We start from the raw sequence: 64,803 nt of genomic DNA on the forward strand, positions 1-64,803 counted from the left end.
TCACGCAGACCGGGATATGTCCCGGTCAGCCTCAGATAACAACATCGATCTATACGCTGACTCGGTGAGTGAGCTTATAAAGAAGTGCATTGGAGATGTTGTACCTACCCTAACCAGAAACCATGGATGGATGGAGAAATTCTCGCAAAACTGAAAGTGAAAACCACTGCATTTAACCATGGAAAGAGGTCTGGGAATATGGCTGAATATAAACAGTGTAGTTATTCCCTCCACAAGGCAATCGATCAAGCGAAAAGCCAGTACAGGCCAAAGACACGAGATGTATGTGGCAGGGTCTACAGGAAATGACGGACTACAAAAAGAAAACAAGCCACGTCACGGACACCGACGTCACGCTTCCAGACAAACTTAACACCTTCTTTGCCTGCTTTGAGGATAGTACAGTGCCACCATCACGGCCCACTAACAAGGACTGCCCCCCCCCCCTCCTTCTCCGTGGCCGACATGAGTAAAACATTTAAACGTGTTAACCCTCGCAAGGCTGCTGGCCCAGACGGCATCACTAGCCGCATCCTCAGAGCATGCGCAGAACAGCTGGCTGGTGTGTTTACGGACATATTCAATCGCTCCCTATGCCAGTCTGCTGTTCCCACATGCTTCAAGATGGCCACCATTGTTCCTGTACCCAAGAAGGCAAAGATAACTGAACTAAATGACTATAGCCCCATAGCACTCACTTCTGTCATCATGAAGTGCTTTGAGAGACTAGTCAAGGATCATATCACCTCCAACTTAAAGGCCACCCTAGACCCACTTAAGTTTGCATACCGCCCCAACATGTTCACAGACGATGCAATCGCCATCACACTGCACACTGCCCTATCCCATCTGGACATGAGGAATACCTATGAAGAATGTTGTTCATTGACTACAGCTCAGCATTCAACACCATAGTACCCTCCAAGCTCATCATCAAGCTGGAGGCCCTGGGTCTCAACCCCGCCCTGTGCAATTGGGTCCTGGACTTTCTGACGGCCGCCCCCGGGTGGTGAAGGTAGGAAACAATATCTCCACTTCGCTGACCCTCAACACTGGGGCCCCACAAGGGTGCGTGCTCATTCCCCTCCTGTACTCCCTGTTCACCCAAGACTGCATGGTCATGCATGCCTCCAACTCAGTCATTAAGTTTGTAGATGACACAACAGTAATGGGATTGATTACCAACAACGACGAGACAGCCTACAGGGAGGAGGTGAGGGCACTTGGAGTGTGGTGTCAGGAAACAACCTCTCACAGAACGTCAACAAAACAAAGGAGATGATTGAGAACTTCAGGAAACAGCAGAGGGAGCACCCCCCTATCCACATCGATGGGACAGCAGCGGAGAAGGTGGAACGTTTTAAGTTCCTTGACAGACAAACTGATAGGGTCCACCCACACAGACAGTGTGGTGAAGAAGGCGGAATAGCGTCTCTTCAACCTCAGGAGGCTGAAGAAATGTGTCTTGTCACCCAAAACCATGACAAGTTTTTACAGATGCACATTTGAGAGCATCGTGTCGGGCTGTATCACAGCCGGGTACGGTAACTGCACCGCCATCAACCCCAAGGCTCTCCAGAGGGTGGTGCGTTCTGCACAAAGCATCACCGGAGTCAAAATACCTGCTCTCCATGACACCTACAACACCCAATGTCACAGGAAGGCCAAAAGGATAATCAAGGACAACAACCACTCAAGCCACTGCCTGTTCACACCGCTACCATCCAGAAGGCGAGGTCAATACAGGTGCATCAAAGCTGGGACCGAGAGACTGAAAAACAGCTTCTATCTCAAGGCCATCAGACTGCTAAACAGCCATCACTAACTCAGAGAGGCTGCGGCCTACATTGAGACCCAATCACTGGCCCCTTTAATAAATTGATCACTAGTCACTTTAAACAATGCCACTTTAAGTAATGCCGCTTTAATAATGTTGACATATCTTACATTACTCATGTCAAATGTATATTCTGTATTTTATACCATCTATTGCACCTTGCCTATGCCGCTCGGCCATCACTCATACATATATTTATATGTACATATTCTCATTCACCACTTTAGATTTGTGTGTATTAGGTAGTTGTTGAGAAATTGTTAGATTACTTGTTCGATATTACTACACTGTCAGAACTAGAAGCACAAGCATTTCGCTACACTCGCATTAACATCTGCTAACCATGTGTATGTGACCAATAAAATGCGATTTGATTTGAGCAATCAATCCAGATGTAGAAGCACGGCGGCTAAAAACTCCCAGGAACCTGCTGTAGGAAGAAACCTAGAGAGGAACCAGGCTCTGTGTGCTATGCTTTCTATACACAGATGAGTCTATTTTTCATTTGTGTTGTTGTTGTGTGTAGTCCTTTATGTTAAAGTCTGTATCAAGTGTGTACACTTACCGAATCCCCCCCTGTCTTTAGCCACACGTGCGTCACCAAAGTGCCGGTCTCTATGAGACGAGAAGCATGACTGAGACATGTGCTTTGTGTAACTCCGCTCAAAAGAATAAATCAGGTTGGTTAATCAGGTTTCATTGAACTGGCAGTCTTCTTTTCAATGTAATTCCAACCAAAGGAAAATAAACCCTTAAGAGCAGAGATGCTCTCCCACACAAGTCTTGTGTGTTCTGGCAAAGCGCAGGGACCTAAGGAATAGGAGGTTTCTTCTCTGTCTCCCAGCAGTATCTAGGCAACCTCCTCACAACCAATCAATTTGAGATCAAAGGACAGATCAAGCTGTCACTCCACTGTGCATCGACCTAGTTCCGTTATGTTCTCACAGCAACCACTGCTTCCTTCACAGTGGATCACCTGCTAATTAGTGTGTCTCTCTGCTGGCTTCCCTAGATGGAAGGCTGCTCTGACCCTGCATCTCCTTCTGAGGGATATTAGCCACAGCAACAGTCTCAGTCTACACTCTACATCCGGCTGAACCTACAGTTTAACACACAGTAGACTTCTCCCATTATTCGTTAGGTTAACACTAGCAAACAGGAAAAGATGAGTGTTGTGGAACTCATAATTGATTTGCTATTGTGCTGTTGAAATGTTACAATATGCATTATGTTACAATATCCATGTTTTATGGAAACAACTGTTCTCACAGCTCCAACAAACACACTCCAGTAATTTGCATGAAAAAATCTATGTCAGATGTTTACAGTTATAATGAGGCTACCAGTAACTGAAGAACAGCAGAGTTCAATAAAAGCCTGTTTCCTAATGATCCAAGGATCCCTCATAATAATCCTTTAGTTGGGTTTGAGGTGGCGGAGGGTGGGAGAATGTTTGTTGTGGCACAAGGCTCATAGAGGTATCGTTAGTACAGTAGTCTATAGTGCATCTCGTTAGTGTCTCTTTAAGGGCTGAGTGGAGGACCCAGGGCACACAGCAGATGGCGGCTGGCTGCAGGTTCAGAACTATGCCTCGGGTTAACCGGGTGGCATGTCAGCACTGTATGCCTGCCTGCAGTACGGTACAACACACAGAGCAGTGAGGTGGTGGTAGTGGGCCAATCATGTCTCTTTGTTATGTCTACAGTATAGAGACAACCATCTCTTATGATGGAGGGTGACAGTATGGGCCATGATGACTTCTGTGAATGATATGTGTGACAAAACAACGTTTGTAGTCATGGATGATATGGTTTATGTGAATACAGTGCATTCTGAAAATATTCAGACCCCTTCCCTTTTTCCACATTTTGCTACGTTACAGCCTTATTGTAAAATGGATTAAACAAAAAATGTTCCTCATCAATCTACACACAATATCCCATAATGACAAAGTGAAAACAGGTTTTTAGAAATGTTTGCTAATAATTTAAAAAATTTAGACGGAAATACCTTGTTTACGTAAATATTCAGACTCTTTGCTATGAGACTGTAAAATTGAGCTCAGGTGCATCCTGTTTCCAATGATCATCCTTGAGATGTTTCAAGTTGAGTCAAATTAAATTGAATGGACATGATTTGGAAAAGGGACACACCTGTCTATATAAGATCCCACAGTTGACAGTGTATGTCAGAGCAAAAACCAAGTCATGAGGTCGAAGGAATTCTCCGGAATTGTGTCGAGGCACAGATCTGGGGGAAGGGTACCAAAAAATGTCTGCAGCATTGAGAGTCCCCAAGAACACAATGGCCTCCATTATCCTTAAATGGAATATGTTTGTAACCACCAAGACTCTTCCTAGAGCTGCTCTGGTCACCCAGAGCAAACAGGGGAGAAGGGCCTTGGTCTGGGAGGTGACCAAGAACCCGATGACAGAGCTCCAGAGTTCCTTTGTGGAGATGGGAGAACCTTCCAGAAGGACAACCATCTCTGCAGCACTCCACCAATCAGGCCTTTATGATAAAGTGGCCAGATGGAAGCCACGCCTCAGTAAAAGGCACATGACAGCCAGATTGGAGTTTAGCAAAAGGCACCTAAAGGACTCAGACAATGAGAAATAAGATTCTCTGGTCTGATGAAACTCTTTGACCTGAATGCCAAGCGTGACGTCTGGAGGAAACCTGGCACTATCCGTACGGTGAAGCATGGTGGTGGCAGCATCATACTGTGAGATGTTTTTCAGCGGCAGGGACTGGGAGACTGGGAGAGTCAGGACTGGGAGAGTCAGGATAGAGGAAAAGATGAACGGAGCAAAGTACAGAGAGATCCTTGATGAAAACCTGCTCCAGAGCGCTAAGGACCTCAGACTGGGGCGAAGTTTCACCTTCCAACAGGACAACAACCCTAAGCACATAGCCAAGACAACGAAGGAGTGGCTTTGGGACAAGTCTCTGAATGTCCTTGAGTGGCCCAGCCAGATCCCGGACACTTCTGGAGAGACCTAAAAATAGCTGTGCAGCGACGCTCCTCATCCAACCTGACAGAACTTGAGAAGATCTGCAGAGATGAATGGGAGAAACTCCCCAAATACAGGTGTGCCAGGCTTGTAGCGTCATACCCAAGAAAACTCTAGGCTGTAATCGCTGCCAAAGGTGCTTCAACAAAGTACTGAGTAAATGGTCTGAATACTTATGTAAATGTGATATTTCAGTAATTTATTTTAAATAGATTTACAAACATTTCTAAAAACATGTTTTTGCTTTGTCATTATGTGGAATTCTGTGTAGATTGATGAGGGAACAAAAACGATTTAATCAATTTTAGAATAACGCTGTAATGCAACAAAATGTGGAAAAAGTCAAGGGGTCTGAATAATTTCCGAATGCACTGTATGTTTAACAAAGAATTACAGCAAATGAGTGACTGTCTCCCAAAAAAAATTTAAATAGTTAAATCTATTGAAAATGGAAGCTGGTTAGGTCATTGTAAATTCCCAGGCCATTTGCAGTTAAACATTTTATTTGTCACCAATGCTCAAAATATAAACAAGAGATTGATTTCAGGGAGATCTATATTTGAATTAATGTAGGAAGTGAAACTTGGAGTGTTGTTTAGCCAGGAGTGTCCTCACCCTCCCACACTGCAGGATGCTAGCCTGTTCCCCGTGGAGACAGAGGCAGCAGTGTCTATAGATAAACCCACTCCAGGCAGTAGAGAGGATGAGTGAGTGGTGGAGCACAACAAAAGCTAGAGGGGGCTGTGTAGGCAGGTGCTCCTGAGGGGGTTGGAAAGGATCAACACCCTTTTGGATCCCAAAATTTGAAAGTGGGTTTTATTTAAACTTTTGCTGTGTGCTGTAAGCTATTTTTCTATTAAGGAGCTGAAGAAAGGTTGGTTGGTTGGGATATGCCATAGATGGATATAGAGACATACTATATAAGGTTAGTTCTTGCAAAGATGTCTTAAAAGGATGAATGATGAGTCAAAGCTGAACTAATTTCTCGAAAAATGTGGTAGGGTTGAATGAATTATTCACTGAGAAAGAGGTTTCCAGCCTTAGCCTAGGTGTGCTATAACATGTGCTATAACATGTGCTATAACATGTGCTATAACATGTGCTATAACATGTGCTGTAACATTTTTAGCCTATAAAACTGAGTGTTGTAAACAAGTTCCTCTATCATACAGTGCCTTGCGAAAGTATTCGGCCCCCTTGAACTTTGCGACCTTTTGCCACATTTCAGGCTTCAAACATAAAGATATAAAACTGTATTTCTTTGTGAAGAATCAACAACAAGTGGGACACAATCATGAAGTGGAACGACATTTATTGGATATTTCAAACTTTTTTAACAAATCAAAAACTGAAAAATTGGGCGTGCAAAATTATTCAGCCCCTTTACTTTCAGTGCAGCAAACTCTCTCCAGAAGTTCAGTGAGGATCTCTGAATGATCCAATGTTGACCTAAATGACTAATGATGATAAATACAATCCACCTGTGTGTAATCAAGTCTCCGTATAAATGCACCTGCACTGTGATAGTCTCAGAGGTCCGTTAAAAGCGCAGAGAGCATCATGAAGAACAAGGAACACACCAGGCAGGTCCGAGATACTGTTGTGAAGAAGTTTAAAGCCGGATTTGGATACAAAAAGATTTCCCAAGCTTTAAACATCCCAAGGAGCACTGTGCAAGCGATAATATTGAAATGGAAGGAGTATCAGACCACTGCAAATCTACCAAGACCTGGCCGTCCCTCTAAACTTTCAGCTCATACAAGGAAAAGACTGATCAGAGATGCAGCCAAGAGGCCCATGATCACTCTGGATGAACTGCAGAGATCTACAGCTGAGGTGGGAGACTCTGTCCATAGGACAACAATCAGTCGTATATTGCACAAATCTGGCCTTTATGGAAGAGTGGCAAGAAGAAAGCCATTTCTTAAAGATATCCATAAAAGTGTCGTTTAAAGTTTGCCACAAGCCACCTGGGAGACACACCAAACATGTGGAAGAAGGTGCTCTGGTCAGATGAAACCAAAATTGAACTTTTTGGCAACAATGCAAAACATTATGTTTGGCGTAAAAGCAACACAGCTCATCACCCTGAACACACCATCCCCACTGTCAAACATATCCAGGTGTTAGAATGGCCAAGTCAAAGTCCAGACCTGAATCCAATCGAGAATCTGTGGAAAGAACTGAAAACTGCTGTTCACAAATGCTCTCCATCCAACCTCACTGAGCTCGAGCTGTTTTGCAAGGAGGAATGGGAAAAAATGTCAGTCTCTCGATGTGCAAAACTGATAGAGACATACCCCAAGCGACTTACAGCTGTAATCGCAGCAAAAGGTGGCGCTACAAAGTATTAACTTAAGGGGGCTGAATAATTTTGCACGCCCAATTTTTCAGTTTTTGATTTGTTAAAAAAGTTTTAAATATCCAATAAATGTCGTTCCACTTCATGATTGTGTCCCACTTGTTGTTGATTCTTCACAAAAAAATACAGTTTTATATCATTGTGTTTGAAGCCTGAAATGTGGCAAAAGGTCGCAAAGTTCAAGGGGGCCGAATACTTTCGCATGGCACTGTATATTATGGCGAGACGTTGTCTTGTTATCACTTTATGAAAAAAGTACAAGCTGACCTAGATATTATAGAAAAGGGAAGTGCATCTCAGTTGCTAACAGTGGTGAGAAAATAAACTGCCTTGTCCCTATGGAAACTGGAAGGACTCAACATAACCACACTCTGCTGGCACCTAATTGTCATCCAAACACATGTACTGACCAGGAGAAGCTTCAAATAAATAATCTCAATTAAGGTCAACCCAACCTCCGCTGCAGTAGTTTGAATGAGACATGACAGCCTGTTGATTGATGTTGATAAGGTGTAGACAGACAGGAAAGTGGCATATTTCCAGAAAGGGAACCAGCTCTTATCTGAACTGTTAATGAGGAAAATAAAAGGTTATCAGGAAGCTGAAAGGAACAGGGAAATGATTTCCTCATTTGCAGACCTATTTGTAGCAGCACCTTCCATGTTAAACCTGTCAGCGTGGCTGTGAATATATCATCTCCAGAGTAGATGTACCATCTAATGGAGACAGTATCAGACCAACGGTATGTTCTGAGCAGACGTAGCAGACATCTTTCATCTATTCAAACATTAAATTATTTTAGGATCTGGCTGATTGTGATCGGTGTAAATTAGAGAAAAAAAAGTCTCTGCCTTTGTCCACCTTAGTTAAGATATAAAAACCATACTACAATAGCTATATGCATGCTGAACACCAGAGAGGGAGATTGCCAACTTATTAAGAGGACAGAAATAAAAAACATCAGATGATGGGTTGCCATTGGCAACAAGTCTCCGGCCACATCTCCATATTTTCTGCATTGCATTCATGCTATAACGTGCTCACATCAGAAGGTTATGCTACATGTGAACAAGAAAGGGAAGGTAACCTCCCTAAATGACTACCGCCCCATAGCACTCACTTCAGTAACCATGAAGTGCTTTGATAGGCTGGTCATGGCTCACATCAACACCATCGTCCTGGAAACCCTAGACCCACTCCAATTCGCAATACCGCCCCAACAGATCCCCAAATGACACATTCTCAATCGCACTCCACGCTGCCCTTTCCCACCTGGACAAAAGGAACACCTATGTGAGAATGCTGATCATTGATTACAGCTCAGCGTTCAACACCATAGTGCCCACAAAGCTCATCACTAAGCTAAGGACCCTGGGACTGAACATCTCCCTCTGCAACTGGATCCTGGACCTCCTAACGGGCTGCCGCCATGTTGTAAGGGTAGGCACAACACATCTGCCACGCTGATCCTCAACATGGGGGCCCCTAAGGGGTGCGTGCTTAGTCCCCTCCTGTACTTCCTGTTCACCATCATGAAGTTTGTTGACGACACAACAGTGGTTAGCTTGGTCACCGACAACGATGAAACAGCCTATAGGGAGGAGGTCAAAGATCTGGCAGTCTGGTTTCAGGACAACAACCTCTCCCTCAACTTGAGCAAGACATAGGAGCTGATCGTGGACTACAGGAAAAGGATGGCCGAACAGGCCCCCATTCACATCGATGGGGCTGTAGTAGAGTGGGTTGAGAGTTAAGTTCCTTGATGTCCACATTCCCATCAAACTATCATGGTCAAAACACACCAAGACAGTCAAGAAGAGGGCACAACAACACCTTTTCCCCCTCAAGAGACTGAAAATATTTGTCACGGGTCCCCAGATCCTCTAAAAGTTCTACAGCTGCACAATCGAGAGTATCCTGACAGGTTGTATCACCGCCTGGTATGGCAACTGCTCGGCGCTACAGATGGTAGTGCGTACGGCCCAGTACATCACTGGGGCCAAGCTTCCTGACAGGACCTATATACTAGGCTGTGTCAGAGGAAGGCACTAAAAAATTGTCAAAGTCTCCAGTCACCCCAGTCATAGACTGTTCTCTCTGCTACCGCACAGCAAGCGGTACCGGAGTGCCAAGTCTAGAACCAAAAGGCTCTTTAACAGCTTCTACCCCCAAGCCATAAGACTGCTGAACAATTAATCAACTGGCCACCCGTAGTATTTACATTGACCCCCCCCACTCGCTGTTTATTATCTATGCATAGTCAATTTACCCCTGTACAAATTATCTCGACTAACCTGTATCCCTGCACATTAACTTGGTACCGGTACCCCCTGTATATAGCCTCGTCATTATTATTTTATTGTGTTACTTTTTATTCTGTTTCTTAAAACTGCATTGTTGGTTAAGGGCTTGTAAGTAAGAATTGTACGTATTGTATTTGGCGCATGTGACAAATAAAATTGTATTTGATATAACACAATGTTGAAGAGTGTATGAAAAATATGGCTTGGTTGTAGAGTCGAAGGACCATTAAAATAGAGGAAAAGTTAGGTGCTGGTATCAGGCCGGTAGTAACCACTACAGAATGTCTGTCCACAGCAATGAGGAGTCACAATGTCAAAGGAAGGGGGTTTAATTGACAGCAAGGATCCACACAAACACACATACAGACACAGACACACATACAGACACAGACACACATACAGACACAGACACACACAGACACACATACAGACACAGACACACATACAGACACAGACACACATACAGACACACGGCTGACGTCAATGAATAACTTTAGACAGTGGTTCTACAAGGGTAGAAGAGAAAGGACATATTATACAGTAGTACACAATAATATGTAAAAGAGGTAAGGCTATACACAGACACACCTTGACTTGTCTTAACTGAATGATAATGCAGCATATAAGAATATGATTGACAATAGCAGGATAAAGCTGCAGTATTTACTGCTACATAATACAGATCCAACATGCTCACATAGACTGTAAATATAATGTGGCCCGAGAGTACACGTGACCATCGCATGGTGAGAACAGTCTGTCCACTTGTCTTCACCGCAACTCACTGGCTGGAGGTGGGACTGTGAAAAACACAAGAGTGATTGACTGAGGAGCTGCGGGATTCTAATGGGACAAACCAGGGGTGCGTAGAGACATACCATAACTGACTGTGTGCCGTTTTGTTTTACAGTGTGAACGTTACAGAGAGGTGAAGACACTGGTTGTAAAGACATCCAGATGTGTGAAAGCTCCCACAGAGACCCTGTGACGCTGTGGTCTCTCTCTGAATGGCTGGGGAATGGATTCTTAAGGATGTCTCTGAATCGCTAACCGGTTATTGCATATCTTCCTGTTTTATTATGCACAAAGACTGGCCAACAAATCAATTGTATCACTTGCTGACCAACTACAAAGGGACATTCTTGTGTCGTTTTCCAATCGATAGTAATCAGTCAACATCAATAGTAGCTACCTACTGGGGTCTGTTTAGGGAGACATCATGTTTAAATGGGAAAAATACACTGGTCGTGACAACGGTAGTTGATCTGATCACAAGCGAAGCGAAGGCCCACAATGACTCATGTTCAACCATAAACAGCCAGACCACAGACAGATGCTGATGGAGCAGCCAGTGCAGTAACTGTTTCTGGTGGAGCCATGCCAAACGGCCTGTCACGATAAGCCCTAACCAGAGTTCATCTGGGGACCTTAAAGTTGTATAATACCTTTCCAATCCAGGATGCAAGCAGGGCCAATTGCCACTGCAATGTAAACACAAGCACACACACACACACACACAGACACACACACACACCCACACACACACACACAGCTGTACCTGGGGTTCATCTTCCTGTTTGAATATCCCAAAAGTACACACCCATGGTTTTATTGATGTTCAGCATCCAATGCAGCGATGAACTTGATGTGACACCTAACCTTTTCTTTGTACTACAACATGTGTGGTTGACTGTGAAACAGTTCCCTTTTCATATCCTCCTTTCCTGTGAACACACCAAGATGACCTGATCCCTGCTAAGCCGCTGTGACCATTCCGTTCCCCACCTCAGCGAAGAATAGGACATACAGTGGGGCAAAAAAGTATTTAGTCAGCCACCAATTGTGCAAGTTCTCCCACTTAAAAAGATGAGAGAGGCCTGTAATTTTCATCATAGGTACACTTCAACTATGACAGACAAAATGAGAAGAAAAAAAATCCAGAAAATCACATTGTAGGATCTTTTATGAATTTATTTGCAAATTATGGTGGAAAATAAGTATTTGGTCAATAAAAAATCTCAATACTTTGTTATATACCCTTTGTTGGCAATGACAGAGGTCAAATGTTTTCAGTAAGTCTTCACAAGGTTTTCACACACTGTTGCTGGTATTTTGGCCCATTCCTCCATGCAGATCTCCTCTAGAGCAGTGATGTTTTGGGGCTGTTGCTGGGCAACACAGACTTTCAACTCCCTCCAAAGATTTTCTATGGGGTTGAAATCTGGAGACTGGCTAGGCCACTCCAGGACCTTGAAATGCTTCTTATGAAGCCACTCCTTTGTTGCCCGGGCAGTGTGTTTGGGATCATTGTCATGCTGAAAGACCCAGCCAGGTTTCATCTTCAATGCCCTTGCTGATGGAAGGAGGTTTTCACTCAAAATCTCACGATACATGGCCACATTCATTCTTTCCTTTACACGGATCAGTCGTCCTGGACCCTTTGCATAAAAACAGCCCCAAAGCATGATGTTTCCACCCCATGCTTCACAGTAGGTATGGTGTTCTTTGGATGCAACTCAGCATTCTTTGTCCTCCAAACACAACGAGTTGAGTTTTTACCAAAAAGTTATATTTTGGTTTCATCTGACCATATGACATTCTCCCAATCTTCTTCTGGATCATCCAAATGCTCTCTAGCAAACTTCAGACGGGTCTGGACATGTACTGACTTAAGCAGGGGGACACATCTGGCACTGCAGGATTTGAGTCTCTGGCGGCGTAGTGTGTTACTGATGGTAGGCTTTGTTACTTTGGTCCCAGCTTTCTGCAGGTCATTCACTAGGTCCCCCCATGTGGTTCTAGGATTTTTGCTCACCGTTCTTGTGATCATTTTGACCCCACGGGGTGAGATCTTGCATGGAGCCCCAGATCAAGGGAGATTATCAGTGGTCTTGTATTTCTTCCATTTCCTAATAATTGCTCCCACAATTTCTTCAAACCAAGCTGCTTACCTATTGCAGATTCAGTCTTCCCAGCCTGGTGCAGGTAAACCATATTGTTTCTGGTGTCCTTTGACAGCTCTTTGGTCTTGGCCATAGTGGAGTTTGGAGTGTGACTGTTTGAGGTTGTGGACAGGTGTCTTTTATACTGATAACAAGTTCAAACAGGTGCCATTAATACAGGTAACGAGTGGAGGACAGAGGAGTCTCTAAAATAAGAAGTTACAGGTCTGTGAGAGCCAGAAATCTTGCTTTTTGTAGGTGACCAAATACTTATTTCCCATCATAATTTGCAAATAAATTCATCAAAAATCCTACAATGTGATTTTCTGGATTTTTTTTTCTCATTTTGTCTGTCATAGTTGAAGTGTACCTATGAAGAAAATTACAGGCCTCTCTCATCTTTTTAAGTGTGAGAACTTGCACAATTGGTGGCTGATTAAATACTTTTTTGCCCCACTGTAGCTCCCAAATATCTACCATAACTTCATTTCTTCTCATTTAGGATGTATCTCATTTTGATCTTCTGACACAAACATGTTTAAAAAATGCAGTAGCCCAAAGTGAATGTTACTTCCTTTCTGTTCTGTGTACATAGCCCAATCCCACAATAATAACATCTCTGTTGAGCTTCCTCAGCCTCTCTTCCTGTTTTCTATTTCCTTCACATCAACAGAGGACTGTATTATACATAATGGGAGGAGAGGAACATAGGGCAATTACACATTAGAACATAGTGGGGAGGGCCTGGCAGGCTGAAGGGCAGGAGGGCACATCAGGATACAGCCAAGTTGTTTGTAGCAGGGACACAGAGTGAGGCCGCTCAAACACCAAATGTCAAACACTATATTAGCTCCCCGATAAGCTGTCAGATGCCCTAACGAGCCACGATATTGCTGGTCTCCTTCTCGCAGCCCTGCACACACACCACAACCTGGCCACACCGCACCTCACCCAGATCACAGGCAGGAGCAAGGAGGCTTGCTGCGCAATCATTCCAGTTGCTGAATAATACAAAGCAAACAGTGACCTACTTTTTCAAGCAGGGAACATGAGAGAGAGAAAACACGAAGTGGAGTCTGGGGAAAGGAGCTGGATTGAGGAAGTGGAGAGAGGACCTAGAGTGCATTGACAAGGGAGAGGGCGGGTTTGCTGTGTTGGCGCTGACAGGCTGGTACAGTAGAGGGTGTGAAAGGCTTAGTATACACCCTCTGTCTAAATGGAGCTCACCAGGCGGGGTCTACACCAGGAGCTCCCATGAGAAGTGGGACTCCAGTCCAGTAGGCTGTTGTGTACCAGCCACAGCTTGTTGGCTTCTGTAATGTGATTAAACACACAGGCACAAGAATACCATAACTAGCCCCTATCCTGAAGGCCTCCGGGCACAAGGAATGCATTTCATAGAAAGAGGGCCTCACACATGTGTCATATCATCAATCTGGGCAATGTAGGCCAACGCCTTCTGATGCTACTCTTTCGCAGAATGTTCTATCCATTTTCTCTTTTGTTTTTGTTTCTTTTGACCCCTGTTTTGTGGTCTCAGTTGTCTCCTATTGTCTACTTGTTGCCAGGGTGTACCCTGTGAAGTGAAATGACAAGCAGATGCATGTCAAAATGTTCCAACAAAGATATATGGTAACTATAACCACACAGACACACACAGACACACACACCACACACACCACACACACACACACACACACACGCACACCAAAACCAAATATGGCATGGTTGTGGTTAAAATACAAACAGATTTGAGGAAGGACATAACAAGCAAATCAAGAGCTGGAGTTATTTACAAATCTTTAGTATTTATTGCCAAGTGGTTAGGTATGAAGTTTTACTTATACATCACTGTAAAGATGTATTTTACCGCAGTCGATCTTCGTTTTATGCACTCTCCCACTCAGTTTGACTTAAGAGGCTTGTGCAAACTAGACAGAACAGAAGGGAAAATGAAAAATGCACATCCGTACGCAGAACTAAATGTAGGGCAGGCCATGTCCCTGCTGTTGTGATCCCTGTTCTGAGGTCTCACTCTGTATAAAAATAGAGGGAATGTACAGACTGGATGTGGAGTGGGTGAACTGTGATAGGCCACTGTGTCATCGGTCTGTCACTGTCAAAGCCCCCTGCTACTGTCCTCATAGTAAAGGGAAACCCTAGCGGGCCTATCCCTAACCTCCTCAAATATAATACTATATCAGGGCCAGGAGTTTTTCCTGCTCAAGACTCATGTCACATTTGAGAGATACTGTACCTGCTAGAGATATTGTAACTGGTAGAGATACTGTACCTGCTAGTGATACTGTAGCTGGTAGAGATACTGTACCTGCTAGAGATACTGTACCTGCTAGAGATACTGTACCTGCTAGAGATATTGTAACTGGTAGAGATACTGTACCTGCTAGAGATACTGTACCTGGTAGAGATACTGTACCTGCTAGAGATACTGTACCTGCTAGAGATACTGTACCTGCTAGAGATATTGTAACTGGTAGAGATACTGTACCTGCTAGAGATACTGTAGCTGGTAGAGATACTGTACCTGCTAGAGATACTGTATCTGCTAGAGATACTGTACCTGCTAGAGATACTGTACCTGCTAGAGATACTGTACCTGCTAGAGATATTGTAACTGGTAGAGATACTGTACCTGCTAGAGATACTGTACCTGCTAGAGATACTGTACCTGCTAGAGATATTGTAACTGGTAGAGATACTGTACCTGCTAGAGATACTGTACCTGCTAGAGATATTGTAACTGGTAGAGATACTGTACCTGCTAGAGATACTGTACCTGCTAGAGATATTGTAACTGGTAGAGATACTGTACCTGCTAGAGATACTGTACCTGCTAGAGATACTGTACCTGCTAGATATACTGTAGCTGGTAGGGTAAGTAGGCTATCCTTCACAAATAATTCGATCACAAAATGGTACATCCTGTTCTGACCTGACAATCCTCAGACATCTTCCCAGGTGATATTATAAATGTTATAGTGTGCCAGCGTTGTTGTCTTCTTCAAATCCTTTTCTCTATTCACAAAGATGTAAGACACCTCAGACTATAGACTGGAGATGATCGTCTCAACTCACTAACCAAGGGACCAGCTGCTGAATAAGATGACCACCAGACTAGGTCTGAACCATGGAGGAATAGGGCCTAGTGTGCCACTGAGGGAAATACAAGTCAAGGACAAGTTTCATTAGTCACATGCACCGAATACAACAGGTGTAGCCCTTACCGTGAAATGCTTACTTACAAACCCTAAACCAACAGTGCAGTTCAAGAAATAGAGTAAAAAAAATATTTTCTATATAAACTAAAGTAAAAAAATCCAATCAATCAAAATGTAACACAAATAATGTACGTAGTGTACATACTGTAACAATAACGAGGCTATATACGGGGGGTACCGGTACCGAGTCAATGTTCGGGGATACAGGTTAGTCAAGGTCATTTGTGACTAAGCATAGATAGATAAACAGCGAGTAGAAGCAGTGGAAAAACAAAGGGGCAATGTAAATAGTCCGGGTGGCCGTTTAAAAACTGATTCAGAACACTGCCCTGTGTGTGGTGGGAGCTCAAGGGCTCTCTAGGGCAGACTGTGAATATCATTCAAATACACTGTTACCCAATGACGAAAGGGGGGCATGAGTGAAAAGGTTTGGGAACCACTGACCTAATGCACTGTAACATTAATGAACATAATTGCAAAGATGGAAGCAAAGTGCATGGTACAAAGCACAGGTTCTAAGAAGTCCACTCAACACTGTTCACACCAGCTGTTCAGTGCTGTTCATTCACATCCCAGGTTGCAAACATATTGATCCTGATACTTTGCCACATTTTATAATCTACCCACTGTGACTATTGCAAGGTTTTCTGATAAGGCAGAGGGTATAATTATTGAATGGCACCTAGTTGTTTACAGTCAGGCACAGCCAGGTGTGGTCTAAACTCTCCTGCTATAAAAGGTACAGTGATATGATATGGCTTTACTGAGATAAGGACGGGTAGCCCTGGAGACATGATGGCACAAACTCCATGCGGCCATGTAACCCTGTGGTGAACACGTCAACTGAGGAATAATAGGATGTTTTCTGTGTGGGAAAAGCCTCTACCTTCTCCATGCAGTGTTCTGAATCAGTTCATGGAGGGCATTGATTCTACACTGAAGAACAATATAAATTCAACATGCAAGTTTAGGAAATCAGTCAACTGAAATATATTCATTAGGCACTAATCTATGGATTTCACATGACTGGGAATACAGATATTCAAATACAGATATATTGGTCACAGATTCCTTTAAAAAAAAGGCAGGGGTGTGAATCTGAAAACCAGTCAGTTATCTGGTGTGACCACCATTTGCCTTATGCAGTCCGACACATCTCCTTCACATTAAGTGGATCAGGCTGTTGATTGTGGCCTGTGGAATGTTGTCCCACTCCTCGCCAATGGCTGTGTGAAGTTGCTGGGGGGATTGGAACACGCTGTCATACGAGTCAATCCAGGGCATCCCAAACATGCTCAATGGGTGACATGTCTGGTAAGTATGCAGGCTATGGAAGAACTGGGATATTTTCAGCTTCCAGTAATTGTGTACAGACCATTGCAACATGGGGCCATGCATTAGTGTGATGGCGGCGGATGAATGGCACGACAATGGGCCTCAAGATCTCATCACGGTATCTCTGTGCTTTTAAATGGCTATTGATAAAATGCAATTGTGTTCGTTGTCCGTAGCTTATGCCTGCACGTACCATAACCCCACTGCCACCATGGGGCACTCTGTTCACAACGTTGACATCAGCAAACCACTCGCCCACATGACACTATATACACTGTATGCCATCTGCCCGGTGAAGAGCACACTTATCCAGCGTGTCAGTGGACATCGAAGGTAAGCATTTGCCCACTGAAGTCGGTTATGACGCCAAACTGCAGTCAGGTCAAGACCCTGGTGAAGATGGCGAGCATGCAGATGAGCCTCCCTGAGACGGTTTCTGACAGTTTGTGCAGACATTATGTAAACCAATAGTTACATCAGCTGTTCGGGTGGCTGGTCTCAGAAGAAGTCGGATGGGGAGGTCCTGGGCTGGCGTGGTTACACGTGGTCTGCATTTGTGAGGCCAGTTGGACAAACTACCAAATTTTCTAAAATGACATTGGAGGCGGTTTATGGTAGAGAAATTAGCATTCAATTATCTGGCAACAGGTCTGGTGTACAATCCTACAGTCCGCATGCAAATTGCCCGCTCCCTCAAAACTTGAGATATCTGTGGCGTTGTGTTGTGTGGACAAAACTGCACATTTTTTTGTGACATTTTATTGTCCCCAGCACAAGTTGCACCTGTGTAATGATCATGCTGTTTAATCAGCTTCTTGATATGCCACACCTGTCAGGTGGATGGATTATCTTGGCAAAGGAGAAATGCTCACTAACGGGGATGTAAACAAATTTGTGCACAAAATTTGAGAGAAATAGGGTTTTTTGTGCGTATGGAACATTTCTGGGATCTTTTATTTCAACTCATGAAACATGGATCAGCACTTTACACGTTTTGTTTATATTTTTCTTCGGTATATTTACTATCTGGCAGATTGTTATCAAGATCATTCACCAACCAGCCAGAGTGTAGAACAATTGTTTTTCCAATTCCACCTCATCTACAGTGTGAAACATGGGAGACTAAGAGTGCTACCTTGGCGTTAACTCCAAGAGGCTGTTGCAGTGTAAAATAGGTCTTACTGTTTCCTTGGGAACAGTAGACAGGCTTTCCATCTGTAAGGCCTGTCAGAAGCAGAGTGGTGGGGGAATAAAACTGATGACCAATTAGAACACTGAAGGACGGGTGGCTTTGTGCCTCTCAGACGCCCTGCACAAATGACCCAGCATATAGCCTTTTCAATCACTTTACTGAAGAATGCAATTCAAACGCATGCAGAGAATTAGACACAAAATATTAACCATTGGAGCTTTTGACGGCTTTTACCGTGCACAAGCATATCCAAATATTTCAGTACCACTTTTTCTGAACCACCTGTGCATAATGAATGCTCTATTTTATTCTATCACCTCATGCACACTTGCCATAATAATTCACTGCAACTGGCTCCTTGAACCAGCCCATATGAAGGGGATGCAACAACTGCAGTACATTTACCCACAGGTTGAGTTGAACATGACAAAACTCGCTATGAGCGTACGTAACAGTTTATAATCGCATCACACACAGGTCGCTCATAAAATAGCTACCAATATTTCTCTAGTCTACAGAGGCACAATTTGTCCAGGTAAAACAATAATAAAAAGTACAATGATGACATATTTTGAAAATATTCTAATGAGAGTAGCTACTATACTTGAGAGGTAGCCTAACTAACAACACAAAGACAGTTGTGAAAGCATCCTCCAGTAATTAACCCAGCAGGAAACAGCTCTCACAACAGGAGAGGAGGCAAAATCAGCAATATCTCCCACTGCTCTTTTTAGGTTGTGTGACTTTATGTAATTCGAACCAGAAGCAATTACAGCTAATGAGATCTGTCATCCCCTACCACCAAACAGTCTTTCATTGAGTCATTACAAAAAGCATCCACAAATATCCAACTAAACAGGTATTTTGGTCAGGTTCTTGATTTGAAGTGAAATACATTAGATCGATCAGGATGCAGGGGCAAGATCTGCAACACTGCTGCCAATCCAAAAAATGACTAGCGGGAACCTCTTGTTAACTTTCTCATAATGTGTCTCTACCCGCATGGTGAGACATTGCTGTCCTCAGTACACCAACACAAGCTTTCACCCACAGCACCTTGCACCTGCAGCACCTGTCAGGAGTCATTTAGTCTCAGTCAAAACACCACTTTCTAACCTTGGTATGCACTGTACTGTTCTTATGGTACAGATTCCAGCCTGTACTTGTGCATGGGCAAATACACTGAGTGTACAAAACATGAAGGACACCTGCTCTTTCCATGACATAGATTGGCCAGGTGAATCCAGGTGAAAGCTATGATCTCTTGTTGATGTCACTTGTTAAATCTACTTCAATCAGTGTAGATGAAGTTTAAAGAAGGATTTGTAAGCCTTGAGACAATTGAGACATGCATTGTGTATATGTGCCATTCAGAGGGTGAATGGGCAAGACAAACATTTTAAGTGCCTTTGAACGGGGTATGGTAGTAGGTGCCAGGCGTACTGGTTTGTGTCAATAACTTCAACTCTGCAACTCAATATGAGGAAAGGGTTCATGTTTTGTACACTCAGTGTATTTGTGAATGGGCCAAGACATGGGGTGCTGCTGGTTAGTGGTCAGTGTTGATGTTATGAAAGGGATGTTTCTGGCCACAGGGGACTATGTGTCCCCTCCCTCCGACAGTCCTCTCTGGCTGTTGCCTGTTCTCCCCCTCCCTCCGACAGTCCTCTCTGGCTGTTGCCTGTTCTCCCCCTCTGACAGTCCTCTCTGGCTGTTGCTTGTTCTCCCCCTCCCTCCGACAGTCCTCTCTGGCTGTTGCCTGTAGTTCTCATGCCGTGGCTAGAGGAGTGGACACAGCCCCTATACTTCTGCCCGACCCAGAGATGAAAGCTCCAGGCCTTTCTGCTGCACACACTCACTGAGGGCTAGGTGTGCGTGTGTGTTGAACATGTGTAAGGAGCTAACATGATTGAGAGTAGTGAGAAAATAAATGGTGGGGAATAGCCATGATTTGGGCATTCTAAACCACTTCTTCACCCATGACACGGTCCTCTTTCTCTCTAAAAGATAACTAATATCTTACAAGGGTTTTGTGTGACATTGGAGTTATTTGAATTATTGCCCTAACAAACGGAGTAGTGATACTTTGAATTGACATGGTTATGGTTCCCAAAAGTAAATAAAAACAGGATGTTTTATTGTCACATGATGTTTTACAGGGTCAAGTATAGTAGTACGGCACCCCTGGAGCAAATTAGGGGACACTGGGAAACATTCCAAAAGGTCATTATACTGAACAAAAATATAAACGCAGTGTTGGTACCATATTTCATGAGCTGAAATAAAAGATCCCAGAAATGTTCCATATGCACAAAAAGCTTATTTCTCTCAAATGTTGTGCACAAATTAGTTTACATCCCTGTTAGTGAGTATTTCTCCTTTGCCAAGATAATCCATCCTGAGAGATGTGGGATTTCAAGAAGCTGATTAGACAGCACAATTCCTGGAAGGCATCACCTCATGTTTCAGCATGTAAATGCACAGCCCATGTCACAATGATCTTTACACAATTCCTGGAAGCTGAATATGTCCCAGTTCTTCCATGGCCTGAATACTCACCAGACATGTCACCCATTGAGCATGTTTGGGATGCTCTGGATCAACGTGTATGACAGTGTGTTCCAGTTCCCGCCCAAATCCAGATACTGACTGGTTTTCTGATCCACACCCCTCCCTTTTTTAAAAAGCTATCTGTGACCAACATGTGCAAATCTGTATTCCCAGTCATGTGAAATCTACAGGTTAGGGCCTAATGAATTTATTTCAATTGACTGATTTCCTTATATGACCTGTAACATCTTCCAAAAAGATTGCAAGAGGTTGTTCTGTGTTTTACACAGTGGTACCTTTACATTTTCAGAGTATTCGTGGTTTCTCACTGTTGTTACTCTGATAGTCACGGACCCAATGCATTCTGGAGCATTACAAAAGAGCTATGAAGCATCACAATCAAAACGTTATAAGAGCCTGACTAACATGAAGGCCCATGTGGAGCTCATGTGATGTTTTCAGACCGTGATGACCCAGAAGCACTGCTTGACCAACAGCCTTCCAGTAGAGCGCAGGATGCTGCAGAGCGCATGTCAGAACCCAGTCAACCATGCTCTCCATTACTGAGAGAGGACCAGAATGACTCAGCCAGTAAAGCACTACAATGTGGAGTCAGTCAAAACATGGTAACAAACCTCCTCATACTTCACATTTCTAGTGTAAAGGGGTCCACTATAACATGGTTGGTCTAATACAGAGTATACACTCAATATATTACTCAAGGCCCTTAGGCTCATTGAGGGATGGTCATTGAGTTCTCTTAGTGCCCATCTCTGGGTGTTGTGAGGTGCGTATTTAAGCTCAAAGATGTATGTAATCCTGCATCTAGGGCTTTAGGATTCTGTCCAGGTCAGTTGGAGAGCCGCCTTTTTACCCAGGGCCCGTAAGACAAGATCAGCGGCAGCCATCTACTCTAATCTCCAAACCGGTTTCTGGCAGGGTTCTTCAGAGGGCTTGATGACCGAGCACACCCACACAAACTCTCCATCTCTCCACTGCATCTCTACCCACTCACCGATCTCTCTCTCTTTCTCATGGGTGAAAGACATGTATCGAGGACCTAAATACAATTTTGAGATTAGGCTGAGATACATGTTATTGGCACTTTCACTGTGGGTGATGTGTTCTAAGCACGGTCTATATGCTGTCATTCGGGTGTATGTGAGTGTGTGTGCATGGGTTTGAGAAAGACAGAGTGCACACAGCATAATAGATATTGTGAATCTCTGCACATGGATGTAGGTCAGATAGGCGTTTGTGTACCTTGCTTTGCACTGCCACCATGTGGTACAGGGAGGAACTGCAGCCCGATAGACCCTGTGCTGTGAGGTTGCCCTCAAATCAGGGAGAAGTGGTTCCAAAGAAAGTTGACGTTCTCTAATGACAAGACCAAACAAAAAACTTAAATGCCAAAACCAGTTAGCATGAACTTATCCTCATAATAGCTTAAATCATATATGTAATGTAATCTCAACAACATCCATTTGAACAACCAACCAGTCTTGACCAGTTGGTTCTCTGATCTTGGAGCTCTCTGAATGCTGTCTCTCGCTGTGAATTCCAGAGAATTACATGGCGCTCACAAAAGGGATTATTGTTCTGCATTTGTTACTTCACAACAAGAACCCCAAGTGAATAATTGTATTGTATTTTAAAATAGCAGGATCACAATGAAAACTCCATGAAGCTGATAGATGTGTTTGGAATGGTAGAAGCACTAACAGTACATCGTTAGTCTGAACACGGGATGTGATTATTTGTTTAATTAATCCTATCACACTTTGTTCATAACCATTGGGCATAACATGGATTTGACTAGAAATCCACAGAGCTGTTTATTATGGAGCAGGATGAGAAGGTATCAGAGGATTGGAACCGGCAGACACAAGAGAACCATTGACACGTTTCTTTTCCTGGTCAAAGCCATGTGTAAGTCAGGCTTAAAATGGTTGTTGGTCCCAGGGATCTTTGCCATTTACTGGCTAACTTGTTCTGAAAGAAATGCTCACATGTATGTTGGCTTTTTCAGGAAATGCTTGCTCTCTTTTTGGGCAGACACACGAACATATGTTAATAAAATCCATATAAATAAATCTGACTTCCAGGATCTATTTTTCAGACGACTTCCCTCCATCAATCAAATCCCATATCCATCCCCCAACTAAAATGACAGTGGATCACATGTTCAATAAAGCAGTTGCTCCAAGCTCCTGGTTTCTATGGAAACGCCACCTACACAGCCAGCTGAAGCAACAGAGATGTGTTCATTAAACTGTAACTCTGTGGCTTTGAATGCCCTTGGTGCCCACCTGTCTCTGCACTAACTGTGTTTACCAACACCACCAACCTAGAATGCTAATTAAAAAAGGAGCACTATACAGTAGATGATTATCACCATGGCAATAATATACAGACTATTACACCTGATTGGATTTCAGTTGAATTACTGGGGCAGCTCTGTGTCAAAGACATTCATAACTGCACTCCCCCTTTTGCATATTTCTGAATTCTCTCTTTCCTTAGGAGGCAGAACCAGGGATGTGATCTCTGGTCTGGTGCTCATGCTCATTAAACAACCTAGCAAAACTAGGACAGGCCTATGGTATAACATTTGTTCTGACATAAAATGAAAAAGTAACTTTGTGTCAATCCTTGAGAGATACTACTCTTCTTAAAAAATATATTTTATGGAGTTATCAAAATGTTAATTTATTGGTTTATTCAGATCCCGATCATCTTTTGCCAAAGCAGCAGCTATTCTTCCTGGGGTCCACACCTAGTTACTTAGAGCTTAGGGGTATCAGGCCTATTCTGGCTTCTGGTAGGCCTTGTTTGCATTACCTGAAATGAAACCACTGACGTACAACTGGACAATCAAGAAATGCAACTCCCAACACAACAGCCATTACCCTCCTAAAATAATTGGGTCACATTTGATAAGACAACATTCCAGGTTCGTGAAATGCAGCTTATCCTCTTTTTCATTGAATTATCATTGATCTTTAAGGTTATGAGTCCCAAAAAGACCAAACTGACTTGTTTTGTTCTGAGCTCTCAGTAGACTATGTTTACAAAAGTGAAGTTTTGCATCACAAGGACATATCTAAGCTCATTGTTCTTCTTTTCATTATCATTTCATTAGTTCGTAAACAGCATCTGTTAACACTGCCTACTAAATTACAAGCGTTACAGGTGAGGAAACACTGCGGTCCCAGCAGCCTAAACGATCACATTCTTGTTACGGCAACGAGCAATCTTTTTACAGCAATGAGTGCTTTTACCAGTTGGTAGTAAGAACATGAAGCCCATATCTTCATGTTGTTTTTGACCACTGCTTTTCAAGACAAACCATGTTTTTTGAGACAGCTAATCATTTGAGATTAGTAGCGCTATTTGTGTGAAAACGTGAGTAGCTAATAGAGGTTCACTCACATCGTTGAACCAACTATTCCTTTCAGTGTGTTTCACCATAAATAAGTTCAGTAGTGTTAGCCTGAGTGCCCGTCGGTTTGTGCTCTTACCAACTACATTGCTGACATTGGCTTTACAAAGTTTGGCATGACAATTATTGACGAGTTGGCATGATAGCACAAAAAGACTGGCACTCAGGCTATAGTAGTGTAATGTAAACAGTAACAGTCTTCTAGAATCCCTGTGGTGTTCTATGTAGAATCATCCATAGATTAATCTCCATTTGTCTGTTTTATCATGCAAATCAGTCTTAGCATGAGGTCACTAATAAGAGTGTTGCAGAGATGGCTGTCCTTCTGGAAGGTTCTCCCATCTCCACAAACTCTGGAGCTCTGTCAGTGACCATCGAATGACCAAGGGCCTCCTCCCCCGATTGCTCAGTTTAACCAGGCGGCCAGCTCTAGGAAGAGTGTTGGTGGTTCAAAACTTCTTCCATTTAAGAATGATGGAGGCCAATGTGTTCTTGAACACCTTCAATGCTGCAGAAATGTTTTGGTTCCCTTCCCCAGCTCTGTACCTGGACACAATTCTGTCTCGAGCCTCTACGGACAATTCCTTTGACCTCTTGGCTTGGTTTTTGCTCTGACATGCACTGTCAACTGTGGGACCTTATATAGACAGGTGTGTGTCTTTCCAATTAATGGCCTTTCAATTGAATTTACTGCAGGTGGACTCAAGTCAAGTTGTAGAAACATCAAGGACTATCAAAAAAACAGTATCCACCTGAGCTCAATTTTGATTGTCATGACAAAGGGTCTGAATACTTAAGTAAAGAAGGGGTCGTTTTTGGCTTTGTCATTATGGGGTAGTGTGTGTAGATTGATGAGGGGGATTTTATTTTAATTTAAAAAAAATAGCTTTGCTATTAGGATGAAAGACAAGCATAGAGTTATTTAGCATGCGTGTCATGACTGCATTAATCGTTGCTTGTGAAGTCATACAAATCTGACAGGAGCATTCTAGGGGTATGCCCAATCAGAAAGAAAGTAAAGCTAAACTGAATCTCACACACACAATACCAAGCAGGAATTCTAACAAACCCCGTCTATGACAATGCAACAATGTCATGACAAATAGAGTATGACAGAATCATACTAATGAGTGAAACATTTTAGTCCAGCATGCAAATGTTGCTTGTTTTACATGTCACATGATATACAGTGTACATATCATTAGGAACATTTGCTCCTTCCACTACAGACTGACCAGGTGAATCCAGATGAAAGCTACAATTCCTTAATTGATGTCACTTGTCATCTACTTCAAATCAGTGTAGATGAAAGGGGGGGGGGGGTGACAGGTTAAAGAATATTTTTTAAGCCTGGGGTCAATTGTGACACAGATTGTGTGTGTGCCATTGAGGGTGAATGGGCAAGACAAAATAATTAGTACCTTTGAACAGGTTATGGTAATAAGTGCTAGGTGCACCGGTTTGTCAAGAACTGCAACGCTGCTGGGTTTTTCATGCTCAATATCCCATGTGTATCAAGAATAGTCCACCACCAAAAGGACATCCAGCCAACTTGGCAACTGTGGGAAGCATTGGAGTCAACATAGGCCAAATCGAATCAAATTGTATTGGTCACATACACATTTAGCAGATGTGATTGCGGGTGTAGCGAAATGCTTGTGGAATCCCTGTGCAACGCGTTCGACACCTTGTAGAGTCTATCCTGGACGAATTGAGCCTGTTCTGAGAGCAAAGTCCTGAGTGGGGAGGGTTCCGCCACTCAATATTAGGAAGGTGATCTTATGTTTTGTGCACAGTTTATGTGATGTGAAGGCAGGTTTGCCTTACCATGCCAATTACTGCCCCGCTGTGGTCAATTGGGGCACTGTCAAAATCCTAATTCACAGAAAGATTAAGGGCTAAAAGGAACGGGTGGCCGCGGTCTGTTAGCAATCACCTGCTAGGTGTTGTTGAACGGCAGCTATTCAACATGTATAATTGAAGGAGGATAATCTGGCCAGAGGCAATAGAATGGCACACACTGCTTCTAGGTAGTCTGCCATCAGCTGCTCTAGCATGTTGTCTCTGAAACATCTGGGAATTAAATGCGTACTGAGAGCAGAAGATCTGATCACTGTTGTGGTGAAACCATTGGACAAGTAAAATAGAGAGTGAAAGGTTTTAAATTAATTTATATAAAATAAAAAAACTCATTTATCCACTGAAGTGGAACAAATATCCATCACTTGTATCTTCTTTAGTTTGAAACATATACAATCTGAAGACAGACTCGTCAGGTTGTCGGAACAGAATAAAATAATCAAGCAAAGGGTCTTTCCACACCAAAGTCACCACAGCCAAGGATAACGAGAAAAAAATTAACATTTTACCAAGTGCAGATCTGGTCTGGTTTTAAACAGCACTTTTCTTCTGTTAAATGTACAGTTAAAGCTAGAATCCTTAGTTGCTACATCCATTTTCTGACTTAAATGAATGATATACCCATCTAATCTTGAATAATAACTTGTGATATCATGGATAGTCAGTCCTGGCATCCATAGATCCACCTGTCAATCAGAGTGGTTACATTTCTCCAGGCCCATCACTCAGCTTTTGACCAAAAACAGAGGTGGAGTGACCCCTTTGGTATAGTTTCAACTAAGGATTCATGCGTTAACGGCTCGGGTACTTTTCTGTAGTCTGTTACATGAAAGCTCGATGAGGCATCTGATCAACTACACATGGAATTAGTTTATATCTTACTGGTTATCTGTGCAAGTATGAAAATATGTAACAAAGCAAATTGATTTGGATATGACAGAACGTGGATTTGACAGGGGGGGGGGGGGGGGGGGAGACACACTCCATTGATAGAATTGTAAAAAAGAAACGACACTGAACAGAAAAAAAGTCCACATACAAAGTAACAGCGAGGATGTTGAAGTTCAGGTGGAGTGATTGAAATGTCAGACCCCACTGCTGTAATGTCAGACCCCACTGCTGTAATGTCAGACCCCACTGCTGTAATGTCAGACCCCACTGCTGTAATGTCAGGCCCCACTGCTGTAATGTCAGACCCCACTGCTGTAATGTCAGACCCCACTGCTGTAATGTCAGACCCCACTGCTGTAATGTCAGACCCCACTGCTGTAATGTCAGACCCCACTGCTGTAATGTCAGACCCCACTGCTGTAATGTCAGACCCCACTGCTGTAATGTCAGACCCCACTGCTGTAATGTCAGACCCCACTGCTGTAATGTCAGACCCCACTGCTGTAATGTCAGACCCCACTGCTGTAATGTCAGACCCCACTGCTGTAATGTCAGACCCCACTGCTGTAATGTCAGACCCCACTGCTGTAATGCTTTCTTTATTTCAATTATTACCACTTTATTTTACCTATATAAATGAAAATACACCCAAAACAGATCCTATGGTCCACATATGAACAACAAAATACTGCATTACTACTTACAGCAGCAATAAGGCTAGGTCAGTATATGAAAGGCTAGCTGCCAAAGGTCCAGGAATTGGCACCGACTGTTTTGATCCCTTTTTCTGAATGCACTCATTGATATTTCATGTCTGCGTCAAATGCTTGTCATGCTGCTAGTTGGTCATCCCATGGGTCCGTTGAGTGGTGCCCTTGACCGTGGCCCCCAATCTGCACCGAGGTAGATGAGACAGAGGTGCCGTGCGACCGCCGGGCTAACATGGGCCTCAGTCAAACTGCTCGCTGCAGGTGGTCAAAGTTCAGCTCATCATGTTAAAGGTTAATTGTTGTTAAGGCTTCCTGTGGTCTTGGAGTAGTCGTCATCCTCCTCCTCCTCCGTGGCGATGTCTCACAGGGGGACCTTCAAATTAGAGTTCTTCTTTGTCCTAGTTGTCCTTTTTTCAAATCTCAACTAAATGTTCTCTTCAGTCTTTTAAACGGGTGGTCATATTTTCCAATCCTCTACGATGATTAAACCAACTGAAAATCTTCTCCTTTTGGCACCTTGGGAGTCAATGGAAGGGAGAAATAAATGGTAGGAAAGGAGAAAAAAAAAACGACTGTGGTGATGATGCAGAAGACTAGTTGTGGTGGCTGGCTTGGTCATTGGCTGCCGACGAGTCTGTATCTGCTGCGCGGGTGGCGCTGTCCCCTTCCTCTGTTTTGATGCGCTTAACGTTGGGCTGATCGCTGGCCACCTGGGCTCCGTTCTGTCGTTTGGTCGGGAGGGAGGCTGAAGCGGAGGCGTGAGTGGCCAGCAAGTGGAGAGGACTCGCAACAGCTGTGGCTGAACATGGGGAGGAAAATGAGGAAACAAATTGAAATATTTCAGTGCCGGAATTGATGGAATACTCTGCTAAGTAATCTAACATCTTAGAACATATGCCAATAAAAAGTGTACTTTTCCAAACAGTGTAGGAAACTCCAGCCAGACAGGGATTCATATGGCCCTTCGAGATACACAAACACACTGCAAAGCAGCACTGACAAGTACGCTGCATGAATTCTAGTTAATTAAACAAACAGGGACTACTCACAACAGTGGTAGGCTACAAATGGGGCCAGAGCAGTGGCAGGCTACAGATGGGGCCAGAGCAGTGGCAGGCTACAGATGGGGCCAGAGAAGTGGCAGGCTACAGATGGGGCCAGAGCATTGGCAGGCTACAGATGGGGCCAGAGCAGTGGTAGACTACAGATGGGGTCAGAGCAGTGGTAGACTACAGATGGGGTCAGAGCAGAGGTAGACTACAGATGGGGTGAGAGCAGAGGTAGACTACAGATGGGGTCAGAGCAGTGGTAGACTACAGATGGGGTCAGAGCAGTGGTAGACTACAGATGGGGTCAGAGCAGTGGTAGACTACAGATGGGGTCAGAGCAGTGGTAGACTACAGATGGGGTCAGAGCAGTGGTAGACTACAGATGGGGTCAGAGCAGTGGTAGACTACAGATGCGGATAAAGAGCTTTGACAGGATCCATTCTAAGTCAGTGTCTCACCTGCAGCAGCCTGCATTGGCATCAGGTGGGTGCCGTTCTGTGTGATGGTCTTTTTTGGGAGCTGGTGCTGGCCCAGGGACTGCTGCACAAAGGTTAGCGTCTGTAAGGGCGTGGCCGACTGGGTCGTCTGGATGATGCGACTGCCACCGCCTATAGAGGCGTGGGAGATGGTTGGAACAGATTCTACTTTTACTAGAGACAAACATAGAAAAAAAGAAGAGAGATGTCAATGACTTCTAATAACATAACACCAAACGAGCACTACAATAACTGAGCAACATGAGATACATTTACTAAGACAACACATATATACACAGACACAGATGCTTTGGTCAACGGTAAAACAGACCTACGTATACCTGGCTGAAACCACACACACACTACACCATCCTCCTTCCCTGCCCTCACCTTTGGCCTCTGAGTAGTCTCCGTTCTCCTGGGGCTCAGCCTGGAGGGTGACCATGGTGGGGGTGGCCACTGTGTAGGTGTTGGCGGTGCTGAGCCCGGACACGCTGGTGACAGACATGGCAGGGATCTGGTGGACGACGTGCACCGTCTGCATGACGGGCTGCTGGTTCTGGTTGGTGCTGGTAGTCACAGGCGTGGCCATGGCATAGGTCACCGGCTTTAGGGTCTGAGGTAACTGACGCTGAACCGTGATGAGCACCGGCTGGCTGTTGAGAGGGGAGCCTGGAAAAACAACAGCTTTCTTTTTTTAACGGAGGATTCACATGTGACGACTGCACATTTGTACATAGGATTGGTGAAGAGTACAACAAAGTCTGAATGTTTTATGTCACCTCCCACTGATAACCTGAATGACCCTAGAAAGTTTTGGAAGGCTATTAAGTCTATGTCTGGAAACAGTAATGTTAATGAATTAACGTCATGTGTTTTGAAGGACTCTGTCATATACAGCAACAAAACTGAAATGCTGAATTGTGTCAATGAGCACTTCGTATCATCTGGTAGGCTGTTTGATTCAGTGTCCTCTGTCTCTGTACAACCCTGTGTGGATGAACCAGTGAGAGCTGGTCAAACATTTAGCTTTTTGCCATTCTCAGTGCAGGAGGTACATAAAGCCCTGAAATCCTTAGATCAGAGAAAGCCTGCAGGTCCTGATCTTTTGGATCCCTGCTTTTAAATCTGGCAGCTGATTTCATAGCTGAACCCTTTACATATCTGTTCAATCTAACCCTGGAATGTAATGAAATTCTAAAAATCAGCATTTGTCCTACCACTTTTAAAATAATTATAGGTCAATCTCAAGCTGTCACCCCTGGTGAAAATACTTGAAACCCTTGTGCGTGAACAGCTAAGAGTTTATTATTTACTAACTATTTTATCAATGTACCAATCGGGCTTCAGGAAGAAGCATAGCACAATTACAGCAGCGATGAAGGTTATAAATGATATCACTGAAGCACTTGACAAAAAACAACACTGTGTCTCACTTTGTATTTATCTCTCTAAGGCTTTTGATACAGTTGATCATGCTATATTAAAAAGGCAGAGATTGTCGAGTGTAGGTCTTTCAGAGCATGCAGTTGCATGGTTTGCTAACTATCCGTCTGATAGTGCACTCAATTTGATGGGCTTATGTCTGTTAAATTGTCTGTCTTTAATGGTGTGCCCCAAGGCTCTGTATTTGGTCCTCTCTTATTCACTATTTATATAAATGATTTAGACAAAAATGTCCAAAATGCGCAACTTCATTTTTATGCTGATGATATTGTTATACCTCATCTCTAACAAAAGATTTCCAGAACTTGCAAACTGCTTTTTATACTGTTCAACATACCTTGTGTCAATTGAAGCTTATCCTCAATACTGACAAAACTAAACTAATGGTGTTTTCTAAAGCAAGAAATAGACCTCTGAACCTTTCACCTATTACTACCTGTCAGGGCAAGGAGATTGAGGTTGTAACCTCTTAGAAATATCTTGCCATTTTAATTGATGACGGCCTCTTTTAAATTGCATATTCAACAACTTAAAAAATTGAAGCTGAAATTGGGATTTTATTTTAGGAATAAGGCCTGGTTTTTCTTTTAAAGCCAGAAGGAGGCTAGTAATCAGCTACATTTATGCCTTTACTAGACTATGGGGATATTTTATATATGAAGGCTTCCGCTCAGCGTTTGAGATCAATTGACACCCTTTTCCATGGCACTTTGAGATGTATTTTAAACTGCAAAACCCTTACGCACCACTGCACTTTGTATACCAGGGTTGGCTGGCCTTCTCTAGTCACTGGTATAATTTTATTTACAAAGCCATTTTTGGTTTACTACCTTCTTATTTGGCCATTTTTATTGTTCAGAAATGTGGTGGGTACTCTCTTTGTTCGCTGGACTTTATCCTTCTAACTGTTCCAAATGCCCCAACTGAATTTGGTAAAAGGGCTTTTATGTACTCTGCGCCATCGTCTTGGAATGCCTTACAATGCCTTTTAAACTGGAAGAACTTGTCCCGATTGGGATTTTTAAATCACTGATGAATGATCTTGAGACTGACTCCCTGACCTGTCAATGTTTTTCATTTGCAGTTTTTGATTTTGTTATACTCTTGTGAATTCTATGGTTTTTACTAGATTACTTGTAGTTTTTCATGTTGTTTGTCTGTAATTTTTGTAATGGCTTGGTGCTGCCTATCTTGGCCAGGATGCTCTTGAAAAAGAGATTTAAATCTCAAAGAGCCCTTCCTGGTTAAATAAATTGGACAAAAATGGGCGTCTCTCACCTGGTGTACTCTGTGCAAAGCGGGCCTCCTGGATGACAGCTAGTTTGGGCTGGACTGCTGTGGCAGGGGGCGGGGCCGGAGGAGCGGGCTCTGGTTCCATGGGGACAGGGGAACCCTCTCGGGATAGGCTGTCAGGGGTCTGCACCCCACTCGAGTGGGCCGAGAGCACCCCAGAGTGATTAGGGGAGACTGGGGCACTCCTGTGAAAGGGAAAAACGGATAGGCTTTAAAAATACCGTAGATTTACATATGCATTGAAATTTACCACCCTAGTCACAGTCCACCAGTCACACTTTCCCAATTGGAATATTATAGTGACCACATATGGCCACAAGGTGATGGCACAAACATGCCAAGCTAACAGTAAAGCTGAGGTGTCCAACCTTTTATATCAAGAGAGATACTTTAAATTATGAAACATATCACAAAATACTTCTTTTTTTTCTAGCTTCAAATACACAGTATTTTCCCAAATTCAGTACCGTTATATTTTTCCAGATTTGCCCGCTGTTTTGTTGATTGACTGTATTTTAACCCAATGACCACTGATCGCCTTAATCTAACTGGGTAGATAGCCAATGAGCTGAGGTAAACGGCAATATGTAATGTTTATGTGTTGGAAGACCAACCCATGTAGTAAACTCCCGCGTAAAGAGGGTCATTCGCCATTGAAGTTTCATACCGGAAGGAGCAATGCATGTTGCGCACAGCATTGTTTTGGTAAAGCGCATATTCAGCTGTTTATATATCAATCAGTATGGCGACTAAGTCAGGGAAAGCTAAATCTAAGTCTAGATATACAGATGTACACACAATTTAGAAGAAATTGATCGAGGACGACTCATTTAGCAATTCCCAAATGGAGGAATATTATTTGAACGGAGAGGACATCGTTTTGGACTGGTAAGTTCTTCTCATGCTAATGCCGTTGTTTGAAATGAATAATATAAAATATTATTTGTGAAATGAAATAGCCTATTTGAGGCTGTTGAGGGGAGGGCAGGCCCACAACAATGTCCAAAGTGAAATGGAGACAGTAGATACAGCTGGTCTGTTATAATATGATAAAGACAGTAGATCTAGCAGGTCTATAATAATATATTCAACCTTATGTTCCCAGTACTCATATATATATATACACACAGTGCCTTGCGAAAGTATTCGGGCCCCCTTGAACTTTGAGACCTTTTGCCACATTTCAGGCTTCAAACATAAAGACATAAAACTGTATTTTTTTGTGAAGAATCAACAACAAGTGGGACACAATCATGAAGTGGAACGACATTTATTGGATATTTAAAACTTTTTTAACAAATCAAAAACTGAAAAATTGGGCGTGCAAAATTATTCAGCCCCCTTAAGTTAATACTTTGTAGCGCCACCTTTTGCTGCAAATACAGCTGTAAGTCGCTTGGGGTATGTCTATCAGTTTTGCACATCGAGAGACTGACATTTTTTCCCATTCATCCTTGCAAAACAGCTCGAGCTCAGGGAGGTTGGATGGAGAGCATTTGTGAACAGCAGTTTTCAGTTCTTTCCACAGATTCTCGATTGGATTCAGGTCTGGACTTTGACTTGGCCATTCTAACACCTGGATATGTTTATTTTTGAACCATTCCATTGTAGATGTTGCTTTATGTTTTGGATCATTGTCTTGTTGGAAGACAAATCTCCGTCCCAGTCTCAGGTCTTTTGCAGACTCCATCAGGTTTTCTTCCAGAATGGTCCTGTATTTGGCTCCATCCATCTTCCCATCAATTTGAACCATCTTCCCTTTCCCAGCTGAAGAAAAGCAGGCCCAAACCATGATGCTGCCACCACCATGTTTGACAGTGGGGATGTTGTGTTCAGGGTGATGAGCAGTGTTGCTTTTACGCCAAACATAACATTTTGCATTGTTGCCAAAAAGTTCAATTTTGGTTTCATCTGACCAGAGCACCTTCTTCCACATGTTTGGTGTGTCTCCCAGGTGGCTTGTGGCAAACTTTAAACAACACTTTTTATGGATATCTTGAAGAAATGGCTTTCTTCTTGCCACTTTTCCATAAAGGCCAGATTTGTGCAATATACGACTGATTGTTGTCCTATGGACAGAGTCTCCCACCTCAGCTGTAGATCTCTGCAGTTCATCCAGAGTGATCATGGGCCTCTTGGCTGCATCTCTGATCAGTCTTCTCCTTGTATGAGCTGAAAGTTTAGAGGGACGGCCAGGTCTTGGTAGATTTGCAGTGGTCTGATACTCCTTCCATTTCAATATTATCGCTTGCACAGTGCTCCTTGGGATGTTTAAAGCTTGGGAAATCTTTTTGTATCCAAATCCGGCTTTAAACTTCTTCACAACAGTATCTCGGACCTGCCTGGTGTGTTCCTTGTTCTTCATGATGCTCTCTGCGCTTTTAACGGACCTCTGAGACTATCACAGTGCAGGTGCATTTATATGGAGACTTGATTACACACAGGTGGATTGTATTTATCATCATTAGTCATTTAGGTCAACATTGGATCATTCAGAGATCCTCACTGAACTTCTGGAGAGAGTTTGCTGCACTGAAAGTAAAGGGGCTGAATAATTTTGCACACCCAATTTTTCAGTTTTTGATTTGTTAAAAAAGTTTGAAATATCCAATAAATGTCGTTCCACTTCATGATTGTGTCCCACTTGTTGTTGATTCTTACAGTTTTATATCTTTATGTTTGAAGCCTGAAATGTGGCAAAAGGTCGCAAAGTTCAAGGGGGCCGAATACTTTCGGAAGGCACTGTATATGTTTATTACACCTGTTGATACAGGGCTCATATGTGAAACTATTCTAACTGAACATTTTCTTTCACAGTGCCACTGACTCCGAATGGGAGCCCCCAGTGCCAAGGTGTCCATCCCCCACTGAAGTTGGTTCATCCAGCTCCTGCCACAAGTGGTGTTCATCTGCCCAAATGTATTTCTCCAGGCATGGATGTGCTATGGCACCTGGCATCAGCAGCATAATATTGTGTAGAGGACTGAGGGTCTTCCAAATATTGAAAGTTATTTTGTAAATGTATATTTTCATTTTCATGTTTTTTCTCCATTTTTTGGGGGTGGGGGGGGGGTGTTAGAATACCATTTTGGTATTTTGTATATAGTTATCCATTCAAAATGTATAACTTCACCAATTTGGCCACTTGGGTACATTTGGGCTACTTGTGTGGGACACCTGGGTGACTTCATGATAAATGTCATGTAGCACACTCATTTTGGAAGTTATCATTCTGAAACTTTGCACAAGTACTGTTGCCCTCTTATGTTTTTCACTGAAATTGTCCCTATCATCCTATCTGAATGTTTGTTTTATCTTGTTCATTTTAAAGATACAACAATAAATAGAAAAAATAACTGTTTTTCTTCATTGTATTATCTAAACCAGATCTATTGTGTTATATTCTCATACATTAAATTCACATTTACACAAACTTCAGAGTGTTTTCTTTCAAATGGTACCAAGAATATGCATATCCTTAGTTCTGTGCCTGAGCTACAGGCTGTTAGATTTGGGTATGTCTTCAGGCGGAAATAAAAAAAATAGGGGGTAGCTCTAAGAGGTTTTAAGAACAAATTCTTATTTTCAATGACAGCCTAGGAACAGTGGATTAACTGCCTTGTTCAGGAGCAGAACGACAGATTTTTACCTTGTCAGCTCAGGGATTCGATCTAGCAACCTTTCGGTTACTGGCCCAACTCTAACCACCTACCTGCCGCCCCCCACATGACTGGCTCAACTGTTCTGGGAACTATGCTTCATAATGTAAAATAATGTGACAGGTTAAATTAAGAACACGATGTGCTTCATCTCCTAACATATTACACAAGCTGACTGCAGGTATTTACTTAAAAAGTAACAAAATATTGAAAAAAATATTGAAAAACTTAAAAGAAATAGTCAATGGTATTGACTGTATTGAAAAACCATGCCTTGGCTGTTTCCAAATACCCCGGTATATGGTATGCCGCCCAAGCCTACTGTCTCCCCAGAAGACAGTTATCATTCTGTCTTACTGGCTACACAAAGTGAATGGAAGAGAAATGTGTGCACTACACAGACAGACAGGGGAACTATTGCTGGAAATTAATTGGCAGAGTGTTACATTTGGCATTTTTAGGCCAACTGGAGCTAACTAGGGATGGGATAATGTCAATGTGGATTTCTGGATAGATGGGCTGCGAGCGACCGGATGGAGACCCCTGCAGTAAAGCATGCAGCGAGCTCATCGTGTGACTGAAACCTGAGAGAGTGAGTAGGTCCATACCTGGAGGAGAGGGGTCCGAGGGGGGTCCTGAAGCAGGGCACACCCCGCGGCCTTCGTTTCCTGAAGGCTTGCTCCATGAGCTTGCCCTCTGAGGACGGGTCTATCCTCCAGAACGAGCCCTTGCCCGGTTCCTCCTGCGATCTGGCTACTTTAATAAAGTAGCGGTTCAGTGACAGATTGTGACGGATCGAGTTCTACAACAGAATACGCCGTCGTGTTAGTACGAACACACTGCAGCCACGGCTGTTATTCACATCCCAGTTCATCAATGGCACATGCTCAAAAACAACAAGGAAACAGATGGGATAAGCCATGTACCGCCCTTCAGTTTGAAGCCAAAGTGAATGTGTACTTTTACAAGGTTGCATATTAGTCAAAGCACATCTTAATATACAGTGCCTTCAGAAAGTATTCATACCCCTTGACTTATTCCACATTTTGTTGTGTTACAGCTTGATTTCAAAATGTATTTAAAAAGTCTCACTCATCTACACACAATATACCTGTTTTTAGAAATCTTTGCTAACCGATTGAAAATTAAATAGTAGTCTAATTTACATAATTATTCACAAGCGAGTCAATACTTTGTAGAAACACCTTTGGCAGCAATTAGGAATGTGAGTCTTTCTGGGTACGTCTCTAAGAGCTTTCCACACCTGGATTGTGCAACACTTGCCCATTATTCTTTTCAAAATTCTTCAAGCTCTGTCAAAATTGGTTGTTGATCATTGCTAGACAACCATTTTCAGGTCTTGGCATAGATTTTCAAGCAGATTTAAGTCAAAACTGTAACTCCGCCACATTCACAGACTACTTGGTAGGCAACTCCAGTGAAGATTTGGCCTTGTGTTTTAGATTACTATCCTGCTGAAAGGTGAATTCATCTCCCAGTGTCAGAGAGAAACAGGTTTTCCTCTAGGACCCTCAACCTCAAAACCAGTTCCACTGTATTTTTTCCATTGTTCCTCTCTAATCAGAGGCTGATTTAGACCTGGGACACCAGGTGTGTGCAATTCATTATCAGGTAGAACTGTAAACCAGCAGGCTCTGGACCTCATACGGTAAGAGTACCCCTGCTCTAGGATTATGCCTGTGTTTAGCTCCATTCCATTTATTCCCCAGTTCTAACAATTACAAGCATACCCATAACATAATGCAGCCACCACTATGCTTGAAAATATGGAGTGTGGTACTCAGTAATGTGTTGTATTGGATTTGCCCCAAACACGTTTAAAAAAGTTAATTGCTTTGCCAAGTATTACTTTAGTGCCTAGTTGCAAACATGATGCATGTTTAGGTATATTTTTATTCTGTACAGACTTGTTTTCCCTATGTCAATTAAGTTAGTATTGTGGATGTTGATCCATGTTGAAACAAGAAAATGTGGGGGGGAAAATCGAGGGGCTATGCTCTGGTATTTCAAATAAAACCATGTGGTGGAATCCTAATGCTATTCAAAACAGGTTCAGATCTTTTCCCTCACATGCACCATTTTCATTGAAATGATTTGTATTGAAAGACGCCATTTCTCACCTGCCAGCCTTTGTCTGCAGTCCTGTAGTAGGGGTAGTTTTTGGTGATGTGAGTGTATATTCCGTTTAGCGTGAGCTGCTTGTCCTGTGCCATTGTAATGGCTTGGACTATCAGTTGTGCATAGGAGTATGGCGGTTTGGAATCATCCTAAAGGGAAGAAGAGGAAGGAAGAAAGGGTGTCATTTACTAGGTAGCATAGCACATATTGTGAGCAATGGCACTGGAGGGAATAGTAGCCGTTTCACGGGCTCCTGGCCAATTGAACTATTTTGTGTTTTTGGGTGTTGATCTTAACTTTCTTTGTACATAATGTTTACACCATCGTTTCCGATGACCGAAAAGAGCTTCTGGAAACCAGAAAAGCCATCACCAACCTCGATTTGGATGAGGACTTTTGCGGCAATGAGTCGAAGGACATATTGATTATCCCAGACCAGGCCCAAATCCCTGACACTGAGTAGGCGGCGCTACTGGCTAATGTGCACTGGACGAGCTCTGTTTGAGACTATCCCATCAACGTGATCTGAAGAACTGTAATACCCTGTTTCTCTGAGTCGTGGTGGAACAAGGAAAATATTAATCTAGCTTGTTTTTCAATACATCGGCATGACAGAACAGCATTGGTGAAGCTCAGGGGAGGGGGTGTGCGTCTCGTCGAGGTTCTGCTCACGTTAGAATACCTTATGATAAGCTGTACACCATACTATTTACCAAGAGAGTTATCATTATATTTTTCTACCACCATAAACCGATGCTGGCAATAAGACTTACACAGCTCATTGAGCCCAGACCATAAGCAAACAAGAAAATGCTCACCCAGAGGTGGCATTCCTAGTGGCCGTAATATTAATGCAGGAAACTGAAATACGTTTTACCTCATTTGTACCAGCATGTCACCAGCATGTCACCTGTGCAACTAGATGTGTCACCTAACATGTCACCTTTACTCCAAACACAGAAATGCATACACATCTCTCTCTCCATTTAGCAAATCTGACCATAACTCTATCCTCTTGATTCCTGCTCACAAGCAAAAACTCAAAACAGGAAGTAGCAGTGACTAACACAAGTGACCAGAAGTGGTCCGGTGAAGCGGATGCTAAGCTACAGGACTGTTTTGAAGGCACAGACTGGAATATGTACCGGGATTCATCCGAGGGCATCAGTCACTGGCTTCATTAATAAGTGCATCGACAACCTCCCGAGGGACTGCAGTTGAAAATTAGCCGGCTGGCTAAAACCGGCACTTTTACTGAAATGTTGATTAATGTGCACTGTCCCTGTAAAAATAAAACAAACTCAAACGACGTGCCCACAGTGACCGTACGTACATATCCCAACCAGAAACCATGGCTTACAGGCAACATCAGCACTGAGCTAAACGTTAGAGTTGCTGCTTTCATGGAGCGGGACAAACCCAAATGCGTTTAAGAAATTTCACTACACCCTCCGACGAACCATCGAACAAGCAAAGCATCAATACTGAACTAAGATCAAATCCTACTACACCAGCTCTGACACACGGATGTGGCAGGGCTTACAAACTATCACAGGTAACAAAGGGAAACCCAGCCATGAGCTGCCCAGTGATGAGCCTACCAGAAGAGCTAAATGCCTTCTATGCTCGCTTTGAGGCAAGATACACTGAACCATGCGTGAGAGCACCAGCTGTTCCAAATGACTGTGTGATCACACTCTCCATAGCCAATGTGAGTAAGACCTTTAAACAGGTAAACATTCACAAGGCCAGACAGATTACCAGGACATGTCCTCAGAGCATGAGCTGCCAAGCAGGAAAGGGTCTTCACTGATATTTTCAACCTCTCCCTGTAATACATACATGTTTCAAGCAGACAACAATTCTGCCCTACCAAGCCAAAAGGCAGTAACTGCTGATTTGGTAAAAAATGAGTTAGTCATTTTTTGCTACATTAAATACATGCTTAATCATCCTGCCTCTATTGTATTGTGTTTTTGAGACAATGGGGGTCATGTTAGCAGTAACTGCATAACGTTACTGTGAAACCAACATAAATAAAAAATATAAAACATTTCTCAGTTCCACGCTATGAGCAGTTACTGCCTTTTTGCTTGGTAGGGCAGCATAGTCCCTGTGCCCAAGAATACCAAGGTAACCTGTCTAAATGACGATCTCCCCGTAGAACTCACATCTGTAGCCATCAAATGCTTTGAAATGCTGGTCATGACTCACATCATCATCTCAGAAACCCTGGACACACTCCAATTCACAGGACAAGGACAACCGTTCCCTCAACGTCTAAGACAAATGAGTTGATCATGGACTAGAGGAAACGTAGAGGTGAGCACACCCCCATTCACATCGACAGGGCTGTGGTGGAGTGGATTGAGAGGTTCAAGTTCATCTGTATCCACATCACAAAGGATCAATCATGGTCCAAACACACCAACAGTCGTGAAGAGGGCACGCCAACGCCTCTTCCCCCTCAGGAGGCGGAAAAGATTTGACATGGGCCCTCAGATCCTCTAAAAGTTCTACAGCTGCACCACCGACAGCATCTTGACTCACGTGGGGCCTTTATACCAGGCAGTGTCAGAGGAAGGCCCAAAACATTGTTAAAGACAGCCACCCACCCAAGCCACAGACTTGTTCGCTTTGCTACTGCATGGCAAGCAGTACCAATGCAGAAAGTCTGAAATCAACAGGACCCTGAACAGCTTCTACCCTCAAGACATAAGACATCTAAACAAGACTGCTAAATAGCTACCAGGACTAGCTGCATTTACCCTTTTTTGCACTTAGTCAAACTTTTTTTGCACATCTGCTGCTGCCCGTTATCTATCCTGTTGCCAAGTCACTTTATCCCTATCGGTATGTACATTACATAGCTCCCTCAATTACCTCGTACGACTCGGTACAGGTACTCCCTATATGTATAGCCATGCTATTTCTAATTCACTGGGTTTTTATTCTTCGTGTCTCTCAATTTTGTATATTATTTTTCATCTCATCTTTAACTCTGCATTGTTGGAAAATAATCCATAAGTAAGCATTTCACTGTTAGTCTACGAAGCATGTGACAAATTACATTTGATGACAACCATGGGTTTGTTTTGTCACATGCATCAGTTAAAATGCCAAAACAGGCAGACACATGACTACCTTTCTTCTCCAATTAATTAAAGTGTGCACTTATTTAAAAAAGGGCAATCTGCAGTTGCAGTACCCATTGATTCTTGAAGAATACAACTTATAAATGCCTCGAGCTTAGTTCAACTGTCATATCCCATCCAAACTCATTTTACTCCAATGATTGTAAACAAAGTAGTGTTGAGCAAATAACCAAAACATCAGATATGTTTTTTTTTTAAAACCAATAGAGATAAATCAGATCACGTCCAAACTGTGTGATATAGTAGAGTTGTAGTTTCCTACATAGATTAGCGCAGTAATTAACCAACATGACCATAAACAATTTCGCACCTACTTGTCCAGTCTGTGTGGGGCACACAGAGGGAGAGAAGAGACAGAAGACATGTGAGTGAGAGGCATAGGGAGCAGTTGCTTTGGGAGGTATTTCTACCTGAAAATACATGCTAAGTGATTGATTGTTGATACTGAGCAGTTGTAAAAGTATGCCTTATTTACTCAAGAACGATTAAAATACTGATTTGGTCAGACAGCAGCTCTAGAGATGATGATGACTTGGAATTAAATAATAAAAAGTCAAATAAAACTAAATGTAATATACCCAACAACTGAAATGTAAAAATATTTCTAAAGTAAAGTAAATAAATGATGGTTAATAAGTGCAGTAATGGGCAGTCACTATCATCATGGGACTTTTGTTAAATGTTTTATTCAGTGTTGGTACATCATTCAATCCACATAATACAATTTCATTAAATGCACTATGCGTTATGACAATCACGATTCTTTTTTAATAATAGAACCAAAACGACCCAAAAAGCACTAATCACCCAGCACTAGAGTTGCAAAGCGAAGGAAACTTTCCATGGGAAGACAAGCAAAATTCCCCAAATTCCTGGGCTTAAATTATTATTTTTAAAGTTAGCTTATAACAATGAACCTTTTTGTGGGATACACATAAGGCAATTCTAGGTATTGTGGCATATTTTGGTTAAACTATCCCCAATTCAATGGAGTTGCAACCCTCTGCATTCTTGCATCACATGTACAGCTGATTCTCAAGATCTTGCACACTAATGAGATGCTATTGAATATATTTTATATGACATGCATGATTTTTTGTTAACTAGTAAATGGTAGTCTACAACAAAGTGTTTAAATCATTTCTAACTTGATAACAATTTCTGCTAGTTAGTTTTTGCTACCGTGTGGGTTTTAGCTGGCTTGAGCCTGCTAACTGAGGAGTGTTAATTCACCTGTTTCCATGTACGTTTCATTTTAAAACATTTATCTTACAAAGGAGTTGTTAAATCTAAGTATTTATCTGTACATGGAATTGTATTTGTTGTTTTTTTACTCATTTCCCCCCCGAATCTTTACAGGAAAATGCCACGGGCACTATCTGACATGTGGAGACATTTCACTGCAGCTAATGTAGAAGGAAAAGCTGTGTACATTTGCCAAATCGTATGTGAAGAAGGCACCAAAGAAGCAGAATCATCTGGCCAAGTTCATAAAATTTCCTTAGTAATCACAAGCAACCTCTGACAAAAGTCCATCTACTTCTATTCGAGATGAAAATTATGAATCAGACACCTTAACACAATTCCTCCTGGAGTCAGAAGTTTTTTTTACTCAATGGAGGAACATAGTCAGAGAAATGCTGATTAATGTCTTGCTCGAGCTGTGTATGCAACTGGTGCTCACAGGCAATGTGTAATGGAAGAGATTTCTGAATGTTTTTCACCCAGCATACACCCCTCCAACAAGACATGCTTTATCTACTCAATTGCTGGATGTAGAGATCAGAGTTCAAGTGAAGGTCAAGCAAATCATAGAGAAAGCAGACTATTGCAATCTCTGATGGGTGGTCGAATGTTTGTGGGCAAGGAATAATTAACTACATCTCCACCCCTCAACCAGTATTCTACAATAGCACAGACACAAGGGACAACAGGCACACCGGTATCTACATTGCAGATGAGTTAAAGGCAGTCATCAATGACCTTGGACCACAGAAGGAATTTGCACTGGTGACAGACAATGCTGCAAACATGAAGGCTGCTTGGTCTAAAGTGGAGAGTCCTACCCTCACATCACACCCACTGGCTGTGCTGCTCATGCATTGAATCTGCTCTTCAAGGACATCATAGCACTGAAAACAATGGATACACACTACAAGAGAGCCAAGGAAATGGTTAGGTATGTGAAGGGTCATCAAGTTATAGAAGCAATCTACCTCACCAAGCTAAGTGAGAAGAATAAGAGCACCACATTGAAGCTTCCTGGCAACATCTGTTGGGGTTTTGTTGTCATCGTGTTTGACATGTTTGTCTCCTGGAGGGGAAGGAGTCTCTCCAAGAATATATCAGTCTGCCGACAGGCAGCCCCTTCAAGAGGACCCTCCTGGGTAATGTATTTTGGGAGAGAGTGTTAAGCAGCCTGAAACCTAAAACAGTAGCCATTGCACAGATTGAGGGAGACAACGCCATCCTGTCTGATGGTCAGACTCAGCTTGCAGATCTAAGGGAAGAAATCCATACTGCCCTGCCCACTTCACTGTTTCTCCAAGCAGAGGAAACTGCAGTTCTGAAATACATCAGAAAGCGTCAAGACTTCTGCCTAAAGCCCATACACACCACAGCATACATTGGACCCCAAGTATGCTGGCAAGAGCATCCTGTCGGGGACAGAGATCAACAAGGCCTATGGTGTCATCACTAGTGTCTCACCACCTTGGCCTTGATGAGGGCAAGGTTATTTGCAGTCTGGTGAAGTAAACTTCCAAGCAAGGGCTTTGGAATGGAGATGCAATATGGCAGTCATGCCAACATATCTCACCAGTCCCCTGGTGGAAAGGACTTTGTGGATATGAGGCTCTTTTCCCTGTTGCCTCCATCATCCTCCAAATCCCACCAACATCAGCCATCTTAGATCGCAACTGGTCTTTGTTTGAGAACACACACACACACCAAAGCATGCAACAGGCTGACCAATACAAGGGTTTAAAAAAATTGGTGACCATCCAGGCAAATTTGAGGCTTTTTGAGCCTGGCAACAAGTCATCCTCAACAGGGTTGGAAAGTGACAGTAAAGATGAGGCCTCAGAGTCTGATGTTGAAGAGGTGGACATGGAGGAGATCCAGGGAGAAGACATGGAAGCATGAGAGGAAGACAATCAATGCTTTAGTTTCTAGACTATAATTTTACAGATGTATGTTGAAAACATTTTTTGGGGAGATGCGATGGATCATTGGGGATCATTCAATATTCCCTTTCTTTTGTTGTTCAGTGAAATCCTCCCATGTGAAGAGTCAACTTATTTCATTAAAGTTCAATTCATAAGTCTCTCTCTATTGGAAGGATTTAACCATTTGCAATTATGTCTACTTAGGATAAGGTAAAAGGTTTATGTTTCTGTCTCCATATGATATGGTAGATATATCCAAGGCAAAAAAAAACATTTAAATGGTACTGATATTAATTTGCATAGATATCCGTTAATTACCACATATTCCCATTAATTCCCACAGAAAGTTTCCACCTCTGAATATTCCCCAAAATGTTCAACCCTACTCAGCACTAAAACAAAGTAAATGTAAACAAACACTGTACACCCTCATGACATTAAAGCTATATTGATATCATGGTTGGTAAATTCTTGCATCCATAGCTCCATCTATGAATTTGAGAGAGGTTACATTTCTTCAGCTCCATCCCTCAGCTTTTTACCAAAACAGTGGCGGGGATAACATTTTATGGTTTCAACTGCTGATTGCCACTAAATGAAAAATGCACATTTCACAGACACAGATGAATTTAAGCCTTAGACTAAAAGCATGTTCAATGGAGATTCTCTGTATGTGGTGCTCACCTTGGGGCTGTCCCCTCCGGAGGCCTCCTTGTCGTTCTCTGACTGGGAGTTGTCGTTTATGAGCTGTAGCTCTGCAGAGCTGACGATGCGACCCATCCTGTAGCCGGACAAGCCCGCTCCCCTGGGACTGGAGGGGCACGAGTTGGCAGCACTGTGGGGAAGAAGAGGACCAGACTGTTAGTCACCAAGTCAGCATGATGACAAACACAGTACATATAAAATTATCTGACTAAGAATAATAATAACTTTTAGGCTACAAACAAAACTGCCTAATTGATCCACTGAAATCAAGCAATGGTTTACAATTAGCCAAGCTATTCTGAGGAATAGGGGGCCCCACGAAAATAAATATCTTGACTCAGCTTATCTGTACCCTTTCCTGCAGTAGCCTGCAGTAAGACTGGTACACACCACCTATGCAAATACTCACATGATCTAACTCACATTGAAAGGAGAGCAAAACCGTTTCATGAGGCATTAAGTTGAGTTAAAACAGCAGAAAAAGCTTAAGGATTTGTCATTAGCTGAAGCAAACAAATAATCTGGAGATAAACACTGATGATTGGCTAGAATCAAATGAAAACAATATTATTTTTTCCATTCTTCAATGTATCTGGAGCAGTTCCATCATCGGTGCAATGCGCCGTAGCTGATTGGCAGATGTGCTAGTAGGAATTCATGGGTGATTCGCACTAGAGGTCGACCGATTAATCGTAATGGCAAATTAAATTAGGGCCGATTTCAAGTGTTCATAACAATCTTAACATAATCACTAGTTAACTACACATGGTTGATGATATTACTAGTTTAAACTAGCTTGTCCTGCGTTGCATATAATCAATGCGGTGCCTGAAATTGTGTCACTTCTCTTGCGTTCTGTGCAAGCAGAGTCAGGGTATATGCAGCCGTTTGGGCCGCCTGGCTCGTTGCGAACTGTGTGAAGACCATTTCTTCCTAACAAAGACCTTAATTAATTTGCCAGAAATATACAATTATGACATAACATTGAAGATTGTGCAATGTAACAGTAATATTTAGACTTAAGGTTGCCACATGTTTGATAAAACGCAGTACGGTTCCGTATTTCAGTGAAAGAATAAACATTTTGTTTTCGAAATGATAGTTTCCGGATATGACCACATTAATGACCTAAGGCTCGTATTTCTGTGTGCTTATTATATTATAATTAAGTCTTTGATTAGATATTTGATAGAGCAGTCTGAGCGGTGGTAGGCAGCAGCAGGCTCGTAAGCATTCATTCAAACCACACTTTTCTCCATTTGCCAGCAGCTTTTCGCAATGCTTGAAGCACAGCGCTGTTTATGACTTCAAGCCTATCAACTCCTGAGATTAGGCTGGCAATACTAAAGTGCCTAAAATAACATCCAATAGACAAAGGTCTATGAAATACAAATGGTAAGGAGAGAAACAGTCCTATAATAACTACAACCTAAAACTTCTTAACTGGGAATATTGAAGACTCAATATTTCCAGTTAAGAAGTTTTAGGTTGTAGTTATTAGATGCTAAAAGGAACCACCAGCTTTCATATGTTCTAGAACTTAAAACGTTAGATCTTTTTTACATGGCACATATTGCACTTTTACTTTCTTCACCAACACTGTTTTTGCATTATTTAAACCAAATTGAACATGTTTCATTATTTATTTGAGACTAAATTGATTTAATTGAAGTAATTGTCATTATTACAAATAAAATAAATAAATAATAATAATAAAAAAAAAAAAAAAGGCCGATTAAAATCGGTATCGGCTTTTTTGGTCCTCCAATAATCGGTATCATAATCAGTCGACATCTAGTACAGAACTCATCTAGCACTCTGACTTCTGGCAGAAAGCCAATATAAGATACCGGATGGCTTCATCACCTCATGTGCGGCGCCACACAACAGACTCGCCGATCGATATAGAATGCTGTGGACTCACCACATGGCTTTCTCCAATTGTGCTATTTACAAACAAACACATGACTGGCTCAACTGTTCTGGGGAACTACGGTAAGCTACATCACGTAAAATAATGTGACAGGTGAAATGAAGAATGCGATATGCTTTATCTCGTAATGTATTGCACAAGTTGACTGCAGGTATTAACATAAAAAGTAGCTACAAATATTCAAATTCACTGAAAGTTCAAAGAAATAGTTGACGGTTTTGAAAAATCCTCCCGTGGCTTCTTCCAAATATCCCGTTATACAGTATACCACCCAAGCCTACAGGGCACTTGACTTGTAATTAACCATTGCTATGGAAAAAACAAATGCTATTTGTTCAATATTAGTAGTACAGTAATACTCCTGTAATTTTTGTAAAGCTTGATGGAAGTTAGAGGTAGCCTAAATATTCATAATTATATATATATATATATATTTTTTTTTAACATATTTTTTTTTTTTTTTTAATTCAGGAAAAAATTCACTTACTGTGTGACAAACGGCTGTGACTTAAACTAGATAAACTGCCCAGAGTTTTAGTCGACTAATAATAACTAACAAAGGATGAAATGATTCAAATGTGACTGAGAATAAAAAGGTATTAAAATTTAAAAAGCTGTCAAAATTAACATTGCTAGAAGCCATGTATTTTTCAGACAACACGCACACAGCAGCTAAGTGAAGACTGCCACAGGCTGCACACAGATAGCTTTCTTGTGTGTACTTGTTAAGCCTATGTTGGACAGATTGTGTAGGTTAGGAGGTGACCTAAGCTGCAACCTGAGCCTGGTTCACAGCTTCCCCTAGAGTTCAATAAACAAACATTAGCCACCAGGCCAGTATGATAATAAGGCATCTCAAGGTTAACCTGAGGCCCAGGCCTACTGTTACTGTACCTGATGGTGCCGGTGGGTGAGGGCAGGGGGCTCATGAGGTGGGCGATGTTGTCTGGAATGTTTATGGTGAGTGGAGAGATGTGGACTGGTTTTACTGGAGACTCAGGCGCCTCACGCTTCTCCCTCTTTCCACTGGACAGGGCTGTGAATGTGATCTTGATGTTTGTGCTGGGAAACCTGAAAATGCACCTGCAGAGAAAAAGAGACAAAAAGGTTCAAATTCACCTACCACACAATGTAATGCAACCTTCCAGTCTATGTGGACTCTGAGCAGCCATACACTACATGTTAATGTTCTTAAATGTATATAAACTGTAAAAAGTATTTTGTATGTAATGTCTTTCGTTATACACTACATTATATGGACACCTGCTCATCGAACATCTTATTCCAAAATCATGGACATTAATATGGAGCTGGTTCCCCTTTTGCTGCTATAACAGCCTCCACTCTTCTGGAAAGGCTTTCCACTAGATGTTAGAACATTGTTGCGGGGACTTCTTCCATTCAGCCACAAGAGCATTTGTGAGGTTGGGCACTGATGTTGGGTGATTAGGTCTGGCTCGCAGTCGGCATTCCAATTCATCCCAAAGGTGTTTGATGGGGTTGAGGTCAAGGTTCTGTAAAGGCCAGTCAAGTTCTTCCACATCGATCGACAAATAATTTCTATATGGACCTTGCATTGTCATGCTGAAACAGGAAAGGGTCTTCCCCAAACTGTTGCCACAAAGACGGAAGCACAGAAGTCTAGAATGTCATTGTATGCTGTAACGTTAAGATCTCCCGTCACTGGAACTAAGGGGCCTAGCCCGAACCATGAAAAACAGCCCAAGACCATTATTCCTCCACCAAAGTTTAAAGTTGTCACTATGCATTGGGGCAGGTAGTGTTCTCCTGGCATCAACCAAACCCAGATTTGTCCGTCGGACTGTGGTGAAGTGTGATTCATCACTCCAGAGAACGAGTTTCCACTGCTCCAGAGTACAATGGCGGCGAGCTTCACACCACTCCAGCTGACACTTGGCATTGCGCATGGTGATCTTAGGCTTGTGTAAGGCTGCTCGGTCATGGAAACACATTTTATGAAGCTCCTGACAAACGGTTCTTGTGCTGACGTTGCTTCCAGAGGCTCAGGCTAAATATAGGCTGTGGTAGCCTAATCAAACACACATTTTCATTGTGGGGTAACCAAAAAGCAGTGTGAATGCCTAGAATGGAGATGTCCATATACAATCAGTGCAGGATCAGGCTCCATCACCTCACCCCAGAGAGAGATGGAGGCCCAGATTGTTATGCCAGCCCTGCTTTCTTTTGGTCGGGATGCCAGGTCCTGCAGCACTTGTTGCCAAGCCCCAACAGAGCTGGCATAGAGCACATTCAGAGAGGACAGTGTCCCTGACACCCAAGTCTCAAATTAGCATTGCTACCCAGAGGGTGAAAAACTGCTGGGAACCAGCCTTGTGAAGCCAGACACTTCAATTATGCATATGCACTCCAACACCCTTTCAGGACCAATGTAACACACCTGTCAACAAAGAGCATGGGAAACTAAATTACTTGATGAAATAGGGGGATGTTGATGACCTCATTATGCAGACCACACGTAGCTAGTGTCTAGTGGGAAAACATGCTTTTTCAAAACTAGTTACCAGCAAACTCAGGGATGCAAACTTGTGAGGGCCCAAAAAGGTGACAATTTGTTTTTGCACTGAAACATGCAAAACATCCTTGCTAGGGAGAAATGCAGGTTAACTAATTAAAACAAAGAAAATGATCTGTCTCAGTGTCAAATAAAGTGGTTAATGTGAACCTAACTCCCAGCTTAAAAATTTAAAAGAAAGAAATCCAATATTATTTGTTGCCTAGACTTCACTGCAAATGACACTCAAGTTGAGAAAAAAAAACAATAAACTAATATTGCAGTTAGCCATGACAGCCTTTATAATATAATGCTTGTGACCACACACACACACACACACACACACATATTGCACATGGGAAAAATACATTTTAAAGTAGAAATAGAATGAAACAGGCATTCTGTTTTTGCTCTATTATAGTGGTCACAATAGACATTGATCAAGTGCACAAGGCTACATGTGTGCAAAAATAACGTTCACCGAGTTAAATTATAATCCCCCTCACATGTGTTACTGTCAAATTCAACACAACAAAAACAATATCTTTGGGCCGCACTGCACATTATTACATTGTACACGTTCTGCCTGTGGGACATCTGTTCTACAATGTGCCAGCAAAAGTGAGAAAGAGGGAAAGTGTGTGGCGTTCCTTTCACCTCTACAGTGGTATCCAGCTTAAGCCAGGACCAGCTACACAACCTGAATGTACTTGTTTAACAAGCAATGCCTAATTTTCACCCAATTCTCTCATTCTGAAAATTAACTATTGTTTTCCCTCTACAGTATGTGGTTAGTTCTTTAGCTAGTTAACATTTCACATAGATTGCCAGGGTCCAGTAAGCAACTAACGCGTTATATCTTGAGGAACGGCAAGGAGTCGTACACCAGTTAATACTATAGAGAATTGGTTAGGTTACTAACGTTAGCTCAGTTGATATTGTAAAGTTAGCTGGCTACTTCATTAGCAAGCTAATTTTCACACCATAAAATCAATAATTTGATCAGATAAGTTGGCTAATGTCGCTCAACATTTCTCTGGCTAGCCAACTGAGAATTCAATCCAGCTAGCAAGATACTTAACAATGCTAATACTTGTTCCACCACACTTTCTCCCTCAACACAAACTTTCCAAATGCCATTAGTTTTTCGGTTACAGCTCATGAAGTACGCTTCATCACCCGTCTCCATGGTCAGGCTTCTCATCTAACGTTAACTCTTCGTTATCGTTCAAGGGATGCACTGCTGTAACTGGCAAGCTGCCTTTCCAGAGCACTTGCTGATGCAAACACCAATTATCCCGGAGCTAGCCAGTTGAAGAGTTCCATCAGCCACTCCTGGGCTACAATCACCGATCCAGACCCAGGCCTTCATGACTGGAATCCCGACATTATCTGCCCGAGGGAGTTATTCAACTGGCCCCTATCTGAACAGGTCTATCGAACAATCTTCTTGGGCCACTATAACTACAACTATATTGACAATTGGATTGGTCCCATCTAACACACGGAACCCACTAATCTACCAACGGAAACGCACGGGGTGGCTAAAAACTGACCATCTTCTGCTAGCTTACTACCCATGGCTCGGCTAGCTGTCTGAATCACTGTGACCCCAACCAACCTCACTACTCACTGGAACCTTATGATCACTCGGCAAAGCATGCCTCTCCATAATGTCAATATGCCTTGTCCACTGCTGTTCTGGTTAGTGTTTATTGGCTTATTTCACTGTAGAGCCTCTAGCCCTGCTCATTATACCTTATCCAACTCTTCAGGTCCACCACCCACACATGCGATGACATCACCTGGTTTCAATGATGTTTCTAGAGACAATATCTCTTTCATCATCACTCAGGGGCGGCAGGGTAGCCTAGTGGTTAGAGCGTTGCACTAGTAACCGAAAGGTTGCAAGTTCAAATCCCCGAGCTGACAAGGTACAAAACCTGTCGTTCTGCCCATGAACAGGCAGTTAACCCACTGTTCCTAGGCCGTCATTGAAAATAAGAATTTGTTCTTAACTGACTTGCCTAGTTAAATAAAGGTCAAATAAAATTTTAAAAAATGCCTAGGTTTACCTCCACTGTATTCACATCCTACCATACCTTTGTCTGTACACTATACTTTGAATCCATTTTATCGCCCCCAGGAACCTGCTCCTTTTACTCTCTGTTCCGGACGTCCTAGACAACCAATTCTCATGGCTTTTAGCCGTACCCGTATCCTACTCCTCCGTTCATCTGCCGATGTAGAGATGAATCAAGGCCATGCAGTGCCTAGCTCCACTCCTATTCCCCAGGCGCTCTCTTTTGATGACTGATGTAACAGTAAAAGCCTTGGTTAAATGCATGTTAACATTAGAAGCCTCCTCCCTAAGTTTGTTTTATTCACCGCTTTAGCACACTCTGCCAACCCAGATGTCTTAGCCGTGTCTGAATCCTGGCTTAGGAAGACCACCAATAACTCTGAAATCTCCATCCCTAACGACAACATTGTCAGACAAGATAGAACAGCCAAAGGGGGCGGTGTTGCAATCTACTGCAGAGATAGCCTGCAGAGTTCTGTCCTGCTATCCAGGTCTGCACCCAAACAATTTGAACTTCTACTTTTAAAAAATCCACTTCTCTAAAAACAAGTCTCTCACCGTTGCCACCTGCTATAGACCACCCTTTGCCCCCCCCCAGCTGTGCTCTGGACACCATATGTGAACTGATTGCCCCCCATCTATCTTCAGAGCTCGTGCTGCTAGGTGACCTAAACTGTGACATGCTTAACACCCCATCTAAGCTTGATGCCCTCAATCTCACACAAATTATAAATGAACCTACCAGGACAACCCCAATGCCGTAAACACGGGCACCCTCATAGTTATCTGGTTATCCTGGAAGGATATCGACCTCATCCCGTCAGTAGAGGATGCCTGGTTATTTTTTTTTATCCCTTCCTCACCATCATTTAAGACATTTAGAACCAGGAACAGATATAGCCGTTGGTTCACTCCAGACCGGATTGCCCTTAACCAACACAAAAACATCCTGTGGCGTTCTGCATTAGCATCGAACAGCCCCCATGAAATGAAACTTTTTAGGGAAGTTAGGAAACAATATACACAGGCAGTTAGAAAAGCCAAGGCTAGCTTTATCAAGCAGAAATTTGCTTCCTGCAACAAACTCAAAAAAGTTCTGGGACATTGCAAAGTCCATGGAGAATAAGAACACCTCCTCCCAGCTGCCCACTGCACTGAGGATAGGAAACTCTGTCACCACCAATAAATCCACTAAATTGCTTGTTGAAATTCTCAATTATTCTATGGCTGGCCATGCTTTCCAACTGGCCACCCCTATCCTGGTCAACAGCACTGCCTCCAAAGCCCCACAGCAACTCGCCCAAGCCTTCCCCATTTCTCCTTCTCCCAAATCCAGTCAGCTGATGTTCTGAAAGAGCTGCAAAATCTGGACCCCCACATATCAGCCGGGTTAGACAATCTGGACCCTCCTTTTCTAAAAATGATCTGCCGAAATTGTTGCAACCCCTATTACTAGCCTGTTCAACCTCTCTTTTGTGTCATCTGAGATTCGCAAAGATTGGAAAGCAGCTGCGGTCATCCCCCTCTTCAAAAGGGGGGAGACACTCTTGACCCAAACTGCTACAGACCTATATCGATCCTACCCTTCCCTTTTAAGGTCTTCGAAGGCCAAGTCAACAAACAGATCACCGACCATTTCGAATCCCACTGTACCTTCTCCGCTATGCAATCTGGTTTCAGAGATGGTCATGGGTGCACCTCAGCCAGGCTCAAGGTTCTAAACGATATCTTAACCGCCATCGATAAGAAACAATACTGTGCAGCCGTATTCATTGATCTGGCCAAGGCTTTCGACTCTGTCAATCACCACATCATCATCGGCAGACTCAACAGCCTTGGTTTCTCAAATGATTGCCTTGCCTGGTTCACCAACTACTTCTCAGACAGAGTTCAGTGTGTCAAATCGGAGGGCCTGTTGTCCGGGCCTCTGGCCGTCTCTATGGGGGTGCCACAGGGTTCAATTCTTGGGCCGACTCTTTTCTCTGAAAATATCAATGATGTCGCTCTTGCTGCTGGTGAGTCCCTGATCCACCTCTACGCAGACGACACCATTCTGTATACTTCTGGCCCTTCTTTGGACACAACCCTCCAAACGAGCTTCAATGCAATACAACTCTCCTTCCGTGGCCTCCAACTGCTCTTAAATACAAGTAAAACTAAATGCACACTCTTCAACCGATCGCTGCCCGCACCTGTCCACCCGTACAGCATCACTACTCTGGACAGTTCTGACTTAGAATATGTGGACAACTACAAATACCTAGGTGTCTGGTTAGACTAAACTCTCCTTCCAGAATCACATAAAACATCTCCAATCCAAAATTAAATCTAGAATCTGCTTCCTATTTTGCAACAAAGCATCCTTCACTCATGCTGACAAACATACCCTCGTAAAACTGACCATCTTACCGATCCTCAACTTTGGCGATGTCATTTATAAAATAGCCTCCAACACCCTACTCAACCAATTGGATGCAGTCTATCACAGTGCCATCCGTTTTGTCTCCAAAGCCCCATATACTACCCACCACTGCGACCTGTACGCTCTCTTTGGCTGGCCATCGCTTCATACTCGTCGCCAAACCCACTGGCTCCAGGTCATCTACAAGACCCTGCTAGATAAAGTCCCGCCTTATCTCAGCTCGCTGCTCACCATAGCTGCACCCACCCGTAGCACACGTTCCAGCAGGTATATCTCACTTTTCACCCCCAAAGCCAATTCCTCCTCTTTCCAGTTCTCTGCTGCCAATGACTGGAACGAACTACAAAAATCTCTGAAACTGGAAACCCTTATCTCCCTCACTAGCTTTATGCAGCAGCTGTCAGAGCAGCTCACAGATCACTGCACATAGCCCATCTATAAATAGCCCAAACAACTACCTCTTCCCCTACTGTTTTTTTTTTTTTTTTGCACCCCCAGTATTTCTACTTTGCACACTCATCTGTCAAATCTACCATTCCAGTGTTTTAATTGCTATATTGTATTTGCTTCGCCACCATGGCCTATTTATTGCCTTTACCTCCCTTATCTCACCTCATTTTCTCACATTGTATATCGACTTATTATTCTACTGTATTATTGACAGTATGTTTGTTTTACTCCATGTGTAACTCTGTTTTATATGTGTCGAACTGCTTTGCTTTATCTTGGCCTCAACTTGCCTACCTGATTAAATAAAGTTGAAAAAAGAAACCGATAAGATTAGCATTCCTGCAACATTTAGCTAATCGATTGAACCCAACTGGCCATTTTAATTTAGAGGATTCATATAATATTCAATAAATATAGCACCTAAGATTTGATTCGGATCAAACTTTTTCTAACAATGAGTTAGACATGAGGAATCCAAAGAAATGGTGTAGCCACCAAGTAGTCCCCCACACACACCATGCAGATCCCACTCAACAACGAGTATACAGTATTCGTTCTCAATGTAGTAAGGGGCTGAGGTCGGTGTATTGTTTCTTCATCCTATGTAATGTATCCTCAGTGAATTTGGCGATGTTCAAAGTAGAGGCATGGCCGATTAATTAGGGTCAATTTCAAGTGTTCATAACAATCGGTAATATGCCTTTTTGGATGCCGATTACATTGCAATCCACGAGGAGGCTGCGTGGCAGGCTAACCAGCTGTTACGCGAGTGCAGCATCAAAAGGACCTTGTGGCTGCAAGGATCCAAGATATGTTGCTAGCTAGCATTAAACTTCTTAGAAAAAACAAATCAATCTTCACATAATCACTAGTTAACTACACATGGTTGATGATATTACTAGGTTAACTAGCTTGCTCTGCGTTGCATATAATCAATGCGGTGCCTGTTAATTTATCATCGAATCACAGCCTACTTCAACTTCGCCAAACAAGATGATTTAACAAAAGTGCATTCGCAAAAAAAGCACAATCGTTGCAATAACATACCTAACCATCAATGCCTTTCTTAACATCAATACACAAGTATATATTTTTAAGCCTGCATAGTTAAAAGAAATTCATGTTTAGCAGGCAATATTAACTAGGGAAATTGTGTTACTTCTCTTACGTTCAGCGCAAGCGAGTCAGGGTATATGCAGCCGTTTGGGCCGGCTGGCTCGTTGCGAACTGTTGAATGTCCATTTATTCCTAACAAGGACAGTAATTACTTTGCCAGAATTGTACATAATTATGACATAACATTACACAACCTTCAATGTAACAGTAATATTTAGACTTAGGGTTGCCACCCGTTCGATAAAATACGGAACGGTTCCATATTTCACTGAAAGAATAAACGTTCTGTTTTCGAAATGATAGTTTCCGGATTTGACCACATTAATGACCTAAGGCTCGTATTTGTGTGTGTTTATTATAATTAAGTCTATGATTTGATATTTCATAGAGCAGTCTGACTGAGCGGTGGTAGGCAGCAGCAAGCACGGCACGTAAGTATTCATTCAAACAGCAGCTATTAGCAATGCTTTTGAAGCACAGCGCTGTTTATGACTTCAAGCCTATCAACTCCTGAGATTAGGCTGGCAATACTAAACTATCTTTAAGAACATCCAATTGTCAAAGGTATATGAAATACAAATGGTATAGAGAGTAGTAGTCCAATAATAACTACAACCTAAAAGTTCTTAACTGGGAATATTGAAGACTCATGTTAAAAGGAACCACCAGCTTTCATATGTTCTGGAATTTCAACGTTAGCTTTTTTACATCGCACATACTGCACTTACTTTCTTCTCCAACACTGTTTTTACATTATTTAAACCAAATTGAATACGTTTCATTATTTGTTTTAGACTAAATTGATTTGACGTATTATATTAAGTTAAAATAAGTGTTTATTGTTCATTCAGAATTGTTGTAATTGTCATTTATTACACACAAAAATCGGCATCAGCTTTTTTTGGTCCTCCAATAATCGGTATTGGCGTTGAAAAATCATAATCGGTCGACCTCTAGATCAGAGAAATTAGTTGTTTAAGTTGTTGGGTTTATGTGCCATCTTACATCCTGATATTACTTGGTTCTGACCACTGTTGGTGTTGTTCCTGCTATTGAGGGGGGGGGGGGGGGGGGGATCACCTAATAGCAAGAACAGCACCATCAACATTGTACTCAGCAGCACACTCACATGGCAACCATCAGGGTGTCTTTGATACAGGAATACTGAGCTCTGAGACATCACATTCCTCGCAGAGTGCTGTGTGTGACCAAAGGTACACACATTGCTTTTACAACATTGGGTGTGTGTGTGTGTGTGTGTGTGTGTGTGTGTGTGTGTGTTGGGGGCTCACTGATTCTCTATCAGTCAGGCACAGACGCATACAAAACAACAAACAGAATTCCTTGCCACCAGACCCCCAATCTCTACTACCTGAGGTAAAGAATTCCACTAGACCAAAACCCACCCCCCTACCAGACAATTAATGTTATTATATAGTCTACTATCTGCTTCAATCATTTCATACTTAAATGTTTTCAACAACAAAAGAAGCTTGGTTAAGATGATAAGCTTGCATGGAAATCCAAAGTCATTTTGCAAAGAGCTGAGTTTTCCCACAGCCTCAATACTTTTTAACATTCAGGCTCCTTTGCCAATATCCCCTCCTTGCTCAATGAGACCAAACATTTTGTAAAAGCAAATGCAGTTGCTATGTTATGCCAGGAGGTAGAACACAATGGACCCTCAAAAGATTAAAAAAAATATCCAAGCTCAGGGCAGCAGAGAGAAGAATTATTCTCTATTACTTTCCCCTTTTTACCCCCAAAATAATCATCCCGGCAGATTATCCTAAAAACACACAACATCCCAATGAGACAAAACAATGAGCATCAAACTAATATAACCGCTTTACACAGATTCAGTTAGGATGTAAACAGTCATGGCAAGACTATGCCATGGAGTAATTATGTAGGCGTGTGAGAGCAACAACATGGAGGGCTGGGCAGCAGTGACTGCTTCATTCTGGCAATTTGTCATTCTGTTGGAATCTAGCGGACATAAAGAACCCCAGTCCAGAGCTCTCCAAGCCAAGACTGTCTGTCCACTTCCCTGATCATTCTTTACCTTAGGTAGGGTGGGCTACTATAGTCATTATACACATACAGCCCAATTCCAAAATAAGGACATCACAAGGTTGATGTAGAAGCTGTAGATGTGAGCGTATAAAACACACCCCTGATTTAAAGCTCTTTAAATCATCAACCTGATCGATAAGGGAATTTGAGCCCACTGTGCTTCTTAGTTAGGAATCAACATCTCTTCAGTCTAAAGTGCTGTGATACAGTGTATGAATGGGTAAGAAGACTGGGTGGTCAGTTAAAGGGGCAATGAGCAGTTGCTACATCCCTTTTTGAACATATAAATTTATTATATGTACCCCACTGATTCTTTAATAATATAACTTGTCTCATGTCGCACCCCATCACAACCCAAAATATAAACATGTTTAGGTCCAATGTTTGTCAAAGTAAATGCAAGCAAACACTATATAGGGTGCATTCGTAAATTCACTCTGGCTTTCTACGCCGATTTTAGAGCACTCTCATCTGAGTGTACCAGAGTGCAGAATAACTGAAGAATTTACAAACAGTGCAACACCAGTTGAATATGACCTGTCAGTAAACGTTGGCAAAAAAAATATTAAAATTGTTGCCAGCAGCGGTTACAGTCACCAACGCTCTAAATAACACAAACAGTTCTGCTAGGGCGATAGAAATGGTCAGAGTGATGTGTTCTCTCATTTGTGTCTGGAAGTAGCTCGCAAGTTAGCCAACTTTAGCCAGTTAGCTTGGGTGATTGACTGATGTTGTGAGGTCAGAACGCATGGATCAACCCTACTCCTCGGGCAGAGCGTCCAGCTGACAACACTGAATTTGTGCGCACTCTGGCACTCCAGGGTGAATATACGAACACACCCATACCCTCAAAACATGTTTAAAACTATCATTTTGGATTGTCAGTCCTTGCATCCATAGCTCTATATATGAATTTGAGAGTGTTTAGATTTCTCCAGCCCCATCCCGTAGCTCTTTACCGAAACAGGGTTGCGGAGGCCGCGTTGTTATTGTTTCTACTGCTTTAAGAATGCAGCTTTGTGTTTGTATGCAACTGACCAATGAAAGAGCCCCAGCAGCCCACTAAATGTTGTTATGCATCAAACATTCAAAAGTGGATTATGGCAAAATAATGACTTTTCCTAATTAAATACAGGGTTGTCTTCAGATTTAATGGTTGAGTTGGATTGGAGTGTATTTTACAAGTTTCTTGCAAGTTTTCAGAATAAAATGGGGCAAATCTGACAAAACAATCTATGCATACCGGGAATTTGGCATAGAAATAGAATCTAATTTTAGTATTATGGAATTCAAATCGGTCTAAGAGAATAGAGTAATGTTACCGTGATGGCAAGAGGAAAATAATGGTCAGTGAAATTTTTGAGGGGACTATTTCTTATGTATTGTAACGTTAGCCTTTGTGACCTGCCATTATAATTTTGTGAATGGAGCAAACTAAACCAAAACATCTATCTTCCGAGTTGTGCAAAGCTGACCCGTAATGGCCCGTATCAGAAATGTTCAATTGGGTGATGGCCTAGTGATGCACATCACACATGTTATAAAGATACAGGCCTACAAGCAACGTAGCCATCCACAAACTTAAATATAAACAAAACATCGATCATATCTACCTGACTAACAAAACACTTGCACAGAACTATATGACATTGTTTACCTGTATGACCAAGTACACCGCTAGCTAGTTACAATGATAACCCACTATGTGATAGCAAATCAACTGAAAGCTGGCCGACAGACAGTGTGCTATAGAATCAAGTTCGAATATCGCTAGCTACATTTGGCTGTCTTAATTCAGAAGATAATTTATAACAATGGGAGGGCAGTTCATAACATGTAGCTACTAGTATCTGACAAACACTATCTAGCTGACGTTAATTAGCTAGCAAAGATGAACCTACATGGCAAACACCACCCCTTAGTCTTGCTGCAACAGCACGTGCTTTGTGGTAATTCAAAGCAAAGATAACTAGCTAGTTATTCTAAACACAGACACATGTTGAACTTACATTCGTGGTAGTTGTAGAGGAGGGGCACCCCGTCTGAGGAACACTCCATCCACGAACACCCCATTTTTGCCGAGGCATCGCAAGTAGAAGTCTCCACCACCAGTGCTATCGTCACTAACAGTGAATATTTCGAGATGTCTTCGAGAAATAAAACTGGAATGACCCATGCTCACATCCACCGAGCCCTGAGACGAGTTCCTACCGATAGTCGCCGAGCGCTTTTTCATCAAGTATTCGAATTCACGGCCCTCAAGCCGGGCAACCGGCCCAGACGACCCGCTTAACACCGCCATTTTACAGGATAAAGGGTATATTTGACAAATGCTTATTAAAAAAACACCGGTTTGGAGATGCCCGTGTAGGTATTTTAAATGCCGTCGCAAATTGTCGAATCAAAAAAAGGGGGGGGCATCAAATTTAACACAAAAATGTAAGGGAACGTGCCAGACCAGGGACAGCGGCTCCAACCCAGCGCCGCGACACAGAGAGAAAGGGTAGGAGAAGGCTCCAACCAAACAACACAACATGTGGATATACCACGATTGACAATCCAATAACCCAATAAAAAATTAACAGGCACTTGACGCTACAAAGAGAAGACCAATCAGACACAAGAAACCGCTGATCATTGACTCAAGGTTGGTTGAACTGTAGCGTACGCGCATTGTATTGTCAATAATGACCACATATAGTCAAAATTGTCTATATGTTAAAAATTCATGAAAACTAAAATCTGATTTTTGGTCTTAATTTAATGTTACGGTTAGGCATACGGTTAACAATGTGGTTAGGTTTAAAATCACATTTAAAAAAGATAAATTGTATAAACGGGCGGGGCTTATGACTTTGTGGCTGTGGTATGTAGTGACGACTTGTATTATGCGTGGCGAGATGTAAGTCCCCGCACTATCGTTTTTAAAAGAAAATTAAAACGATGCCATTGCCAAGATGACAACGATGTCATGCTTTTTGAGTGTTCTTTTTGTTACCATAGAATTGGATTATTCGTAAAACAACATTTATGTTGATGATGCCGTTGTGATTTTGCACTGCATGTTTACATATTCAAAGCAACATGTCCCATATAACCGAAAGTATGAACAAGCTTGACATTTTGGATGAACAAATTGCCAATCGGAAGAATGGCTGGTATAGGACGAGAATAAACACTGAGACAATTTCCACAATAGTCACTATCCAACGCCTATACATTATGATCCACCACCAGGATTACTACGGATTCCATGCCTGGTATTGGATAGGACACCGTTTGCAGCAGCTTGCCGGTTTGTGTTATGGTACCCAGAATGCCCTGAGACCCCTCTCGTAAATTATAGAGGTCATAGTAGTCTGAAAGCTTTAACATCATTTTAGAAACATTCATTACGAAAATACAGTATATAATTTCGACCCAAACTCCAGGTAAGGAGACTGGACCGAATGCTCGTTTATTTTACAACGTCTTTTGGGACTCGCTGTGGCCTTGCTGCATGGAAACATGTGCGTTTCATGAAGACGTCACCAATTGGAATCAATGCCCCGCCCAGTCCAGGGTTGTTTGTAAACAGAGGATGGTGGTGGAGGGGAGGGTGAAGACATCAACACCTCTTTGCAAGAATACCATGATCACACCTCAAGTGACAAGTACTGATAGTGGTTTGGATTGCATATCTATCAGTATGGCTTTGGATTGCATATCTACCTTGTCAGACGGGACAGTAATTTATTCAGAGGAGCAGGATGAGGCGAGTTTGATAAGGACTCAACCCTCTCCTGTGCAAGGGACCGAAGACAGCCTTTTAACAAAGTTACTTTTTAACATGTGTTTCATGTCTTAAAAATGTTTTACCTTTGTTAGATCATTAGTACACATTTTAAATGGCTTTTACAGATTTGATGTCTACAAGGAAAGTACTGTTATTCATGGTTGTTTTTATTGATTTTAACAACATGTACTTTTTAACTAATTTAAATGTAACTTTCAAATGCTGTGTTTTATGCTTTATTGCCGTTTTTATGTGTATGAAATGATGTAAAAAAATGTATGAGCTATTTTTAAAGGAAATGTGTTAATACAACTTTTCCAAAAGAAAAAAAAAATCTACCTTGTCCTTCCGCAGTCCAAATAAGAGACAAATATATTTTTCATGAAGAATCCGATTACATCAGAAATAATGTTTGATTTGTCAGACAACCCTACACACAATTTCTTGGCTCTTTGTACAAATTAATGGAGGGGGATAATAATGTGTTTATATATTTAAAACAAAAACACTCCTGCACACTCTAGAACATTCAAAACTAGATAGAAAGTATGTAGGAATTGTAATGGATTTATGTCTTTTCAAATAGGCCTAACTGCCTTTCTTTCTGGCCCCCGAATTTCTTTTGACAAACAAATTGGGCCAAAAATAAATATGTGCGGCCCTCCGTTGAATTTTGACCTCCAATTGTGGCCCTGGAGCCTAAATGATTGCCCACCCCTGCTTTATACTGAATTATACCTTGTGTAACATATATCTTTCTTAACGGGAATTTTACATGATCGCCTTGGAACACCATTCCTGGGGTCTATCGGAGTATCCTATAGTGGCTTTCCTTATCACTCCTCTCCTTAATTGTTCAAAACAGTGTCGATTTTAGCATGTAAATCTTGGTGGGGCAAACTCCCAAATTTGTTATTAGATACAGGCCAGCAAAGCCACTACACAACACTAAACAATACATCAATTGCATTATAACGGTGACAAACGGTTCCCACAAACTGTTTTCTTTTCAGCACCATGGAGTGAATCCTTACCACTGCTACACCTGGCCTTCAGCAGAGACTTGTCTGGCAGCAAAACAGTTAATTCAGCCTCATTTACTGCCTTTTTTTAAAGACATAGCTGATATGGCTGACTTCCTTAAACAAATGTGGTTTCTACTGACAATTGAGATGTACAAACATAAAGGGACGACGAGTTGATAAGGGGCCATCCTTAATTCCGATTAAGACATAAATGAGCGAGCTAGGGCGGACGTAGTCAATATAACTATTAATGTACAGGGTAGCCTAGTGGTTAGAGTGTTGGACTAGTAACTGGAAGGTTTCAAGTTCAAATCCCTGAGCTGAAAAGGTACAAATCTGTCATTCTGCCCCTGAACAGGCAGTTAACCCAGGCTGTCATTGAAAATAAGAATTTGTTCTTAACTGACTTGCCTAGTTAAATAAAGGTCCAATTTAAAAAACAGGAAGGTGGTGCTGTGGTTCTTGTGGGAAAATGTTGTCATCAAAGTCTGGCATTGTAGTGTTGGACTGTTTATTCTTAGTGTTTTCTTAGCACTATGCCAGGTGCTTGTAAGGGCACAGATGACATACCGGTAAGATTCCAGTTGAGGTCATTTAATGACACTGATTCACATAGAGCAGGAATGGCACAGCACAGTGTATGGCTTGACAATTGTGTTAACCAAGAGTGTGTGTGGTTATTTCGGAAAAACACACAATGGCATTGGCTAAAACAAAGAATGCTAACTATAGGCAATCAGAGGAGATGGCTGGAACTTATCACTTGGCTTGTGTACTTTCTCTAGTTACTTCCTTCTCCTCTGTTAGAGATTGCCCAGCATACTCTGTTCCACATTACTGGTGGGCGGAGCTACAGTTCTCCTATGTCCTACTAATATTTACTCTTAATAGTCTTTCGTACAGGAATTCTCTGGATTTATGGTGCTTTCAAGACAACTGGGAACACTGAAAAGAAAACCAAGTCGAATCATGACGTCGGTGATCTTCAGGTCGGAGCTCTAGAAAGAGGCCAGAGTTCCTGACTTGGAATTCTGTGTTGGATGGCCGTTCAAAACATATTTTCCCAGTCGGAGCTTGTTTTTATCCAGAGTTACCAGTTGTCTTGAACTCACCGAAGTCAGAGATTACCCAGTTCTGCGTTTCCAATTTTGAACGCGACAGGATTGACAACATTGCCAATGTATTTACATTTATCTGGCCCATGATGTTCAATGTTTATCCTTTTAAGCTTGGAAAAGAGACCCTTAAACCCAGACTTGGACCACTCACCCACTCCACCGAATAGCAGGCTATTGATTGCTTTGCAGTGCTTGCAGTTAGCCACTGATTCCTTCCAAACTACACTTTTTTGTTGTGTAATGTTTATGTCCAATGGCCGCTGAGCACCAATAAATTGTATATATACTTTCTCTTCATATAATAAGGATTGAAAATGATTTGCTGGTAGATTGTCAACGTGATTCATGATGATGGCTGCTTGTATAGCTTGCTAGCTAAGATTTTGAAAGTATGATGTTGACATGATATCAGGAATCAAGGTAAGACCCAAGTGCAGACCGTGTGAAGTAACAATGTTTATTGTAACACCAGGGGCAGGCAATGACAGGTCAAGGCAGGCAGACTCAGGGTCAGGCAGAGTTTAGTAATCCAGAGGTGGAGCAAAGGTACCGGACGGCAGGCAGGCTCAGGGTAGGCAGAGGTCAATAATCCGGAGGTGGGACCAGGGTACAGGACGGCAGGCAGGCTCAGGGTAGGCAGAGGTCAATAATCCGGAGGTGGGACCAGGGTACAGGACGGCAGGCAGGCTCAGGATAGGCAGAGGTCAATAATCCGGAGGTGGGACCAGGGTACAGGACGGCAGGCAGGCTCAGGGACGGGCAGAGTGGTCAGGCTGGCGAGTACAAGGTCAGGACAAGCAAGGGTCAAAAACCAGGAGGACAATCAAAAGCAAGGCAGTGAAAAAGACAGGAGCTGACAGAACAAACACTGTTAAGCTTGACAAACTGGCAACAGACAGACCTGGTCCAAAAACAACCCCTAGCCCCATACCTTAGGCACATCGTTTGTTCTTAACTGACTTGCCTAGTTAAATAAAGGTTAAATAAAATGTAAAAAAGTCATTGCCTTATTTCCATTGAGGTCCCTAAAGTGCATGGTGCAAAAACATTACAACCAGTAGATACAGACATAGAAACATTCTTGCATACAATAGGTACAGACATAAATGCATAGGTACAGACATTAAGATAGTTCTATTGTTCAATCATCAGCTAGCTTTTGAGGTTCTTTTTTTATACCCCCTAATTTCATAGTATCCAATTGTCTTGTCTCATCGCTACAACTCCCATACAGGCTTGGGAGAGATGACGGTCAAGAGTGCCTAAGGTACGTGCCTAAGGTATGGGGCTAGGGGTTGTTTTTGGATGAGGCCTAAGCCTTATTCCTCACCTTTAGCAGAGAGGAAGAGGCAAATTATCTTTGCCTTTAGAGCATTGATCTTGAAGAACCACAGGGGAAATCAAATCCCTGTGTATCTGCCATATTGCTTCCACTTATCCTATATTCTGAACCAGTGACGACCCGTCACTCAGGGCAGGTCACCTGTTTTGAGCCCCACCTGTTTA

The 64,803-nt window shown here is 42.5% G+C and overlaps 1 protein-coding gene across 1 annotated transcript; it reads right to left on the reverse strand.

Moving 5' to 3' along the window:
- Positions 1-26,369: 26,369 nt before the first annotated feature.
- Positions 26,370-59,883, reverse strand: foxk2b (forkhead box K2b). The gene is made up of 9 exons (XM_031834677.1): positions 59,389-59,883; positions 47,594-47,782; positions 44,746-44,896; positions 37,742-37,888; positions 36,209-36,402; positions 31,927-32,126; positions 29,593-29,874; positions 29,185-29,376; positions 26,370-28,476 (listed from the first exon to the last, which is right to left on the reverse strand). Exons 1-9 carry the CDS (start codon positions 59,679-59,681, stop codon positions 28,271-28,273), a joined length of 1,854 nt encoding a protein of 617 aa, XP_031690537.1. The 5' UTR covers positions 59,682-59,883; the 3' UTR covers positions 26,370-28,270.
- Positions 59,884-64,803: the final 4,920 nt, after the last annotated feature.

This window comes from Oncorhynchus kisutch, linkage group LG10 (genome assembly GCF_002021735.2).
Source record: "Oncorhynchus kisutch isolate 150728-3 linkage group LG10, Okis_V2, whole genome shotgun sequence".
Classification (NCBI taxonomy): domain Eukaryota; kingdom Metazoa; phylum Chordata; class Actinopteri; order Salmoniformes; family Salmonidae; genus Oncorhynchus; species Oncorhynchus kisutch.

Bases quoted from the DNA above. Each gene is read 5' to 3' on its own strand.
- foxk2b (XM_031834677.1), bottom strand. From the start codon at position 59,681: ATGGCGGTGTTAAGCGGGTCGTCTGGGCCGGTTGCCCGGCTTGAGGGC. The intron at 36,403-37,741 runs GTGAGAAATGGC...ATTCTGTTGTAG, and splicing joins CTGCAGACAAAGGCTGGCAG to AACTCGATCCGTCACAATCT. The intron at 29,875-31,926 runs GTGAGAGACGCC...TTGTTTTTCCAG, and splicing joins CTTTGCACAGAGTACACCAG to GCTCCCCTCTCAACAGCCAG.